At 34.1% G+C, this 72089-nt stretch overlaps 1 pseudogene; it reads right to left on the bottom strand.

The window, feature by feature from the left end:
• Window positions 1-28141: 28141 nt before the first annotated feature.
• LOC123598337 lies at window positions 28142-29464 on the bottom strand (annotated as a pseudogene).
• Window positions 29465-72089: the final 42625 nt, after the last annotated feature.

The following is a 72089-nucleotide window of genomic DNA, read 5'->3' as shown; positions in this document are numbered from 1 at the left end:
TCTTGAAATGCATTATTTATGGGCATAGAATTCTAAGCTGTTGTTTTTGTTTGTTTCAGCACTTAGAGATGTCATTATCTCTGCCCTACAGAGCTTTTGACAAGAAGTCTGCTCTCTTAATCTTATCTTTGTTCCTCTGGACAATGTATCCTTTTTCTCTGCTTACTTTTAGGATTTTCTTCTTCAACAATTGGATTACAATGTGTCATGGTGGGTATCGATTTGTTTCTTTTGTTTGGCCTTCATTGAGACTTTTGAATTTGTGGGCTTACATATTTTATAACCATTTCAGCCATTATTTCTTTATATACTTTTCTTTTTTTCTCTTCATTCTTTCTCTCTTTCTGGAGCTTCAATTATACGTACGATGAACATTTGTGATTTCTCACTACTCATGGAGGCTCTGTTCAGTTTCTTTCAGTCTTTTTTCTCTCTGCACTTAATCTTGGATAGTTTCCTTGCAATGGATTCAAGCTTGTTGATCTTTACATCTATTTCTAAATCTTATTTAACTCCATCCCATGTAATTTTTATTTTAAATTGTGTATTATTCATCAATGGAAGTTCAATTTGGGTCTTTTAGAAATCCTTTTTATATTTCTTAGTTTCCTTCACATGCTTGAACATAGGTATGTTTAATTGACACTTAAGGTCCTTGTCTGCTAATTTTGGTATTTTTGTCATTTGTGTGTTAGTACCTGTTAACTGATTTTTTTCTCCCTCTTCATTATGGCTCATATTTCCCTGCTTTTTCTTCTGATCAGTCTTTTTTTAGTAGATGAATGACTCTGAATTCTACATCTTTGAATGGTGCATATAATTGAATGACTTTTGGAAATACTGAGTTTTTGGTTTGTGAATAGTTGCTTGTGGATCATCTTTGTTTATTTATTTGCTTTTAAATTTTACAGTGATGACTCCAGAGCAACTTCTACTCTAGGACTAAATGTGCCCATTACTAAGTATGGTCCTTATGAGGATTCTTCCCAAAAACCAATGTAACCTAACTAGATGTTTCCATTCTCACTGCTGGAAACATAGTATGAGGGAGTGCTCATTAGTATTGCAAGCAATTGTTATCAGTTGATCTTTCCTTAGCCCTGGGCAATTTCTTCTAATCTATGTGCATATCAATATTTAGCCAAAAGACTTAAAGGGTTCCTTTTGTAGATTTCTAAAATATTCTCTCTGGTACAGCTCTCTTCTCTCTGTTATTCTGCCACAAAATATAGCCATCTGTACCTTCTTTAAAATGATCTCTTTTTTCTCCATCTGAGAGCATAGAGTTCTGTGTCTGATTCTGTTCTTTCTAGGGACACCTGGTAACTATCTTTAGGCCACAAGCTGGGGCAACTAGAAGAATGACCTCATTTGTTTCCCTTATTTTAGGGATCACTCCCCTATGCTGTTACCTGTGCCCTAAAAACAACTGTTCCTCATATTTTTTTCCTAGTTTTCTAATTATTTACAGATGAAAGGCAATTTCTACAAGATGGAAGCAGAAGTCTTCAGTTTTTCTGTTTTCTTTCTTCTTTTTTAATGTTTCTTTTTGAGAGAGAGAGAGAGAGAGAGAGAGAGCATAAGCAGGGGAGGGGCAGAGAGAGAGAGAGAGAAAAAGAGAGAGAGAGAGAGACAGCATCCAAAGTAGGCTCCAGGCTCTGAGCTGTCAGCACACAGCCCGACACGGGGCTCAAACTCATGAACTGCAAGATCATGACCTAAGCTGAAGTCGGACACTTAACCGATTGAGCCACCCAGGGGGGCCTCTTTTTTCTTTTAAATATAATGAATCTATTCTTTTTCTTTTAATTTTGAAAACAATATGACAGTGGCTCTTTGAGGCATATACACATATAAATACACAAACATAGATACTTATTTTGTTTGGCAATTTTATTTTTTTCCTAAGTCCTTGAAATATTGCAATTTTATTTTTGTCTCTTAAACTTAATTTAATCAATTACCCGATAAATTCATTTATTCAGTTCTCAACTTATACAACTCATTGTGCATATTGGTAATTTGTGCTTCAAAATTTGCATTGTGAGCCTAATTTCCATATGGCCTGAATATTCAATAAATAATTAGTAAATACATAAACACAGATTAAATTTCCAATTGATGTCTGGACACACATCAATTTGGACTGATTGGAAATGTGGCAGTGTAGTTGTAAGAACTTCTTAAAAGATATCAGAGAGGGAAATTTTCATAATGCTTAAGTCAAGGTGATGAACTAATTAGACTTATCAAACGTCACAAAAATCACCTCTAAATAATCTACATTTTGTTTTTTTTTTTTTTTTTAATTAATTTTTTTTTTTTCAACGTTTATTTATTTTTGGGACAGAGAGAGACAGAGCATGAACGGGGGAGGGGCAGAGAGAGAGGGAGACACAGAATCGGAAACAGGCTCCAGGCTCTGAGCCATCAGCCCAGAGCCCGACGCGGGGCTCGAACTCACGGACCGCGAGATCGTGACCTGGCTGAAGTCGGACGCTTAACCGACTGCGCCACCCAGGCGCCCCAATCTACATTTTGTTAAACTCTCCTAGATGTTGAAGGGGATAAAGGAACAAAAGATATAAGACATGTGAAAATACGTAACCTCTCTCCTTAAACCTGACATACACCCATACATGTGGACAGTCGTTCAATTAAAGTAGGTTTTGGAGAATAATAACAACAAAAACAATATAAATTGAGAAAAAGAGAGAGAGATTTCATTGGAAAACATGAATGAAGAAAGAAAATTGCAGATTTAGTAATACCATGAAAGGATAAATATAGACAGAAAAGTTTTGTGTGGGTATATTAGAAAAAATAATTCAAAAAGTAATTTGGATTTATAAATATGTTTGAATGCAGCTTCAATGTTTGAAGCAGCATTATTTACAGTCGCCAAAAGGTGGAAATAATGCAAATGACTATCAATAGATGAATGGATAAAAAATGTGGTGTTTACACATAATGGAATATTATTCAGCTGTAAGAATGAAATTCTAATAAATGCTACAACATGGATAAACCTTGAAACCAGTATGTTAAGTGAAATAAATTAGATGAAAAAGAGCAAATGTTATATAATTTCACTTATAGGAGTTAGCTAGAATAGTCAAAGTCGTAAAGACAGAAGTAGTATAATGCTTAGCAGTGGGTCGGAGGAGGAAGTAACTATGAGTACTGTTTAATCAGTACAGTCTCGGTTTTGGATGATGAAAAAGTACTGAAGATAAACAGTGGGATGCTGGCACAACCATGTGAATGGATTCAATGTCAGTGACCTGCATACTTAAAAATGCTTAATATAGTACATTTTATGCTATGTATATTTTATAATAAGAAGAAACATTTAAAGAATAATTTGGGACTGGGTTATGGAAGTTATTGAATACATTTGTAAAGCACTTAAGTTTTTCTTACATATCAGTGATATTCAAATTGAGATACAGTATCACTGGAGTACATGAAAACTCTCTTAGAGGTGTGCAGAGAACTAATTGTCATGTCCTTAGCTTCCCAGAGGATCTCCAGTTTCACCTAGCTTCACAATGGCTTTTCTCCCACTTTACAAAAGAAAGGCATACACTCAGCCCTTCAGAATCTTACTTTGATGTCTTGCTATTGAGTATAAAAATCTTCTGGGTACCAAGCAAACAGATAATTCTGGAAAATGTCTGCCTCCACCACAAAGAATATATCACTTGAAGGGAGAGCACCAGGAAAGCAAAGCAAAAGGATTCATAAGAAGAAATAGTGAGTCTATTCAGCCTTATTGTGTCCAGACAACAAACCGGCAGCAAGGTTATAGATCTTTTTGATTCTTTCTTAGAATTAAATTTCAAATATGTTATGCTTCCTACAGGGTATGTATTATTGTGTATTCTTGAGCTGAAAAACTATGTTAGTTATCAACTTAGTGCTTTTTTGACTAATTAGCATGACACTACAGACTCTCTTAACCAAATAGGTTTTTTTTTTTTTAGTATTTATTGATTTTTGAGAGACAAAGAGAAACAGCATGAACAGGGAAGGGGCAGAGAGACAGGGAGACACAGAGTCTGAAGCAGGCTCCAGGCTCCGAGCTGTCAGCACAGGGCCAGATGTGGTGCTCGAACTCATGAACCGCGAGATCACAACCTGAGCCAGTCAGACGCTTAACCGACTGAGCCACCCAGGTGCCCCTTAACCAAATAGTTTATGTGAACATTTTTCTTTTTTTTTTAAAAGTTATTTATTTATTTTGAGAAAGAGAGAGAGAGAGAGAGAGAGAGAGAGAGAGAGAGAGAGAGAGAAAGCACAATCAGGGGAGGCACAGAGAGAGAAAGAGAGAAAGAATTCCAAGCAGGCTCTGTGCTGTCAGCACAGAGGTGGGGCTCAATCCCATGAACCATGAGATCATGACCTGAGCAAAAATCAAAAGTTGGATGCTTAACCAACTAAACTGCCCAGGAACCCCTGAAGTTTTTTCATTAAACTGAAGAGATATATACGTAGTTCCAAATTTTTGGCAAAAATAAATCAAATGTTAATTAAAAGTACTGTGTAAAAAAAATGCTATGTAGACAAAGGCATAATAAAATGCATATTATTTCCATTTTTGTAAATCTTTCAAAATCAAGTTTAAAAGGTGTCTCTAAATAAGAATTAAGTATAATTACTAATCATTCACATTGGTAAACTTTTGGAATATTTTTCCCAGGGGCACTTACTTTTCTAAAGCAGAAAACTTCTGCCTTACAATATCTTACAATAATAATTGTAGTAACATCTGTATCCAGAAGAGAAATGATCAGCACTAAGTCTTTTAGTTACAGAAAATATATTTAAAATTCACTTTATTTTCTTGTTTTTGTCATAGAGAAGCATGATTAAAATGATCAGTAATACATTTCTAGAACTAAAGTACAGTATAGTAAAATTTATGGGGGCGAACAGAAAGTGAATATGAGCTCAAAGTATAAAAGGAACAATATAAAATTTATTTTAATTAGTTCATGTGCTTTTTAAATGAGGGATGGTGGGAATCAATTTATTATGATATTTATATTCCATTACATCTTTCAAAGGTATGACCAACAGTTTTATTTTAATCTCTTATAACACACAAAACGTATATTGCTTTGTATTATTTTTTAAGTATAATGAAGACAACTGACAACTTAAAATATGTGAGATGATATATAGATTTAAACTTTATTTTAAAGGGCATAAGCAAAATATTTGACCACATGCTCATGTAAAGGATTAAGCTGAATTGATAATATATGGTAATTTATAAAGGACTAAATTGAATTGATGATCTAATTAGCTTATCTATCTGCTCAAATTGCTGAAAATAATATTTCAAATGTAAGTAATGTTAAAAATATAAAATTAATATTTAACACTTGAAAATGTATTGAGTTATTAATTATAAGCAAAAATCTATATGTTAGTGAAACATTAGTTTGCATTTATCATCCTGATACAAAGGAAAGGATTTCAATATTTTGTGTACATTCCTCTATTGTATCTCTACCATTTGCATACACTTGAGCATAAATGTATCTTTTTATTAGTATTAAATTGTTAAGATAATTAGGGAAAATATATGTGAAGCATCTTATGGTCTATTTGATAGATGGTATATATATATTTTTTTATCTCTTTACTATTATTCAAAATAATGCTCCATGACAATTATGATTGTATTAGGTAAGTTCAGCTAGAAAATATTTCTCTTCTCAATATAATTTTAAAAATAATACTATATAATAATTTATCTTTTTTAATAAAGTTTGATAATTACTTTAAATAACTGTATTCATGGTATGCTTGGGTTTGCCTTAGTACTTTTATAGAATGCCAAGATGCTATGAGGCATATTAAACTGTGTCTAGTTTCGTAACTAACTCCTGAGAATGAGGAAACCTCTCAAATTTTACCTGGAGTTTCACTGATTAAATTCACATTAAAGGGAGAAAGAGAGAGACAGGCTTATTCCACATTTACCTAATGCATAGGTAAATTAAAAAAGAAAAAAACTTTGTACTTTATGAATTTTACTATTATAATTGGTAGAAAACCTGCAATACAAATTATACTTCAATTCCAGGGGCAATTTTCTCACCATTGGGAAATTACTGGGCAGAAAAATCACATGAAATATTATGCCAGATAAAAATTCCTTCAGGGTAACTGAATGAAGTATAAATGTCTTCTTCACTCAATGCTTCCTGTTTCTAAACTATCCCCTGGTTATAAATTAGGCCCCTCTGAAAAACCTAAGAACTAATTTAGTATCTCACTAAAACTAAGTCTCCCCTCGAGTCCCCCCTAAACTAAGTTTACTACAAGAGATGGTCCATTTTCATAAAATAAGAAACACTAGATGCTCCTTTTTTATCTACATGTTGCCTAACTTAGAGTCATTCTAGTTTAATCCCCAAATAAGTCATGTTGACCAATATAAAGCAAATCAAAATGAAGAAGAAAGTCAAAGAACGAAATGTCAAAATTAAACCAAACAAAACATGCAGAAGGGGAGAAACTCTGAAATTAATTCTGCTTCATAGGTCACAGGTGTACATTGTCAATTATAGTGGCTGCCTGACAGAAAATATTTTGTATGAGTAAACAGTCCTGGGTAAGAAAATAAACCACACTGGGGCGCCTGGGTGGCGCAGTCGGTTAAGCGTCCGACTTCAGCCAGGTCACGATCTCGCGGTCCGGGAGTTCGAGCCCCGCGTCAGGCTCTGGGCTGATGGCTCGGAGCCTGGAGCCTGTTTCCGATTCTGTGTCTCCCTCTCTCTGCCCCTCCCCCGTTCATGCTCTGTCTCTCTGTGTCTCAAAAATAAATAAACGTTGAAAAAAAAAAAAAATTTAAAAAAAAAAAAAAATTAAAAAAAAAAAAAAGAAAATAAACCACACTGGAGCACCTGGGTGGCTCAGTCATAAGCATCAAACTCTCGATTTCAGCTCAAGTCATGATCTCACAGTTTCATGAGTTCAAGCCAAAGACCCACATCTGCTTTAGACTCTCCCTGTCTGTCTGCCCCTATCCCATGCTCACTTGTTCTCCAAATAAATAAATAAACTTTAAAAAAGAAAGAAAGAAAATGAAGTGTATTTTCACAATGCAAACATGTTAAGTGACTGAAAAAATAAACTTGGGAGGATGGTATTAAAAAAATAGCTGATGGGAAGACTTTTCACTCATTTTCCAAACATTTTTGGCCATCCTATGCAAAAGAAAAGTCATTGGAAAGAAAAGAAACACCTTAAAGTATGGTTAAAATAAAATACCCACTTCAAGAACAAAGTAATTTTACTTTGTTCATCAGCCATGAAATAAATTTAACACTCAGATTATTATTTTAAAAATCTATAATGTTACACAGGTAGTTTTTATCTAGATTGAAAATAATATATTTTATATAATAGTCACCCAGATTAACAGCCCCCAAATATTACAAATTAAGAAAAATGTATATTATTTTTGTAAAACATAATTAGAATCCAATAAGAGATGAATTTTATTCTCACGAAGCTAAAGATTTTTCAGGACATTAAAAAACACACAAAAATTGTTCTGAACTCTTTAAAACAATAATATTTAAAATCTTATTTCTGGTTCACAAATAAGTTTTATAAACCACCATATGTTTTGAACATATTTAAATAAAACCTTGGAAAATTTAGTATTCTTTACTGCTTAACTATTTGGATTTCTAAGCTTTGACCCCAAGTAATAAAACTCTCTACAGACTAGCTTTATTATTTTTTAATGTTTATTTATTTTTGAGAGAGAGAGAGCATGATCAAGGGAGGGGCAGAGAGAGAGGAAGACACAGAATCCGAAGCAGTCTCCAAAGTCGAGGCTTAACCAACTGAGCCACCCAGGCACCCCTCCACAAACTGCCTTTAAAACAAACACTGATGTTTTTGAAATGTCCTGGAGCTATCATTTTTCATTTCACAGAGTGATACATATTGTTTGTTTTATTTTGTTTTTCTGGAGGAAAGAGAAAAAATTTTTCAAATATCAGATTTCTAAATTCTCTATACAGTTATAAAATGTCAAACGATGTAAAAAAAAAATCCAGGATGGGTGTTTCAAACTATTTTTTCAACTAGCAAGATCTATTTTTAAACTCGGAGCTCTTTGCACCCTTCACTGCAGACCTGTCTGTGACTAACAGAGTTGCCTGGCTTATTATCTTCAGACACAGACACTCAGAATGAAACACAGGGCTCATTAGAACACACAAGCAGGGAATATCTTCCAACAATTTATACCAACAAATTACTGAGACTCCAGAAAACTTGCTGTCTACAAATTTAGGTGGAATAAAGCGTGATCACAAAGCATGAAATAATCAGAGCAAAACCAGGGTTTAACAGATGTTGGACTTCTAGAAGTCAGGTAACTGTCAAGAGGAAAGATAGTAAGCTACTAATTTTTCTCCCTGTCAAAGTGAAAATGAAAAGAATTGTTAGGGTGACATAAGAAAAATGTGGGACACAGGAAAACTAGAAGATATCTTCAACGATGTGTGTGTGTGTGTGTGTGCATGCGCGCATGCATGTGATGAAGACAGACACAGAAAAAAAAGATGAAAACAGTGAGACTCTTGATCACTTTGAAGTAAACATGGACTGAAGTGGCATTTATCATCATTTCCTTTGTTTTATTTTTCTTTTGAAAATGGAAGACTCAATGTCAGAATGAGATCATGTGAAGAGATAACCACATTTTTATCCTATATTCCATTCAGTAGACATTATTTAATTATTCTATTCTTAATATTTTAAATTATTTTTCCACTGTGTGTGAGTGTGTGTGTTGTGTGTGTGTTTCTCTGAAGGAGAAAAATTGGGATTTTTTTCAAGAGTCACCATTTCTTTAAGTACATTATCTTACACATCACTCAAAAGAACAGAATACTTTGTCTATCACCAAACGCTTTACAGGTTAACCTGTGTACCATCTATAAGAGTTCTCGGAGGTCACTCAAAAAAAAAAAAATGACGTCACCATATTCATGATCAAGATTCAGACCTGTTAGGCAAAAATGTGGAAAACATGCCACCAAATAGTTTTTAAAAGTATTTTAAACTAATACACAGTTTAATGATTTCTTTGGCTAAATTTGACCTAAGCCCATATGAAATAATTTTCAACAAAAAATTACATCTTAAGTATATTTTGATGTCTTTTATCAATGTTTCTGAAAGGTAATATCATTTAAAGTAAAGAATAATGGGCTTATGATTAGTAGGTGAGGGTTCCAGTCATAATTCTGCCACTTACTATTCCCATACATTTTTAGAATAATCTTTACTCCAAGGTATAAGCCATCTTCTCTTAAGATAAAATAATTGCAATGACTTTAAAATAATGTAATACTATAAAAAATAATCACTGTCTAAGATATTAGTAAAACAGGCTAAAATAACCAGCTATACAGCAGTATAGCTGAATGACTTTCGGCATGTTACTGAACTTCCTAGATCCTAAATTTCTTCTTCCAAAATATAATGCTGGGACAATGATCACTAATTTCATCCCACTCAAGCACACTTGAAACATCGGGGAAAATTCTGCCATTAACACCATTGACTGAGGCTGGACTTTTCGACCAGTCTTTGAAGGAGAGATAGGGCAATCAGAATGGGGAGATATAGGATGGCCATTTATTATCTATGTATTTATTCATATTCACTAATTCATTTGTTAATATATAATTTACAGGAAATAGAATGTGCCATCCCTAGTTGCTCAGTTATGTGACTTTTGACAATGGTAGACACCTATGAAACAAACACACAATTTAAGAGAGAAAATCTCAATCATTCCAGAAAGTTAATTTATGCCCCCTTTCTAGTCACTTCTCTACCAGATAGGCAACCATTTTCTGGCTTCTATGACCATGGATTATTTTTTCCTATTCAGGAGCTTAACATTAATGGAATCATGACTTATATTCTACTTCACATGCAGCTTCTTTCTCTCAGAATAGTATATGCCTGAATCATCCATGCTATTCATATTAGTAGTTTGATTGATTTTATTGCCTCATAGCATTCCATTATATCCATATGCCATGATTTTAGTAATAATTTCCTGTTGATGGACATTTAAATGATTCACAGATTGGGAATATTATGAACAAAGTTGATTTAAACTGCCTCATATATCTTTATGTAGATGTAAGCTTTGCTTCATTTCAAATCATTATGCATTTTATTTATTTTTCTTGCTGTATTGCATTGACCTAGACCTCCAGTGCACAGATGAATAGAAATGCAAGAGTGTGCATCCTAACCTTATTTCTGATCTTGTTAGTGGCACTACCTCACTATTTAGTATGTTTCAATTTATCACTATTAAGTATCTTCAGGTTTTCAGAAGTGCCTTACATTAGAATGAAGAAATTCTAGTCAATCTTTAATGAAAGTAAGGATTTTTATGAATGCTTGCTGAATTTTATCAGTTTTACCTGATTTATTAAAATGTTCCTGGTTTTTGCCTTTTCTTTATTACTTTGATCAATTACCATGATTTATTTGTTAATGTCAAATCACACTTGCATCCCTGGAACAAACTAGTTTATGAATAGCTGACCCTTGAAAATGTGGGAATTGGGGCACCAACCCCCTGCATGGTCAAAAATCCATGTATAACTTGTAAATCCTTGTTATCTTAATTACTAATAGCCTACTGTTGACCAAAAGCCTTACCAATGACATAAACAGTCTAATAACATATATTTTGTATGTGATATGTATTATATATTGTATTCTTAAAGTAAGCAAAGAGAAAATGCTAATAAAATCATAAGGAAAATACATTTACAGTATTATACTGTAAAAAATATTTGTGTAATGGATCCATACAGTTTAGACCCACATTACTCAGCAGTCCACTGTATTACTCTTTTTAGATTTTGCTGGATTTTATTTGGTAAGACTATTTAAGGATTTGTTTTTGTCTGTGTTCATGGGAAGTTATGGCCCATAATTTTCCTTCTTAGTAATGTTTTCGTCTGATTTTGTTATTAGGCTTACAATTCCTTATAAGATGAATAGAGAATGGTTGCCTCCTCTCTTCTGAAATAATCTGTTTATTTTTAGCGTTATTTCTTCTCTAAACATACTATTTTACATATAAACATAGTATAAACATACTATTTTACAGTTGCATTATTACTTGGGTTGAAATGTGTCCCCATAAAACTCATATCTTTAGTCAACCCACAGTACCTCAGAATGTTACCTTATGAGAAATAGGGACACTGCAGATGCAATCCATTAACTGGAGTAGGGTGGGCCCTTACTTCAGTATGACTGGCACTCATATAAAAAGGAGACCTTTAGGGGCACCTATGTGGCTCAGTTGGTTAAGTGTCTGACTTTGGCTCAGGTCATGATCTCATGGTTCTTGAGTTTGGGCCCCGTGTCAGGCTCTTGTGCTGAAAGCTCAGAGCCTGGTGCCTGCTTCAGATTCGGTGTCTGCCTCTCTCCCACCGTGCTCTCTCTCAAAAATAAATAAATGTTAAAAAAAAAAAAAAAGAAAGAAAACATTTTCATTTTAGGTTTATCTTCTATACAAAATACAACATTTTTCAAAACTAAAGAAAAAAAGGAACTGGATAAATTTTGAAGTCGTTTTTTTTTTTAATTTTTAAGAGGCAATTCATAATAATTTACAATAGGTTAGAATGTGCTGTGGTACAAAGAGGTTTCTGTGCAAGCATCAAGGATTTAAATATAACTACACTCTTTATCATCTCTCCTCAAAACTGAATTGAGGGTGACTCAGTCAGTCGTGTCCAACTCTTGATTTCAGCTCAGGTCATGATCACAGGACCGAGCCCCACATTGGGCTCCGCACTGGGCATGGAGCCTGCTGAAGATTCTCTCTGCCCCCCGTGCCCCCGCCCCTCTCCCCTGCTTGCACTCTCTCTCTAAAAATCAAAATCAAAATAAAATAAAATAAGTTACTTATAGAAAATGAACTGAAAAAGACTAGGCTAAAACATTTCTTGCTGAAAGAAACATTAAACAAAAGGACAAAGATACTATACTGGAGAGTAACATGCGTAATCTCAGAAAACTTCTATTTCTAACTTTGCTTATATACTCTGATATACATTTATTAAAAAGTTAGGACAAGTAAATTGTCAAAATATACTAAGCAATATGATCTTGTTGATTTTGTTTCATTTTAAGCTCAATTTTCATTTTCAAGGAGAATTGAAAGTTAAAAAATAGGTATATGCCCACTTTTAATCATCTCTCTTTCAAGAGTTTATATTACATTTCAAGCTACCAAGAGGACCTTCCCTGTGCATTTTTACCAAAGAACAATTGTATCCCTTTGGAATTATTAGGTCCTGACAGCTATATATAAAATCGAAATAATGGGATTTGGCATCTGAGAGCTTCTTAATCTTCTTTCATCAATATTGCTATAATAATTGAAAATGTCAAGTTAAAATGATTGCAAGCTGCAGACATCTGTCACTTATAATCATAAAAATTTAGCTATGATTACTAAATGTATGCATCATTTCCAAGCCTGTTATAGAAAGCATATTTGCAAAGCTTAGAAAAGTGTGTATCATTTCGTAGTGATTATATATAAAGAAGAAATATGACACTAACTTACAAAGAGAATTTAAAGTGTTCCTCAAATAGTTGAAAAAGTGTGGTACTCATGTATTGATGGTCAAAAATACGTTATGGTACTTGAATAATTTGGGGAACTGGATAATAAAATGAATCACAACAGTATGAGCCTTGGGAGTGAGAATCTTGGTTTTGTTTCTGATCTCCAGTCACACAAATAAGAAAACAAAAGAAAATTTCTACTTATAGAAATTCACGGATCCCAGTGAGGTCTTTTGAGAATGTGTTAACATAATTTTTAATTTTTTCCACTTACTTTGTTTTTCTGGTACATGATACCTTTTTGAAATTTTATATTCTAATTGTCTATTGTTAATGTTAAGATGTGATTTATTGTTATATACTAAAGTTTTCATAGCCAGCAGATTTTTAAAATTTTTAAATAATTCTAATAGCTTGTTCTTAGTTTTTGGTTTCTTTGTATGTCATCATATTGTCTGAGAATAATAGTTTTATTTCTGCATTTCCAATTTTAAATATCATACTACTGTCTACTATTTTTATCTTGCTGATTTAGACATTCAGTACTAGTTTAATCAGAAAAAAAGTGTTCATGGTCATCCCTGTTTTTATTTATTTCTAATATAAAGAGAATGCTTCTAACAATTCTCAATCAAATGGCAGATGTTTAATAAATTTTTGGAGCCTCATTTTTAGGTTAAGTATGTAGCTCTCTACTCTTAGTTTAAGAAATTTATTATTATTACTATTATTAAATGATTTCTGCCAAGAACCTGAATGAACTTGAAAGCAGATGTGTCCCCAGGAAAGGCACAGATCAAAGCACAGCCCTGACTGACATCTTGATTGTTCCATTTTGAGAAGACAATGAAATTGGTGCTTGGACTTCTGACCCACAAAAACTATGAGATCATAAATTCTTGTTGTTTATGTTCCTTTCCTTGCTAATTCCTAATATTGGTAAGCAGCAAAGATAACTAATCTTGAGTAAACTCTGGCAGTTGTGACTTTGAAGCAATTTTTCTGTTTTATCTAAGTTGTCAGATATAAGGGCTTAGAAATGTGCATTCTCTGTATTGCCTTACTGTATGTATGGTCAGTGTCCAAAGGACCTTTCATGAGATTCCCACTTCTATCTATATTTTTAGTTTGCTTATTTTCTTTTGATTTTTGGTCACTCTGAAGAATGTTTTATCATTTTGTCAATTTCAAAGAAACAGCTTTAGTTTATATTGATTTTATCTATTTTTATTTTTTCAATTTTATTGACATTTTTGAGATACAAAAATTGTACATTTAAGGTGTACAACTTAATGTGATGGATGTATATATTGTGAAAGAATGACCAGAATTCATCAAAGTATGAATTGACTCAATACTTAACCATTTGTGTGTGTGCGTGCATGTTGAGAAGATTTAATTTACCATTATCCTCTTAGCAGATTTTAAGAATAGTACAGTGTTATTAACTATAGTCACTACATTGTACATTAGATCTCCAAAACTTATTCATCTTGCATAACTGAAAACTTTTCCCTTTGACCAACATTACTCCCTTTCTCCCTCCCCTCATTCCCTGCTAATGACCATCCTTCCAAGTCTATGGGTTTGACTATTTTAGATCCCACATATAAATGAGATCATTCAGTATTTCCCTTCCGGTGTCTTATTTTCCTTATCATAGTGTCCTTTAGCTCCATCAATATCACAAATAAGAGAATTTTCTCTCTTTTTCAGGGCTAAGAAATATCCCAATGTATGTGTATATGTTTTTTTTTTCCTTTATTCAACTGTCATAGGACATTTAGATTGCTACTATGAATGTGGGAATCTGCATTTATATCTGTTATACACTTACTTCTGTAAAATTTTGATTCAATTTGCTACTTCTTTCTAATTTCTTAAGGTGGAAGCTTACACGGATGAATTGAGACCTCTCTCCTTCTCTAACGTAGGCATTTAATGAAGTAAATATCATCATATACACTGCTTTAGCTGCATCCTACACAACTGGATATGTTACATTTTCATTTTAGGTTTCCTTTGTGACCAATGTGCTATGTTTCATGCTGAAATATTTGAGGGGTTTACAGACATCTTTCTGTTATTGATTTCAGGTTCAATTTGTAATGTCCCCTAAATATGCATGATGTAATTTCAATTCTTTAACATTTGTTAAAGTTCATTTTATTGCATAGAATACTTTTTAACTTTTAAATTTTCTTAATGTTGAGAGAGAGAGAGAGAGAGAGGATGAGTGTGGGAGGGACAGAGAGAGAGGGAGACACAGAATCCGAAGCAGGCTCCAGGCTCTAAGCTGTCAGCACAGAGCCTGACGCAGGGCTCGAACACATGAACCATAAGATCATGACCTGAGCCGAAGTTGGATGCTTAACTGACTGAGCCACCCAGGCGCCCCACTTTTCAACTTTTATTTTCAGTTCTATGAGTTTTTTTGTTCCTTCGTGTGTTTTTAAAATGTTATGCCCAGGGGGATAAACACTTAATAATTCTTAGGTTTTCTTGCAGAACGAATCACTTTATCATTATGGAATGACCCTCTTTATCATTGATAAGAATTCCTTCTTCTGAAGCCTACTTTGACTTTCTATAGCTACTTTAGCTTTGTTTTGACTACTGTTGGCCTTATACATATATTTATATCATCTTTTTACTTGTAAATTTAATTTGTCTTTATACTTACAATTGGTTTCTTGAATACAGCATAGTTTTGGCTCTTAATTTACTTATCCAATCTGATAGCCTCTGTCTTTTATTGCGTATTTAGACAATTTATATTTAAGGTAAATTTTATAGGTGAGATTAAAATCTGCTACCTTCATGGTTATATTCTATTTAGTCCATATGTTCTATGCTTTTTTTTTCTGCCATCTTTTGGGTTGAGAATTTTTATTAATCCACTTTATTTTCCCTATTTGTCTATTATTTTATTGATATATAATTCACCTAACATAAACTGTGTTTGTAAAATGTACAAATTGATGGTGTCTACTTTACCAAAAAGTAGTGAAACCAGCCCTGCTATTGAATCCCAGAAGAATATCCCCCACCTAAAAAGAACCCCATATCCATCAGCAATCACTTCCCATTTGGTCATGCATAGTAACTGTGCACTTTCAGGAGACCTAGATTCCCAGGAATATATTGAAGCTTTTAAAATCCCCTTATGGAAGGCTCATTCCTCACTTATTTATTTATCTGTTTTTTTTTTTTTTAAGTTTATTTATTTAGAGAGAGTATGCAGGAGAGGCAGAAAGAGAGAATCCCAAGTAGGCTCTGCACTGTCAGTGCGGAGCTCTATGCAGGGCTCAAACTCAACACACTGTGAAGTCACAGTCTGAGTCAAAATCAAGAGTCAGATGCTTAATGGTCAGAGCCACCCAGGTGCCCCCTCAGCTTTTTAGTTTAAGTGTTTTATCAACTTCTTGTTTGTCTCAACTGTTTTCACCACACCAGGCAGTTGCAAAAGTGAACAATCACCACTGATAATTTTTAGTGACCATCTCAGAGAAAAGCTTTTTGTAGTAAGTACACTCTGCATTAGGTCAAATAAAAACAACCTCTGAGAACGGGAGTTTCTGGTGAACTGCCAAACAGATCAGATCATAATCATTCTTGCGGATGTGGTTTGCAGGAGCTCCACACCCTTTTTGCCCCATCCAGTGGCTGCTAAAATGCTGTTTTTCATGGCTAATGTGATTGTGAGATTATTGTTTTCAAGGCTGCTGTAGATCCAGTCAGAGAGGGACTGAACTTAGGCAAGTTAAAATACCTTTATGGTATTTTCTACTCTTACCAAGTGATTTTTACAACTTTTTTTTGCAGGGTTCTTACGTCTTTTATGAAGGATCAGATTTTCAGAGGCCATTATCTCATCATTCCTTCTGATATTATCAGATCAATATTATTTTCATCTGTCTTTTAAAAAAATTGACTGGCTATGGTTTACATCTATAATTAATGAGAGCCTATAATAAAAAGAAATTATATCTGTCTACAGATAACACAAAGCCTTATGACAATATATTCACATTTCCTTCCTCCCATTTTTATGCTACTGTTGTCATACTTTACATTTCCATATGCAATTTTTAAATTTGCATACATTTTGCATTTCATTTCCATATGTAAAGTAGACCTATAGCTCTTTGGCACTTAGTGTTTATAAGCCTTTTAAAGGGAGGGGGCAAGGGGTGCAGTGCAAAGTAAGTACAAACTTCTGTTGTACTTACTAAGCTTCAGTCCATCTCGGGGTAGGATCCCCATGATCTCCCACAACCCTCTCTAAGTCTGCATCCAGGATGTATTCCTGTCCCTCCCTCAGGAATAGAAAGGTTTCTGTTTCCTTCCACCAGCTGCAATAGGATTTTGCCTGTGTCCAAGGGCTGGCAGTGTTTGTTGTCCTTCACTTAGCAATGTATGGCTTTTGATCCCTGAGAAAGGTAGGGGAGAAGGATGTGGAAAGCCTTCAAGTCTTTCCCACAGTGGCTGGAGTTCCCCTCCCTGAGGCCTGCACTATGAATTGTGCTTTCTCAGGACTCTCGCTTTACCTGAACTTTTTGTGATCACTTGGAAATGTCTGTGAGGAGGTTTTGTCTGTCACTCCAGGTGCTTGTCTATATTCTCTCAATAGCCTGTATTCAACCTTTAGAAATTTGTTAAATTTAGAAATTAGCTGGATTTTTTTATCTGCCCAACAGTATCTGCTGTAGGAAAGAAAGTACTGGCATCTTGTCTCTTTTGGAAGCATCTATCTTTCCTCAGATCTCAGGAGGGTTAGTTACCCTGTGACCCCACTTTTCTGATAGAGTCAAGAAAAGTTATGCTTTTGCAGAAGTGGGGACAAGGTAGAGTGATGAATTCATCCTACTTCCCACACTTGACATCCTAAACAGAAAATGAAAGCGGGGATTAAGTTATTTTCAACATCTGGTCTTTTTCACCGCATCCTGCTCCCTGCTCGTGTTTTCAAAGACCTCTTTTATAATCTTTACAAATATCACATATAAATATTTGTAATCTCAGATCATTTTAATATTTTCTGTGTATTATTTAGAGTCTAATACTGTTCTTTATTAGTCTATTACTTCAGTCTTGATCATTTTGTTCATATGGAGGAGATGACTCTTTCAGATCATCAGCATTGCCTTTGAGAAATAGGGTAGAGCTGAATCAGAAAGGGGTATATGGGTAGAAAATCATCATGTGAGGAAAGAGACCTGGGTTTCCTGTGTGTGAACCCCCCATGCGCATATGCACTGAGGTATGCCCAGATGTTCAAGGAATAAATGGATAAATTATTCAGCTAATCCAGTGAAGACTAGAAAGAGCACAAAACCAAATGCCTCTCAGTTAAGGCCATGAGGTTTATATAACATTTATACGAACTCAGAAATAAAGAATGAAAGAGTAGTAATAAACCATGAAAGACCATTTACCCAAAGGAATTGAATAAACTGGAAAAGTTACGATGCCTTTTGGGGTACAAAGTTACATGTCTCCCACCTACCCATGGGTGTCTTAAGTAAAATGATTTCAGATACAGAAAAATAAAGAATATTTATGCACATATAATTTGTAATTCCAATTTAAATGGGGTATTCTAAAACTTGATTAATCACTGACAGCATAAACTTTGGTGATATTAGTTTTTCTTTTTAATTTAATTTATTATATATGAATTACATATTTAATTCAATTTCAAGAACACTTGTTTTGTGAAATTATTCTCATGAAATCACCTTTCTATTATGGTTTCTTTTTATTAATAATGTGATAGCATCCACATCAATAATATTAATATTATTCATTTTAAGTTTTTTAATCCTCATTCCTGTTCTCTTTTCTTTATAATATTCCCTGGAAACAATTCAGTTTGGCAATATCTCATTTTTTCTTCTGGTTCAGAAAATTAAATTCTGGCATTAATTGCAACTTTTTCACTTTTTAATAGTGATTATGCCTTTCATAAGACCCTCAGTTTATACATGAATAGTATTCTAGCTGCAACCTGATGTTTCTTCCTGCCCTTTGCAATTTGTTATTTTCTAAAAACAACATTGAGGCAATAAAGCATATGCTTTCTTCATTAGAGATACATAATGTGTTTTTTTATTTCAAATTCTAACTCCATTTGTCCATCAAGAATCCCTAAGCAACTTTATATTAAAGATTTACTGCTTTATTTTCATCATGTTGTCAGAATATAATTTTGTATAACACTGCTTTCTCAGATTTTGTGTACTCAAATTTTTATCTGCACTTTCATATTTAATAGAGGTGCAGGAAAGTTTCTCTTTATTGTGAACAATTCAGAGTTTGCTGCTTTTATGTCTTTGTTTGAATACTATCTTTAGTTGAAGGAATATGTTTTTGTAAGTAGAAAAATACTGTTATTTTCTGTATCAATTTATATTGCAGATAGGTGCTTAAAGATGGTTTCCCATGTTAAGAATTAAAGGAAACAAATTGACCTGAAAGGATAGTAACCCTCAGTGAGAATTTTTACCTAAACATGATTAACAAAATTTAAGCAGGCTCCCTGTGTCTTTGCCTGCACCTGTTTTATGCACCCTTTACCAAAGTTTCCTTTCTAGACTCAAGCACTGTAATTTGAAGAATTCCTTTTCATCACATTGAGTAGTTTTACTTTTGCTTTATATTGTGATTTAAAATATAGTATTGCCTAAATATAAGACTTGTTGGAAGCATATTAAGTCTCTTTGTTACCTCATTTTTAGCTATGGTTTTACTTGACCAAAATATTATAGGAGGAGCAAAGAGATCATCGTCTACTTAGAGACCTATTTCCTAACATTGGCTACACAATGAAATCATCCAGAGAGCATTAAAAATAATACTGATTATGGTGTCTCCATGATGTCTCCTCCTCTCCACTCATTCTCTTTTAATTAGTTTGAGGCATAACTAGAAAATGGGAACTTGTTAAAGTTCTCCAGGAATTCTAATGCACAGCTGAGGTTGAGACCCACTGGTTTGGAGTAACACAATTTTCCTATGCAGAGTTCTGAATAATAGCCAGGGTATCCAAATAACTTCAAGAGTAAGGTATTTTCTCTAACTTATATTTTCTGTAATTCTTGTCATTTTACAATGAGCTTGTGTTACTTTTTGAAAGAAAGGGAAATCATAAAAATAGTTTAAAGGTTCTAAGCTAGGAGTCAGTAAACTCTTCATATAAAAGTTACATAGTAAATATTTTAGGCTTTCAAAGCCACTTCGTCTCTGTGTTCATTGTTAAACTCTGCCACTGTGGCATGACAGGAGCCATAGACCATACATGAACAATCGTGTCCCATAAAGTTTTATTTACAAAAATATGCAGCTGGCCAGGTTTGTTCTATACACTGCAGTTTGCAAGCCCTGTTATAAATTGTTATTGATCTTTGGGCAAAAAATATGAACTCAACAGATAAATTCAGGATTGCTTAAAGGTCTTCCTCTTAGTCTCTTTTGCAGTTCATTAAGTTTTTGTTTCTGAAAACCAACTATGATAACATATACCTGATTTCTTCATATTCCTATGATTTTGGGTTTTCCTCCATATTCCTATGAGTTTGGGTTTTGCTTTGCTTCCACTGGCTTTTAAGACAATACCAAAAATGCGATTTTTCAACTGAGGGAAATAAAATTATCTTTCTTTTTTATGTTTATTTATTTATTTTGAGAGAGAAAGGGGTGGGGGGAGAAAACACAAATGGGGGAATGGCAGAGAGACAGGGAGAGAGAATCCTAGGCAGGCCCACCCTGTCAGCACAGAGCCAGATGTGGGACTTAATCCCACAAACTGAGATCATGACCTGAGCTGAAATCAAGAGTCAGATGCTTAACCGACTGAGCCACCCAGGCACCCCAACAAAATTATCTTTCTATAATCTCTATCCACTCTACATACCATAACTCAATTAGGTATGATAAAACTGAGATCATTTAAATTCCCAAATTTAGCAAACAAAAGGCCCAATAATGACATATTATATTCAGTAAACACCAAAAATAGAAGATAGCATTCTAACCATTAATGCTATGTTAATTAGCATTTCCTTACTATCCCAAATAATTCTACCACATTGTACTTTTTCTTTTTTTAATTTAACATAAGCTTTTATTTGAATTAAAATGTTATTTCATTATTAAACTGCTTTTAAAATAGTTAAATTCCTATAGAATCTTTCATTCCTTATCAACACCTCCTATGTTTATCAGAATTCCTTTTTTTTTTTTTTTTTTTTTTTTTTTTTTAAGTGGGCTGCACAACGCAGGGCCTGAACTCAGGACCCTGAGATCAAGACCTGAGCTGAGATCAAGAGTCAGACGCTTAACTGCCTGAGCCACCCAGGCGTCCCAGTGTCTTTTTTTTTTTTTTTTTTTTAATTTATTTATTTATTTTCAGAGAGGCAGAGACAGCACAAGCGGGAGAGGGGCAGAGAAAAGGGAGAAAGAATCTCAAGCAGGATTCCTGCTGTCAGTGCAGAGCTCCACATGGAGGAATTGAAGTTATGAAATTGTGAGATAAGCACCTGAGCCAAAGTCACGAGTCAGACGCTAAAAAGACTGAGCCGCCACGTGCCACTAGCTTAATTCGTAATACAGATTTCTGCCATTCCCTGCAAGTATTAAAAGGAAAAAGAGTAAAATTAGTGTATATTTTCATGTCTAAAGATAACTAATACCTACTCAGGAGCCCACCTTATGGAATGACTTTAAATTTTGCTGCTTTACTCTATCTCAGACGTGTTAACTGTCTGGACAAGTTCCTAATACGCAAGATAGCATGCTGTGTTATTTCACGTAGTGCTGACACTTTTGAGTTCTGTTTAGTTGATATGTGATCCCTGCTTTTTTACATATGAGGGCTCCCTTAACTATTTGATTCTTTTTAAAAAGTTTAACTTAATGCAAAATGGTATGTTCAAATTGTTTCTTCATTTAACATATTAACACATTAATAGTAGCATATTTATGTATTACTGAATTTTTCAACTTTTTCCTTGGAATTTTTTTCTTCCTGAATAATTGAAAGTAAGCCTAATAAGGTGTGCACTGCTTTAAGAAGCCCTTATATCTGAAAAACAATATAATCATTAATTGCTTTTCTCCTTCCTTTTTTGGTCTAGTTGGTTATGAATGCAAAATTTCTAATACTTCTCAAGAATGCTCTATGAGTAATTTGTTCTAAGTGATTAATTGCTGTTATTTTTAATTACCTTTCTTTATTTGCCTCCCTAAATTCTATCTCTGCTGTAAAATCTTGGGTGAAGTCCATTTTATTTTTCAATGAGTAAGCATATGCTCCAGGTATATACTGCCATTGGAATAGCTTAATCATTATTATATTGAATGCTGATTTTGACTATCAAACATTAAGAGATTCCCAAGAATTTTTTCTACTAAACAGCTTTTGAAAAGTCTCATTATTAGGTTCTTTGGATTCTAATTATTGCAGTTCTGAATAAATAGCCTGTGATGCAAGTTAAAGCCTATGGAACATTGAGATGAATATGTATGGTCATAAACATTTCCTTAAACCAGGAAATGTTAGGGTGATGATTCAGATCAACCTCAAAACAGTAAAATAATCGATTGTTTTCTGGTAATATCTGCTAAGGAAGCATACTGGCATCTTTGATTTATTTAAATAGACATGTTATTCTGAGGTATATTCCTAAAAGATTTATTTAGAAAATGAGTATTCGACTGCCCACTTAGGAGGCTTTTGAAAATGTGTGAAAACGTTTGTGACTAACAGTACTGAGGAATAGAAAAGGTTTCTAGAGGATGGTGGCTAGAGCCAGAGGTAGAAAACACCTTGCAACAAGTATTTGCTGCACAAAGAATTGTCCCTCTAAGAAACCAACAATTCCCCATGTGGGAATCATTGATACAAGTAATGAGTAGTTAATATACTAGGGTGTCACCAGGTTTCCATGACTACATGGAACACAAAATACTGTTGTATTTTCATGTATGAAATAATTGGAAATTGGTAAATTGCCTTTATGCTCCCCCAACTCCAGGTTTTTTATGATCATGTCCATTAGTGAGGAACACTGATTTATCACTTCTTGAATTTCTATACAAAGATATATTTTTTTTTTAATTTTTTTTTTCAACGTTTATTTATTTTTGGGACAGAGAGAGAGCATGAACGGGGGAGGGGCAGAGAGAGAGGGAGACACAGAATTGGAAACAGGCTCCAGGCTCTGAGCCATCGCCCAGAGCCCGACGCGGGGCTCGAACTCACGGACCGCGAGATCGTGACCTGGCTGAAGTCGGACGCTTAACCGACTGCGCCACCCAGGCGCCCCGATACAAAGATATATTTAAAAGAATATGGCAGAAGTGCTACTAGGTTCTCTATTGGGGAGGAGAAGTGATATGTTTGACATGTTTAGAAAAAGGAACTGAGAATGTGCCTTCATTTCTCATAGATTTGTAAATCTAACTTTTAAAGGGGTGAGTTTTGGTGTACTTCACATGTGGTAAATTTAAATATTATTACCCCTCAGGGAAGGCTTGCAGTTTTAAGTTCAAACATGGGAGTTTGAAGTTGAAGTGTCATTAGTCAGAGTTACTAGCCACATTTTCTAGTTCAACTTTTGCAGGAAAAACACTGATATTAATTCCACAAATATGACTGAATTTCTAGTAAAGCACAAAATTACTTCACTTGTGAAACTTTTTTCCCCTGGAGGGTGATAGATAATAAACTGAATACATTGATTGCATGGATTATTAGGAGGTGATGAGGGCTGGCAAGCAAAATAAGACATGGAAAGAAAAATATATAGATCAGGCTAAAGTGGGTGTATCTGTAAACAGCATGACCGGGGAAGATCTTATGAAAAATGGGACATTTGAGCAAAAACTGTGAAAATAATTTTTAACTGAAGTGACAGCCTCTTATATGAGGTCAGCAGTGTTATAAAAAGTAATCTAGGAAAATGTAGGAAATATATTGATATACTTATTATTTTGTTAACGGGCATTTTTCTTAAATCTTCATAAGCTTTGAAACATCTTCAATAGTTTTCTTCTTGATTCTTGTTTCATCATCCTAAACTTTCTTTCACAGTGATTCTCGTACATAGGTGGCATACAGAATCCCAGATATAGTTTAATGTTCAATGCTGCTGAGGTAGAAGGTACATATATTTCCAAGTGAATTGAAATGGAAGGGGCCCAATGGGCACATAATTAACTTTAGGAATGTTGATTCAGATACCAAAAAGCAAGTTATTAATTTATTCATTCACGTATCCATCCAACTAACATTAGTCATTTATTTGTTATTCCCCAAATAAAAATGTTATGGGAACAAATGGGACTGAGCAGAAAGGCAGAGGTGGAAGGTATGGCATAACTGACAATGTGACCTTTAGGTTATGATTAAAGAGTCATAAAGAAACTGCCAGATGAACAGTCAAGCCAGTGCGGACAGCAGGTAATGGAGGGAATATGCTGGCATAAGAAAAGCCCACAGAAAAGAATCATGAACATGTCTGGAGTGTCAGAGGGAGAGTATAATCACCAATAGCACAATAGTTGGACAATGGGGAAAGGATAGAAGATGAGTCAAAAAAGCAAATTTGTGGACAGATCTTGAAAGGCCTTTTTGGTCAAGCTAAAGATTTTGGATTTTGTCCTCTAAGTTATGGACAGGTTTTTAAGCAGAGATATGGCATGATCAACTTTGTTCTTTATAAAGATAATGTCAATGGCTCCATAGAGTCAATTCATTTGGGTAAGAACAAATATCAATCAAACTGGCTGCTTGGCATCATAGACAACATAACTGGTTGATTGACTGAGCACTTCACATTTTCAGCCAGTTGTTTTGACATGTGTATATAACACTTCAAAATAAAAATATATTCTTAGCATGCCTGATTTAGTCCATAATTTTTTATGACAGCTATCTTTAAGAGTTAATTCTATCATAAAATTATAAGTACAGATTTTAACATACACATATATATATAATGAAATTTCACAGTAAATTCATACAAATATGAAATTTCATATGTATATAAAATCCACATATATATCAAATATACATAATTTTGATATAGATAAGCATTGTGAAGGACATAAGCTGAAAAAATATTAAAAACAAACAAAAAAGGACACAGTCAAAACTTCTGTAAGGTATAATCACATGCTGTGTTAAGTAGTGGAAGTGAAATGATAAAACAATTTTAGGCTGTATTTTATGTCATCATTTGACTGATAGGATCTTGAACTTCCTCCCTAGTAGTAAATAGGTAATCAATTTATTTTTATCCATAAAAGGTTATGCATTTTAAACTGATCTATGATTTCTGGCATTATTTGTAATAAGTCAATTTGAGCAGGATATTTTATTGAACAATATTATAAAAGAAGTAAACCAAACTAAACCTAGATGTGAGCTTGATGCTAATTTCTGTGTCTACTCCAAGTGGGAGTTATAAGAATAAATCACAGAAATAGTTTTATAGTTTTACTAACAGAAAAAGTTTTCAACACTTCATTTGAAGAAAACAAAAAAAATTTGGGGTTATTGTCCTCGTGATGTCCCATATCATCAGAATAGTGAACTGCAAATGAATAGATGGCCAGTTGGCAGAAATGAAAGAGGCTTTGTAGAAAAAGTAAAAGATTGGCCTTGATGTCTGCACAGCTCCCTTCTGACACTTTCTTTTTCTTATTTGCTCCCATATTAACAAAATGTTTTACTTGCCATTTCTTCAGTAAGATATCAACAAGAAACAATAAACGAAACATTGATAAATTATTTTAGTGCATAATTTTTCTGTTATTTCAAATGACTTTGGCTTATAAAAATTTGGAGTGAGGCTCTACCAGATCATGTGTACAAAGCCACTAAACAAATGAAACATAGGGCTGTAATGGAAGTAAGCCATATGGATACCAAAGAAGCAAACAATAAGTGACCACTACAAATATGAGTTTTAATAATCCCAAATATCTTTGAGACGTGGTTAACTACAGAGACCTCAAGTATTTGATATGTACTCAACTTGTCTCATTAGTCTCCTAATACTGTATAATGGATCCTCTAACAGATTTTAAAACTGAGGTGTCAGGATAGTTCCAATTATTCTTGTTATCTTGGCATAATAATGAATGGCATCCTTAAAAATACTCAATTTGGATGACAAGTTATATGATCATTTATCTATAACGTGTGATACCTTCTCTAACATTTTTTTTTTTTTTGGCCATCCACTGGCCTTCACCTTTTCCCTAGGGCACTATACATCACCTTGTTTTGGAAAGTTAGCATTGAGAGCTTTGACTTTCAGATTCAGTTGTATCTATGATTCAAGCATAGTTCTCTTCTTATTTTGATGGGAGTATGTTGGCTGGTAAAGAGGGCGTATATAAATTTAAAGCATATCCTTGGCACCAACATGCATGAAATACCAGAATCCATTTGTGGATTTTACAGTGCTAATCGACAGGTGCTATAACTCATAAAATGTTCAGAGTCTACAACAGATAATAAGAGCACCAGATGGGACTTGCCTGACAAGAAACTTCAAAAAGCTTTTCCTTTCTCTCTACAAAATTACCAAAAATATTTACCATAAAATATTATTTGTTATGAGGATAGAAAGCACATGAATTGGAAAGGAATTAAAAAAAAACCACAAAAACAAAAACAGCTCATTTAAACTCAGACTTTATAATCTATGAAGTTGGCCTTACAATGTCATATCTAAACTCATGATATTGGGGCACCTGGGTAGCTCAGGCAGTTAAGTGTCTGACTTCGGCTCAGGTCATGATCTCATGGTTCATGAGTTTGAGCCCACATCGGGCTCTGTGCTGACAGCTCAGAGCCTGAAGCCTGCTTTGGATTCTGTGTCTCCCTCTCTCTATCCCTCCCTGACTAGTGCTCTGTCTCTCTCTGTCTTTCAAATATAATAAATGTAAAAAAAAATTTAATTTAAAAAATAAACTCATGATATTGCCAAACATGCTTTAAATAGTTATCATGTATATACGCATATGACATATAAATTAATCATACAAACATGCTATATGTACCTATAAATATAAATGCTTACAACAAAAATATCTTTTAGCATAGCACTTTTCATTCATCAACCCACAACCCAGAAGTAACTATTTTTAACATTTTATATGTCTCTGTATCATATACTTATACTTCAGGGTCAAATGGTAAACATTTTTTATGGACTGTCTTAGTACAGGAGGATACAGCTCTCTTACACTGTATCTGCTTCTGTTCTCCAATCTGCTCAAAAGAGTCATATCACTAGTTAAAGAAATACACATTGTTTTCATTGCTCTGATTATTTTCATTATAGTTTCAAACTGTAGGCTGCAATTTTCATAACTCCACATAGCATCTAAAATTTATATTTTTAATATCTGTTTACAATGTGTTCTTTAGTAAAAAATCCTCGCTTAACTTTTATATCAGTTGTAACTGGGACTCTCTGGGACCCTCATTTTTTTAAATGTTATCAAATCAACTTTATTTTTAGAGGAGTATTAGGTTCACAGCAAAATTGAGTGGGAAATACAGAAAGTTACCATATACACTCTCCCCTACATATGCACAGCCCCTCCAAATGGTAACATCCCTCACCTGAGTGACACATTTATTACAATCCATGAACCTACCACAATGACACAACTTTATCACACAAAGTGCATTGATTATATTATGGTGCACTCTTGGTGGTGCACATTTTCTGGGTTTTGACAAATGTATAATGACATGGGATCACCATTACAGTAGCACACAGTTTAACTGCCCTAAAAATCTGTGCTCTGCCTATTCATCCCATCTTCTCCATTAGCCACTGGAAACCACTGAGCTTTTCACTATCTCCATAGTTTTGCCTTTTTCAGAACATCGTATAGTCAGAATGGTACAGTATTTAGTCTTTTCCGATTGGCTACTTTCACTTAGTAATATGCATTTAAGGTTCCTTTATGCCTTTTCTTGGCTTGACAGCTCATTTTCTTGTAGCACTAAATAACATTCCATTGTGTGGACATCCTACAGTTTGTTCACTTCTCACTATTGAAGGACTTGGCTGCTTCCAAGTTTTGGTTTGTAATGAATAGGCTGCTATAAATATTCAGGTGTCTGAAATTACTGTAGCAACTCCATCTTTCTTTAAATTAGTGTTAGCATGGTTTATTTTTCTCTACTCATTTACTTTTAACCTATCTTTGGATTTATATTAAAGTAGGTTTCTTGTATACAACATATACTGTGTCTTGTGTGTTTGTGTTTAGTTTTCTCTGACAGTCTTTTAATTGTTGAATTTAGACCATTAACATTTGAAGTGATTGTTATTATTATTGTTATTTCAGAAACATCATTTTTATTAACAAGTGAGGGCCACAATTGATAGCTTCTAAAACAGAAAAAAGACAGTCCCAAGACAACAGTGTAAAATTATAGCAGACAGGTTAATTAATACTCTTTGCCCTATTTCTCTTCCTCAGCACTATCCGTTCTGACCTCCTCATAATCCTTATCAAGGGCAGTCATGTCCTCACAGGCTTCAGAAAATTCTCCTTCCCTCATGCCCTCACCCACATACCAATGAACAAAGGCATGCTTGGCACACATCAGGTCAAACCTGTGGTCCAGGTGAGCCCAGGCCTCAGCAATGGTTGTGGTGTTGCTCAGCATACACACATCTCGCTGTACTTTGGCCAGGTCTCCACCAGGTACCCTAGTGGGAGACCGGCAGTTAATGCCAACTTTGAAGCCAGTGAGGCACCAGTCCACCAACTGGATGGTATGCTTGGTCTTGATGGTGACAATGGCAGCACTGACATCTTTGAGAACCACACCACCATGGTACAACAGGCAATAAGCCATGTATTTATCATGTTGGGGGTCACATTTCACCATCTGGACAGCTGGCTCAAAGAATCCATTGGTGATCTCTGCTACAGTAAACTGTTTATGGTAGGTTTTCTCAGCAGAGATAACAGGAGCATATGTGGCAAGAGGGCACCAGATTGGTCTGGAATTCTGTCAGATCAGCATTTAGGGCTCTATCAAATCTGAGAGAAGCAATGATGGAGGACACACTCTGGCTAATATGGCGGTTAAGTTTAGTGTAGGTTGGTGTTCTATATAGAGGTTTCTACCACAAATGTCATAGATGGCCTCCTGGTCTACCACAATTAGAGTGCTCCAGCTGGTATGGGTAGTGAGGATAGAGTGATAGGGCTCAATTACAGCTATGGAAACCTGGGGGGCTCAGTAAATGGAGAACTCCAGCTTGGACTTCTTGCTAGAATTGACAAGAGAGATGTTCTATCAGTAGGGAGGTGAACACAGAACCAGTTACCCTCCAAAGCTGTGACTTGTGGAAAACCAAGAAGCCCTGAAAACTGGGCTTCTAGTCAGCCGGCTTACAAATTCAGTCCGAGACAGGGTCAGTGATCTCCTTGCCAATGGTATAGTATCTTTGGGCATAGTTACTGGCAGCATCTTCCTGAGCTTCTCAGGGTGGAAGAGCTGGTGGTAGGAGCCAGTGCGAACTTCATCAATGACTGTGGGTTACATGTTTACAAACACTGCCCTGGGAATATGCTTGCCAACACTCATCTCACTGAAGGTGTTGAAAGAGTCATCTCCCCCCCCAGTGGTCTTGTCACTTGGCATCTGGCCATTAGGCTGGATGTCATGTTCCAGGCAACAGAGCTCTCAGCAGTCATTGCTGATCTGGACAGCCTGGCCAACATGGATAGAGATACACTCATGCATGACTGAGACTTGTAGGACTCCTCAGGACTGGAGGAGGTGAGGGGATGGCAACAAGGATCTCCCACTGAGTCTGGAGGAAAAGTAGTAGAAGTAATTATTGATATAGTTGGATAGCATCTTCCATGTTTGTAATTTTCTTTTCTTTGTCCTATTCTTCTTTTCTTTTGTCCCTTCTCCACCTCTTTTTCTGTCTTCTCTGGTTTTAGTTCAATATTTTATATAATTCCACTTTCTTTCCTGAATTTGCATATTACCATGCTTGTTTCATGAAATATTTTTGGTTTCCTTAGAGTTTGAAATGCACATTTACAATGAGGCTGGGTCAAATTCAAATACATTATATAATCTCATCAATACTGCAGGAGCCTTATAATAAAATATTCCCAATTCCTCCTTTCTGTCCCTTATAGAATTGCTGTCATTCCATATTCCAGCATTTATCCATATGCTATAATTTCAGTAGAGTTTGTTAGATTACTTGAACAAACAAACAAGTCAAGTTAGAGTAAGAAAACTAAAAGATTTTATTTCACATTCACTTATTTTTTTTTCCCCAGGCTTTCCTTTTTTAATGAAAGATAAAGTTTTATACCTTTGGAGTTTTCTCCATGAAGAAATTATTTTGCCAATTCTTTCAGTAAAGGTCTGTATTATTTTCTTTCTCTTTGAAGAGCTTCTTTTTACCATTTCTTGTTGATTAGATAAGTTGTCCAAGAATTTTCTCTATTTTTTTTTCTTTTGCCTTCAGAATGCATTTCTCTTTATTTGGATTTGAATGCATTTCAATCATGTGGAATTGAATGTTTGTTTTCTTTCAACACATTAAAATTTCATTTCACTGTCTTCTGGCTTGTATGATTTCTGACAAGTCTGCTTTAATTCTTATGCTTTTTCCTTTCTAGGTAGGGTGTTTTTACTCCTATTCTGGCTTCTTTCAACATTTTTTTCTGTCTTTGGTTTTTGTACCTTAACTGTGATACACCTGATTGTAGACATTTTACTATTTATCCTGGTTGGTTCTCTGAGCTTTGTGGATTGCTAGTTTGGTGTCTGTCATTAATTTTGCCAGTTTTCAAAATTTTTATAAATTTTCAGTCATTATCACTCCAATTTTTTCTTCTGCCCTATCTTTCTTCTCATTTTGGTATTCCCAATTATATATAAATTACTCTTTTGAATGTCCCACTATTTTTAGATATTCTGCTCTGTTTTTTTTACTGTTATTATTCATCCTTCTTTCCTTTGCATTTTTTTGGGGGAGTTATTACTGACATATCTTCAAGCTCACTTACTCTTTCCTTAACCTTATCCAGTCTACTGATGAATCCATCAAAGGTATTTATCATTTCTGTTACAGTGTTTGAGTCCTAGTATTTTCTTTTTTTTTTTTTTAATATTTTTAATGTTTATTCATTTTTTTTTTGAGAGACAGAGAGCCTGAGTTGGGAAGGGACATAGAGAGAGGGAGGGAGACATAGAATCCAAGGCAGGCTGCAGGCTCTCAGCTGTCAGCAGAGAGCCCAACATGGGGCTCGAATTCACGAACTGTGAGATCATGACCTAAGCTGAAGTCAGATGCTCAACTGACTGAGCCACTCAGGTGCCCCAAATTCCTAGTATTTTCTTTTTCTTTTTCTTAGAGTGTCCATCCTTCTGCTTACATTACTCATATTTTCTTGTATGTTGCCTACTTTTTTCCATTGGAGACCTTAATATATTAATCATAGTTATTTTTTTTTCTTTTCAAAAATTTTTAAATGTTCATTTATTTATTTTTGAGAGTGAGAGAGAGAGTGGGATCAGGGGAGGGGCAGAGAGAGAGGGAGACAGAGAATCCAAAGCAGGCTCTGTGCCATCAGTGCAGAGCCCAACAAGGGGCTCGAACTCATGGACCATGAGATTATGACCAGAGCTAATGTCGGAGGATTAACTGATTCTGCCACCCAGGTGCTCTTTTCAAATTTTTATTTAAATTCTAGTTAGTTAACATACTGTGCAATATTGGTTTCAGGAGAATTCAGTGATTCATCATTTACATATAACACCCAGTGCTCATTACAAGTGCCCTACTAATACCCATCACCCATCTGGCCCATCCCTCACCCATCTCCCCTCCAACAAGTCTCAGTTTGTTTTCTATCTTTAAGAGTCTCTTATGGTTTCTCTCCATCTTCACCCCCCATATATTAATCTGTTTTATTTCTTCAATTGCACACATAATCATAGTTATTTTAATATCCTCTGTAATAATTCCAAAATCTGCACTGCATGTAAGTCCAGTTTTGATACTCACTTTGGATCATCATCTTCATTTTCTTCTTGCTTTTTAGCATGACACTTGTTTTATTGAAAGGTGAATCTAAAATATTAGGTAATTCAGTTGGCAGTTGGGCTCTACTTAAAATTTACTGCAGCTGTATGTGCCAGGGGCTTTAGTTTCTTCTTGTGTCCTTGTTTTTGTCTCTCCTGTTGTCTTCTGGCTTTCCTAAAAACTCCTTCTTAAATAGAGGCTGAGCCCTGCAGCAATTTTAGTTATCATCCACTGTTATTATACCATGCTGTTGGGTTTTTTTGTTTTTTGGGTTTTTTTTTCTTTTTTTTTTTTTTTTTTTAGCATTTATTTATTTTTGAGACAGAGAGAGACAGAGCATGAACGGGGGAGGGTCAGAGAGAGGGAGACACAGAATCTGAAACAGGCTCCAGGCTCTGGGCTGTCAGCACAGAGCCCGACGCGGGGCTCGAACTCACGGAGTGCGAGATCATGACCTGAGCCGAGGTCAGCCGCTTAACCGACTGAGCCACCCAGGCGCCCCCCATGCTGTTGTTAATGTCATAGTAAAACGTGGAATAGAGAAGCATTCTATTATGTTATGATTACATTTTAGTCATAAAATGCAGATGGTCTGTGTCCCTGGGTTATTACCTTCAAAACAGTTTTGTTGATTTTATTTCCTACCTCAGGAGAGACAGGAAGGTTAGAGAGGGCTGGAGTCAAAGAAATGCCCTTTCCCACAGATGAGGTAAGTCTCTAGAAAAAAATCTTTTTTCTTGGAAAGCTGGCCTTTATTATGAAGAATGCTCTGGACATACTGCAAAATGTTTCATTCTCCCCTCCCTTCCCAGAGACATGAGGTGATTTTTGTTTTGGCTCTTTACATTAAGTTCCTTGTGAGGGTCTTGGAGATAAAACCCACAGAAGGAGACCCTCCATAGAAGTATGACCTCAAGGTGATTCTCATTTCACTGTAGTCTGCACACAGTCTCTATCAATGTGCCAATATTACCAGTAAGTATTCTTACCAGTTTATGGCTCCAGCAGCTTCTTTCCAGGGAAAGGGATCTCAATTCTGGTTCTGTGTATTTGCTTATTTCTCTAGATTTCAAGGTGGATGGTTGTTTTTTGACCTGTATTCTCTGATGGGCTCAAGAAAAGTCATTGATTTTCAGTTTGTATAACTTTTTTCCTACTCTAAGTATGGTAATGATGACTTCTAGCATTTTACATGTCGGAGCTGATGTTCATTTCCTCTGGATTTTTTTTATAAAGCAATTGAACTCATTTTCCTTGAATGCCCTTGTGCTTGTTCTAGGAAGGCACCTACACAAGTTGTACTACAGGCCTCAGTGTTGGTTGTGTTTCCAAGTAAGTTCCACTCTGAGTACAATCACCTCTATAAAATGACAGACCCTGTCCTGGGACCACTAGGCTGCTAGAGCCTTCTCCCTCTTGTTTTGTCTAACCATTATTGGTGGTGGATTGTATCCACTGGGGAATCACGATTTCAAAACAAGCAAATAGAATCATGTGCTTGCCTACATTTTTCATTTTAAAAGATTTTTTAAATGTTTATCCATTTTTGATAGAGACAGACTGTGTGCAGGGGAGGGGCAGTGAGAGGGAGACACAGAATCAGATACAGGCTCCAGGCTCTGAGCTGTTAGCACATAGCCTGATGCAGGGCTTAAACTTGGGAACCATGAGGTCATGACCTGAGCCAAAGTCGGATGCTTAACTGACTGAGCCACCCTGGCACCCAATCTACTTTTTCATTTTAAAGTATTTTGTTGGCAAATACATGTTTCTTTCATAAAGTAAACAAACTTTGACTACTGTGATTCACAAATTACACATTTACTGATTATTTTAATATATAATGTTGTCACTGAAAAGCGTGTTTTTAGGTATATAATAAATATTTTATAATTATCTATTTATATTATACATATATGCACATATAGTGTATATATTCATACTTTATATTCAAAGAAATACTTGATATTAACTTAGTGATATAAAAAATGAAATTATGAAAAGAATCTTTAACTTAGCAATGTGTTTCTCATTTTGTTTTCCTTTGGTTTTGTGTTACTGAACCTGAATTGAAGTCATTTTCCTATGTTTTATGACAACACAGACAGTTGCTATGGCAAATAATTTAATGTCACAAATCTCAGCACAAAATTAGAAAATCATATTACCACTAGTAAAACCTTTTGTCTATACACAAAGACCTCAGTTATTAATTCTGTCACCACTGATATTTTCTGTCATCTCAAAAAAGTTATTAAAGTTGAATTGGCCTCATAAACAATCAAAGAGATGAAGAGTACTTATAGAAGGGAAGTTGTATTTAAATACAAATAGTTTTGAAAATTGGTAATCATAGTGAACAATGCTGTCAACAAAACCGGTAAAGAGATTTCTGTTACTATTTTGGATTTACTAATAGATAACTCTCAAGTACTTGAAAACAAGTGAGATGTCATGGAAATGCATTAACCACACTGCACTGACTCCATATAAGCCTTCTAAGTGAAAAAACTCCCTCAAATAGACAATCAAGGTGTCAATTTACATTTGAGTCTACCACAGTTTTAATATTCCCTGTAAGTGAACTTCATATCAACAGAGAGAGTAGAGAAAATAAAAGCATTATTCATTATTTGTGTTTGTTCTTATTAAAAAGAGTAAACCTTTCGTTTTCATATACTGCCTGCAGGATTCCATTTTCCCTTTTTGTTTTTATCCGTTATTCCAGGTTACACATTTTTGAAATTCAGTCATGTATATATATTTTTAAAATATAGACAAATTGCTGTGTTTTTCAATGTTTATTTATTTATTTTGAGAGATAGGGAGTGAGAGACAATGAGAATGAGCAGGTAAGGGGCAGAAAGAGAGGGAGAGAAAGAGAATCCCAAGTAAGCTCCACACTTCAGCACAGAGTCCAACAAGGGCTAGAACTCACAAACTGTGAGATCATGACCTGAGCTGAAATCAAGCATCAGATGCTTAACTGACTGAACCACTCAGGTCTCCCATGAAATACAGTCATGTATGTTCTAAATTTCAATAACAGTATTATTGGGGCCCCTGGGTGACTCAGTTGGTTAAGTGTCTACTGATCATGGATCAAGTCCTGTGTTGGGTTCCACGCTGAGCATGGAAACTGCTTAAGATTCTCTCCCTCTCCCTCTACCACTAGTGCTCTCTCAATCTCAAACAAACAAATAAACAAACAAACAAAACAAAACACACCCCCCAAAAAACCCAGCATTATTCAATACACTCGTCATTCAAGCAACAATTATTTATCAGTTGCCTCCTATGTCCCAGGCAGTCCTTTAAGCAATGAAGCATTAAAAATGAATAAGACAAACTCATTGAGCTTTATTAAATACAGAGGAAATTTAAAATGTGTTCAATGAGTGCTTAAGAAAAATATTTCATAACTAGTCCAAAAAGCTTAGCATATTTCAGAAATCAGAAATTCTCACATCACAGTGCAACAGTACTAGATTTTAATGAAAACAATTGAACAAACCCTACCACTCTTTCACTAATAACATTAAAATCACTTGGAAGTTAAAAAAATATCAGGTCTATTTAACCAATGAAAAAATAAAAACTGTAAGAAAAAATAACTTACTAAATAATGGAATGGAGAAAGCTGTGTATAACAACTTGTACGCTATTATTCTGTACTATATGGTGATCCATAAACATAAATGCTATATCCAAAAAAAAGGAGAGAAAAGAAAAAAAAGACACAATATCTCAAGAATAACGTCAATTTAACTATTTAGAAGAAGTATAGACAAAAAGCAGTGAGCAGTAAGGGGAGAATAAGAACGCCAAAAGCATTATTAAATTAGAAATTGCAAAAACAGTAGGAATGCTATGACAATGTCACCTGACCAAAAAAACAAACAAAACAAAATGGTACAAATTCCTTCAGTTTTTAATAAAAATCTGAATGAAGAAGGAAATAAATTTTAAAAATAACAGTAATAATGTATTTAAATACATGTGTATCCTTTATGTGGTATGTCTTTGAAGAAGTATTCCCTAATTTTTTGTGGCATTATGTTTGTTTTATTTTTCTGAAAAAAGGAGCTTAATATCTGTCAGTAATAGAAATACTGTTGTCTTTAAAAATATAATTTATAGAAATATCAAAGAGGGCACAAATGTAGTCACTAGTTTTTAAGCATAAGTGTTTATGGCATCATTTTGTAGCAAATATACCATAGTTACTATAGCATAATTATAATAGGTACATATTTATAAATAGCAAACTCTATGCTAAAAATAATGTTCAATAGCTAAAATTTTACTGTAAATTTTACTTAAAAGAATTTATCACCATAAATTCCAATTTCATACAGTGAAAGTGGAAATATATTAAAACAGTTCATTAGTAATGTTTGAGAGAATATTTTTTAATGAAAATCTGTCACTGTTATTCTTCTGCTTATGTCCAAAAACATGGAATTAAGGGGTGCCTGGGTGTCTTAGTCAGTTAAGCATCTGACTCTTGATTTCAGCTCAGGTCATGATCTCATGGTCATGGGATTGAGCCCCACATCAGTCTCTCCACTGGGTATGAAGCTACTTAAGATTTTCTCTCTCTCTCCCTCTGTAAGTTCCCACTTGCAAGTACACTCTCACTCTCAAACACAAAACACAACAAAACCCCCAAAAGGCATGGAATTAAAACATCTGCCATATTTTAAATGGTGAAGTCAATATATCATTTAGTGGAATCTGACACATAGAAGTTACTGTTCTCTCCAACCAACTCTGGGTATTCGACTAATGTACTTACTTAGATATCAAACTCACAACTCAAATTGAACAAGTCAATAACAGAAATATTCTAACCACAATATAAAAGTGGATGCAGGAAGTTATATAGAAATTGGTAGATGCTTGGAGCACCTGGGTGGCTCAATTGGTTAAGTGTCCGACTTCAGCTCAGGTCATTATCTGATGGCTTGTGAGTTTGAGTCCCGCATCAGGCTCTGGGCTGACATCTCAGACCTTGGAGTCTGCTTTGGATTCTGTGTCTCCCTCTCTCTCTCTCTGCCCCTCCCCCGTTCACACTGTCTCTCTCAAAAATAAACAAACATTAAAAAAAAATTAAGTTGGTAGATGCTCAATATTTTATTTATGTCTATTAATTGAATAAAGGCTTGATATCTTACTACCAAATATTTATTTAAATGTTAGAAACTATGAAACTGATATTACACTATATATTAACTAACTAGATTTTAAATTAAAAGATGAAGCAAAAAATGCTTGAACCTACATTGTTATACAAAGAAATAGACTAGATAATAGCCCTTGCCTACAATTTTAAGATAAAAAAAAATATTTTCCTTCAACATGGTCTTATTAATTAATGTATCTGCATCAGTGTATCTGAAGACAATTATTTGCCAAAGCTATGTTATTCTGGGGTGTTTAATCTCTTAGTGCATTACATTTTTTTAATTAGTATTATTAATCTAAGTGTACACTTCAACCCTAATAGGGCATTTACACACCCCAAACATACGGTGATCATCCAAGTATCACCTAATTATAGTTACCTAATGAGATTTAAATTTTATAGTGTGAAGAGTATTTCAGCAAACACTAGTTACTAATATGCACTGTCAAACATATGCGTGCACAGAGAGGCATGTATGTGCGCACACAATTCTGTTTACCTCTTTCAAGAATTTTTTAACCTGATACAAGGGAAACACTGGAACTAAAGGCATTGAATTTAGACTATAAATAAACATTCTAGGGGGAAATACTTGGGGGAACTCTGAAAACAGGTTGGAAGACTGGTGTGTGAAGCCAAATTTAGATCTCAACTTACTTTAAATTATTGTAACGCAGAGTCATGGAACTTATCCTGTTACAATGTTCACATATAACCCTAACAATATATATTTTTAACGTGATGGAATTATCCAAAACACTTTAATGGCCCTATTTCATCATATGACAACAATAACCACCCATATTTTAAGTTTTATATTAATGTAAAATAAATATTGTAAAATATCTGCCTTGCTTAAAAGCAGATAAAAAATGCTATTTATATGCTTTTTAAAATAATAGGATTATTAAAATAAGAGATAATGGCATAGCTAATCAATTTATAACTTAGAAATAGGTAAATAGAAGTAGCCCAGGTCATTTTATTTATCACTCAGAAAAATAAACCATATTAAATGAGCAGTGCTCTAGAACTATAAAATATTTACACAGAAAATTCCTTCCATCTTTCATTGTTATTCTCTAGGCAATTTAAATATGCTTTTCACTCCATTACACCAACATTTATATTCTGTGGATCATAAAAATACCTTGCTGTCAAGTAAGTTTTATGGAGTTTACTGTGCCATTGTTGTCCAGCATCTTAACTCTACTTTACTTCAGTATCTTAAGTAACTGCTTTCCTCTTACATAATCCCTAGTAATATAAATCTTTTCTGCTTAAGAAATAATGAAACAAGCTAAATAAGTTGTGAAATATATACCATGTTATCTACAAGAAAAGCAATTCATAAAAATGCTGAAGTACATAAAAATGACAAGGAAATTACTTGTGTGATTCTTCCAACCTCAAATTTAACATTAAAAAAGAGCATTTTTACTGAACTTGAACATGGCATTGAAGTATGAGAAACTATCATTGCTCCATTTGTCTCTGTGAGTATAAAATAATCTCAGTATCATAACAAAACACCTTACCAGATACATAAAGTAGTTCCTCAAATCCTAAATATCTCTAAACTCTATTTTTCTATTTGATATTCAATGCTACTTCATCCTAAAATATTATAATTACTTGAATAGGTTTATGAATTGTGTATACATGGCTATATTTTGACAGCTACAGTTTCTGTTTCAGTGGTAGAATATAACCTTGTTTCGATGTGATTATAGATTATATGTGGATCACTCTCAATACCAAGTATGTTTCTGCTCTATTGGTTTCATAATTTAGTAAGAAAGAATATTGCTTTTAGTCACAATGTTTCATTACACAAAAATTTTGCATTTCAGGATCACAGCAAAAAAAAAAAAATATATATATATATATATATACACACATACATATATATATATGTATGTGTGTATATATATATATCTTCATGTATGTATGTGTGTATGTGTGTGTATATATATATATACACATATATGTGTATATATATATGTATGTATGTATATATATATATATATATATATATATATATATATATATATACACACACACACATCTTCAAGTTAGCCACAACCAGTCCCTGTCCTCTGCTGTCATACACAACATTTTCCTACAGATTCTGGCACATTTTTTCCTACCTTGATAGATGGTCTCATGGAGCATGATGGCAAACATCCATTTACCAGATCACCATTTGGCATCAACAAATCTCAGCCTCTTGGCCCTCACATCATGATTGTTTTCATTTTGTTTACAGTACAGTGGGACAAGTCTTGTTCATTTATGATCAAATTCTTATGAACATCACTATGAATTTCTCCTTCTGCTCTGTAATAGGCCTTTGTACAAGATTCAATCAAAAAAGCCTGTTTAGCACAATAGTGTATTAAATCATTACACTAACTTCTGTACAATCATCTCTACTATGATCTTGTAGCTTTAAACAGCACTATCTCTAGGTAGCCACTTGAGTTGATTTAGATTCTGGTAAATACTTTCAGTTTACAGAATATGGAATAGTATAATGGCATTACCATTTTCACTGTTAATATAAATCCACCAATAAACACTTGTGAAACAGGATTTGGTACTGCAGTATCTAAAAATTTGTTCAAGTCATTAACCCCTCTTAAAACTGCAGAGCCATAATTAAGGGGTTATCCTTGATGGTTAAGGGTAGTAAAGTTGCTGGACAGAAGTGGTTACATCAGTAGATGCCAATATGAAAAGGAGCAAGTAACACATTTTATAATTATATAATTATTTACTTGAAAAAGGCTGTTTTTATTTAGTAATAGAAATTGGACTGCATGTGTTAACTTCAGAGTTCAAGGAAATCACAGTATGAGTTCTAAAGATAGTTTGACTAATATTAGGGGATGCCATTTTATGCAATGCCATTTTTAATTTCCTGAGAAAAGCCCTGAAATAAGGGGCCATTAATTCAAGAGGCCAGAGAAGAGCATAGAGGGAATAGGATGAATATAATTGGCTGATGAAGGTGAGTCATGAGTAGAGAAATGTATTTATCAAAAATAGCATGCTTTAGATAATTTCAGAGACTCTGTGAAACACTACTGTGGAGTAAGCATTTTGTTTTGAGGTTTCACCATTCCAATTTTAAAAGCTAATTCGTTTTTGAGTATCATTTTATTGAATTTCTAGGTTTCCTCTAAGTGTATCGATTTATTAACTTTAACATAGCCAATGGACTAAATGCTCTAATCAAAAGACACAGAGTACCAGAATGGATAAAAAAACACAAAAACAACAACAACAAAAAAACCCCACAAGACTCACCTATATACTGCCTGCACAAGACTCATTTTACACCTAAAGACACTTGCAGATTGAAAGTAAGGGGCTGGAGAATCATTTATCATGCTAATGGATATCAATAGAAAGACAGAGTAGCCTACTTACATAAGAGAAACTAGATTTTAAACCAAACACTGTAATAAGAGATGAAGAAGGACATTATATCACAATAAAGGGTCTATCCAACATGAAGATCTAACAATTGCAAAGATTTATGCCCCCATATTGAAAGCAGCCAAATATATAAATCAATTAATAATGAACTAAAAAAAAACCTCACTGATAATAATACAGTAATAGTAGGGGAGTTTAACACCCCACTTACAGCAAAGGACAGATCATCTAAGCTGAAGATCAACAAAGAAATCATTACTTTGAATGATACACTGGACCAGATGGACTTACAGATATATTCAGAGCATCTCATCCTAAAGCAGCAAAATATACATTCTTTTTGAGTGCACATGGACCATTCTCCAGAACAGATCACATACTGGGTCACAAATCAGGCCTCAACCAGCACAAAAAGTTTGAGATCATACCATGCAAATTTTAAGACCATAATGCTATGAACCTTGAAGTCAACCACAAGAAAAAATTTGGAAAGACCACAAATACATGGAGATTAAAAAACATCCTATCAGGAATGAATGGGTGAACCAGGAAATTAAAAAAGAAAGGAAACAAAAAACATGGAAGCAACCGAAAGCAAACAAAGAAACATAACAGTCCAAAACCTTTGGGATACAGCGAAAGCTGACCAAAGATGGAAGCTTATAGCAATACTACATCAAGAAGCAAGATATGTCTCAAGTATACAAGTCTCAAATACTAACACCTAAAGGAGTTAGAAAAGGAACAGCAAATAAAGCAGTAATAAGAGAAATAATAAAAATTAGAACAGAAATAAATGATATAGAAACAAACAAACGAAAAGCTGGACATATCAATGAAAGTAGGAGTTGGTTCTTTGAAAGAATTAATAAAATTGAGGGGCAAATGGGTGTCTCAGTTAGGTGTGCAACTCTTGGTTTTGGTTCAGGCCATGATCTCATGGCTTTGTGGGTTTGAGCCCCACATTGGGCTCTGTGCTGGCAGTGCAGAGCCTACTTGGGATTCTCTTTCTCCCTCTCTCTCTCTGCCCCTGCTCCACTAGTGTTACCTGTCTCTCTCAAAATAAATAAACTTAAAAGAAAGAATTAACAAAATTGATAAATCTCTAGCCAGACTTATGAAAGAGAAAAGAGAAAAGACCCAAATGAATAAAAACATGAATGAAAGAGGAAAGATCACAACACCACAAAAATACAATTATAAGAGAATAATAGGAAAAGCTCTATGCTAACAAATTGGGCAATGTAGAAGAAATGGATAAATAAGCTATCAAAACTAAAGCAGGAAGAAAGAAAAAACTTGAACAGACCCATAAACAGCAAAGATACTGAATCAGTAATCAAAATCTCCCAAGAAACAAAATCAGGGCCCGGTGGCTTCCCAGGGGAATTCTACCAGACATTTCAAGAAGAGTTAATGCCTATTCTTCTCAAACTGTTCCAAAAAATAGAAATGGAAGGAAAACTTCCAAACTCATTCTACAAGTCCAGAATTACCTCAATTCCAAAACCAGATAAAGACCCCATTTAAAAAGGAGAATTAGGGCGCCTGGGTGGCGCAGTCAGTTAAGCGTCCAACTTCAGCCAGGTCACGATCTCGCGGTCCGTGAGTTCGAGCCCCGCGTCGGGCTCTGGGCTGATGGCTCAGAGCCTGGAGCCTGTTTCTGATTCTGTGTCTCCCTCTCTCTCTGCCCCTCCCCCGTTCATGCTGTGTCTCTCTTTGTCCCAAAAATGAATAAAACGTTGAAAAAAAAAAAAAAAAAAAAAAGGAGAATTATAGGCCAACATCCCTGATGAACATGGATGCAACAATTCTCAACAAGATACCAGCAAATTGAATCCAACAGTACATTAAAAAAAATTATTCACCATGATCAAGTGGGATTTATTCCTGGGCTGTAGGTCTGGTTTAAATTCCACAAGTCAATCGACACGATACATATATCAATTTAATAAAAGAAAGGATAAGAATATGATTTTCTCAGTAGATGCAGAAAAAGCATTTGACAAAATACAGCATCCATTTTCAATAAAAACTCTCAACAAAGTAGTGATAGAGGCAACATATCTCAAAGATCCACAGTTAATATCATCCTCAGTGGAGAAAACTGAGAGTCTTTCCCCAACAGTCAGGAACAAACTGGGATGTCCACTCTCACCACTACTATTTAATATAAAACTGAAAGTTTTAACCTCAGCAGTCAGACAACAAAAAGAAATAAAAAGCATCTAAATTAGCAAGGAAGAAGTCAAAAATTCACTATTTGCAGAAAATATACTTTATGCAGAAAACCTCAACGATTCCACCAAAAATTACTAGAACTGATACATGAATTCAGCAAAGTGGCAGGTTATAAAAAATACAGAATTCTGTCACATTTCTATACACCAATATTGAAGCAGAATGAGAAATCAAGGAATTGATCCCATTTACAATTGCACCAAAAAACATACAATACCTAGGAATGAGCCTAACCAAAGAGGTAAAAGATCTATACTCTGAAAACTATAGAACACTGATAAAAGAAATTGAAGATGGCATAAAGAAATTAAAAGACATTCCATGCTCACTGACTGGAAGAATAAATATTTTTAAAAAGTCTATACTACCCAAAACAATCTATACATTTAATGCAATCCTTATCAAAACACCACCAGCATTTTTCACAAAGCTAGAACAAACAATCCTAAAATTTGTATGGAACTAGAGAAGACCCCAAGTAGCCAAAGCAATCTTGAAAAAGAAAAACCATGTTGGAGGAGTGACAATTCCAGACTTCAGGCTGTATTACAAAGCTGTAGTCAATAACACAGTATGGTACTGGCACAAACACAGACACACAGATCAGTGGAACAGAACAGAAACCCAGAAATGAACCCACAACTATATGGTCAACTAATACTTGACAAAGCAGGAAAGAATATCCAATGGAAAAAAGAGAGTCTCTTCAATAAATGGTGTTGGGAAAACTAGACAGCAACATACAGAAGAATGAATCTGGACCACTTTCTTAACTCATACACAAAAATAAATTCAAAATAAATAAACCTAAATGTGAGACCGAAAACCATCAAAATCCCAGATGAGAACACAGGCAGCAAGCTTTTTTACTTCAGCCATAGCAACTTTTTACTAGACGTGTCTCTGGAGATAAGGGAAACACAAACAAAAATGAACTATTGGGACCTCATCAAGATAAAAAGCTTCTACATGAAAGAAACACAACAAAACTAAAAGGGAACGTACTCAATGGGAGAAGATATTTGCAAATGACATATCTGATAAAGGGTCAGTATCTAAAATCTGTAAAGAACTTCTCAAACTAATACCCGCCCCCAAATAATCCAGTTGAGAAATGGGCAGAAGACATGAACAGGCATTTTTCCAAAGAACACATCCAGATGGCTAACAGACACATAAAAAGATGCTCAACATCACTCATCATCAGGGAAATACAGACCAAAATCACAATGAGATACCACCACAACTGTCAGAATGGCTAAAACTTACAACACAGGAAACAACAGATTTTGGCAAGGATGCAGAGAAAGGGGAACTCTCTTACACTGTTGGTGGGAATGCAAACTGGTGCAGCCACTCTGGAAAGCAGCATGGAAGTTCCTCAAAAAGTAAAAACAAAAACAAAAACAAACCTACCTTATGACCCAGCAATTGCACTCCTAGGTATTTACCCAAAGGATACAAAATACAGATTCGAAGGGGCACATGCACCCTGATGTTTACAGCAGCATTATCAACAGTAGCCCAATTATGAAAGAGCCCAGATGTGTCCATCAACTGCTGAATGGATAAAGAAGATGTGGTAACTGAGATATCACCTCACGCCAGTCAGAGTGGCTAAAATGAACAAATCAGGTGACTATAGATGCTGGCGAGGATGTGGAGAAATGGCAACCCTCTTGCACTGTTGGTGGGAATGCAAACTGGTGCAGCCACTCTGGAAAACAGTGTGGAGTTTCCTCAAAAAATTAAAAATAGATCTACCCTATGACGCAGCAAGAGTAGTGCTAGGAATTTACCCAAGGGATACAGGAGTGCTGATGCATAGGGCACTTGTACCCCAATGTTTATAGCAGCACTTTCAACAATAGCCAAAGTATGGAAAGAGCCTAAATGTCCAAAACTGATGAGTGGATAAATAAGTTGTGGCTTGGGGCGCCTGGGTGGCGCAGTCGGTTAAGCGTCCGACTTCAGCCAGGTCACGATCTCGTGGTCCGTGAGTTCGAGCCCCGCGTCAGGCTCTGGGCTGATGGCTCGGAGCCTGGAGCCTGTTTCCGATTCTGTGTCTCCCTCTCTCTCTGCCCCTCCCCCGTTCATGCTCTGTCTCTCTCCCAAAAAAAAATAAATAAACGTTGAAAAAAAAAAAAAAGAAATTGTGGCTTATATATACAATGGAATACTACTTGGCAGTGAGAAAGAATGAAATATGGCCTTTTGTAGCAACGTGATTGGAACTGGAGAGTGTTATGCTAAGTGAAATAAGTTATACAGAGAAAGAAGATACCATATGTTTTCACTCTTAGGTGGATCCTGAGAAACTTAACAGAAGAACATGGGGGAGGGGAAGGGGAAAAAATGTTACAGAGAGGGAAGGAGGCAAATCATAAGAGACTCTTAAAAACTGAGAATAAACTGAGGGTAGACGGGGGGTGGGAGGGAGGGGAAAGTGGGTGATGGGCATTGAGGAGGGCACCTATTGGGATGAGCCCTGGGTGTTGTATGGAAACCAACTGGACAATAAATTTCATATTAAAAAAATAATAAAAAAAGAAGATGGGATGTATATATATATATATATATATATATATACACACACATATATACATATATATATATATATATATATATGTGTGTGTGTGTGTGTGTACACAATAGAGTACCAGTCATCAAAATAATGAAACCTTGACATTTGCAATGACATGGTTGGAGCTACAGTATATTATTCTAAGCAAGACAAATACCATATGATTTTGTTCATATGTGGAATTTAAGAAACAAAATAGATGAACAAAGGGGAAGGGATAAAAAAGAGAGAGAAGGAGGGGAAAAAACATAAGAGACTTTTAATAGAAAAAAGAAAAACTGAAGATTGCTGGGGGTGGAGGGAGATGGGCTAAATGTTTGATTGGTACTAAGGAGAGTATGTGTTGTGATGAGCATTGGGTATTATATGTAAGTGATGAATCACTAAATTCTCCTCTGAATCCAATAGTGTACAATATGTTAACTAACTAGAATTTAAATAAATATTTATATTTAAAAACATAATAAATAAGTTTAAAATGAAAAAAAAAACTCACATCCAGAGTTCCCCCACAATAGCCAAAGTTAGGATTTGTTTATATTCTTTATATCTAGAGTATTTTCCCAAAACAACTATAGGATTATATTGTGACTTCATACCGAAATATGAGGTCTTCCAGGAGCAATGACAAACAGAAAAAAAAAGGCACTAAAAGTTACCAGCTTGGACAAAAGTGTGTTTTGGGCCACTTAGAAAGATGAGAATGGGCTCCAGCATCAGTGCCTGGACTATACTTGACCCTCAAACTTCAATAAAACGAAAAACCTTAATGAATTAACTACATAGGAAGTGTTTTCATAGAGATTCAATTCAAAGTTTGACCAATCTCTTTTTACCAATCTAATAAAACATCCAACCATTAGTTTTCAGGCCAGCTTAGACTGGATTGGAAGCTTTAGGAATCTCTGTCTCCTTTAATTCTCCATGAAGACCATCCTCAAACATTAAACAGATATAAGAAAATCCAATAGAAAACAAAAACTCTTCCAGATAAGATATAGTACAAACAGATGAATCAAACAAAAGTAAAAGTAGCAAAAAAAAAAAAATCAGATTATAGGCAAAGATATTTACAAATGATTCACCCTCACTGTAAAATTCTTTCTTTTGAGCAAGCAAGAATTTTACCATATAGAGAATCTCCATATTCACACTCTGAGATGTCATATATTTCACATAAACTGACCCTGGGCAGCTTCTACAGAGGTGGCTGCCAACCTCTGTATATCTGTTTAATTTCAAGGTAATTGCCATCAGTATCTTCTATATTTTTCTGTATATAAACTTTTCTTTCATTTTATTATTTCTATTTGTTTCAACACTCCCTTTTTTAAAAACAAAACAATAAGTAGAAAATGAAGCCCTTCATGCCAAGCCCCATGAACTTAGACCAAACTTAGACTCAACTTAATTACAGTTTCACCTCTCCCAGAAATGGAATCTTAAACCAATCAATCAGGAATAGCGTTATCAGCCTTAGTTAGGTCATCTGCCTAATAAGATACCTGCCATCCCCAAGGGAAGGTAAGCTGATAATAACCAATCTGGTTTTTGCCTCGATAACTTGCTTTTTTTTCTGCTCCCTTCTGCCTATACAAGTCTTTGATTTTGTACATCTTCTTGGAGCTACTATCTGCTAGATTAGATGGTGCCTGATTTATAAATCCTTGAATAAAACCAATAAGTCCTTCAAAATTTACTCAGTTGAATTTTGTTTTCAACAACCTCCTTTACTACTCTCATATTCAACAGAGCTGCAGGATATTCCGATTGTCCTATCCATGCCCGCAATCCTGCTGCTCCATGAAAAAATGAAACAAAGAAAGAAAGAAAGAAAGAAAGAAAGAAAGAAAGAAAGAAAGAAAGAAAGATAAATCATTGTTTCGTTGCCTATTTTTTGTAGTTATTGCTTGCCATCCAAAGTCTGTAGAGGTAAATTTAAATATTTTTGCTCTCCACTTTGGTCCAAATTTCAATTTATTTGCAGTATTTGTTCATATTATTCAAGTGTCTAAGGGTACTGATTTCTCCTAATTTCATTAAGATATTCTATGTTTTTCTATTTTCCATTCTTTTTGTTACATATTTGTTGGTTTCAGAGAGAACAATCAAAGACAAAATCACACTTACTTCACCATCTTAATGGAAAATTCCCTGTATTTTTACTCAGTGTAAGAACTAAAATGTATCCTCTGCACAGATTATAAAAATTCATGCAGTCGATTGCATTAATTTATACCAGCTGAAAATGACTCAAAAACACTTATTTTCTAATAGTGTTGGTTTTTCACTTAATTCACTATTAAACCAAAAGTAAATGGAAACCAGTCTTAAAAATTCCCTGAGCAGACCCAACCAGTTTAGTCATACAAGAAAAGCTTAATTTAATTTTGTAAACCTAACTTGACCTGGGTCATTTATTGCTTATATCTCTGAAAGCTGATTAATTCCTTATCTTTTAAGAAAATTCTAAACATAAGCAATCACTGTAAAGAATAAACAGTCTTTGCTTTTCACTATACAGACTCCTTTATAACAATATACTTCTGAGCCTCATCCCATGTTTGGTTGAGTGCTTCTCTCATTTGCACTGTCTTTTTTGGTGTGTGCACAATAAACAAATACTAATTAGTATTTGGTGATTCATTTGTTTTACTTTGGCTATTTTTGAACTTCTGACATTTCAAAACACCACTTTCTCAAAAGTTTTTGGCATAGATATGGTACCTTTAGAAACATATAGGTAAGATAATTTATACAAAATCTACTTCCACTGCCACTTGAGGCTTTCTGCAATTTACTCTTTTGTAGATTAGTAATTCTATTTTATGTTACAAAAATGCTTAAAGAATATATAAAGAAGTTTTACTATGGCACAAGTTGTATTATTACTTGAAAAAGTCCATTGTAAATGTTAAGAATAAAAGTAGATAGGAATTAAAAAGTTAAAAATATACCACAACAAAGTTGCTAAAGGTAATAAAATATGCTATGTGCTATGTTAAGAGACTTAGGCTACTATAATTATTTTGTAAAATGCAGTGGAGTATATGCATAAGAATGAAAGGCAACGCAGTTTGTATGGTCAAAAACTGGGCATTAACTGAAGCATCCTATGCAAATATAAATAAAATTTAACTTTTAAAACATTTAATAGTGAAGATTAACTAGAGAGAATATTCTTTAGAAACATTTAATTTAAAACAACATTTGTGTATGGAATTTGAAACCCCATGAACAAAATAATCAGATAGTTTGATTAATTTCTAGAGAAAATATTTTACTTCTTGAGAAGAATATTGATATGTATTTACCAGGGGCAAGACAATTCATTATAAAACATCAAGAAAAACAGATTATGGGGGCACCTGGGTGGCTGAATTGGTTAAACATCTGACTCTTGATTTTGGCACAGGTCATGGTCTCACAGTTCATGAGATCAAGCCCCACGTCAGACTTTGCTCCACGCTAACAGCATGGAGCCTGCTTGGATTCTCTCTCTCCCTATCTCTCTCTCTGTCTCTACCCTACTCATGCTCTCTCTCTCTCTCTCCCTCAGTTAAATAAGTAAACATTAAAAAAAGAAGAAAAACAGATTATGTGGGCTTTCTATGAGGGAAGTAGTAGAGAAGTGTTTGATAGAGGAAAGCATAATTGTAGTAAGTCATGCCATTATAGAATGCAATTACACATATTAGAGGCAGTATGTGATATTATATGAACAGAATGCTAAATAATTTTGAAAGAGTATTTTAAAATAATCAGAAAAGACGCCTCTGTCTTTAGATAGAATATAATTAATCATTACAAATACTGGTGCCCAATGAAAACAAGAATAGCAGCAGTGTGGTATAACTGATATAAATATTTGAATAGGAATATGCATTTTTAAGTCTAAAGTTAAATCATAATATCTAAGGCAAAAAATTGAAATGAGATGGAAATGGAAATGATACATAGAATAAAAAATGCTGCAGTTTGGGGGTGCCTGAGTGGCTCAGTCAGTTAAGCACCCAATTCTTGATCTCAGAGATATGAATTCAAGCCTCCACACTGAGCATGGATCCCATTTTTAAAAAAATAAACAATAAAATAAAATGAAATAAAATGAAATAAAATAAAATAAAATAAAATAAAATAAAATAAAATAAAATAAAATATAAAATGCTGAAGTTAGAATTTCTCTTAAGGGAGAAATTTAAGAAAACTCATATCCATATCCTACTTTTTTTACTCTGTATGGTTTGCCTATAATATGTATGAATTTATTATATTTTATTTACCCTTCAGACAAAAATGTAAAGAAATTCAGTTAACTTTTTGTATTATTATTAAATGAAAGAAATTAGTAATACACACAGATATTTAAAAAGTAACCTATTACATGATAGAAGTAAAAGGGTTTTAAGGTTATTATTTCATGGCTATGCCCTAAAGCAAATGACAAAAAATATATATATTCTCTATTTCATAGTTTATAAATAAGTACTTCCTCTAAATATTTGATAAGAATTACAAATACAGGGTGACTGGCTGGCTTAGTCAGTTGAGTGTGTGACTCTTGATCTCAGGGTTGTTGATTTGGGCCCTGCATTGTATAAAGAGATTTAAAAATAAAATATGAAAAAAATTATAAACACAGATTTGGAAATTATCAAATTATACGTATAATCTTGCTCAGTTTTAAAACTGTATTAACCTAACATGGTTATTATTTTATATGGACTATGAAATAGATGAAGCAATCAATTTTGATCAAGAAAATATTTAGTTAAAACCAAGTTCTGAGATCATTCATCATAATCAAGTGGGATTTATTCCCAGGATGTAAAGTGGTTCAATATTCACAAATCAATTAATATCATACATCACATCAAGAAATGAAGGAATAAAAACCATATGTTCATTTTGATAGATGCACAAAAAGCACTTGACGAGATTTAACATCCATTCATGATAAAAACTCTCAAAAAATGGGGTTAGAGGGAATATAACGTAATAAAGAGAAACCCACAGCTAACATCATCCTCAATGTTGAAAACTAGCAGCTTTTCCTTTAAGGTCAGGATGAAGACAAGAATGTCCACTCTCAATGCTTTTAGTCAAAAAAGAACTGGAAGCCCTAGTCCTAGCAATCAGACAAGAAAAAAAAAAAAAAAAAGGCATCCATACTGGTAAAGAAGAAATTAAACTGTCACTATTTGCAGATGACATGGTACTGTATGTGAAAAATCCTAAAAACTTCACCAAAAAAAACTACTAGAAAAAATTAAAAAAAATTGAGTAAAGGGGCAGAATACAAAATTAATACTCAGAAATTAGTAGTGTTTATATACACTAACAACAAAGTCACAGAAAGAGAAATTTTAAAAACAACACCATTTACAATTACACCAATAAGAATAAAATATCTAGGAATAACCTTAACCAAAGAAATGAAAGACCTGTACTCTGAAAACTATAAAACACTGTAGTTTTATAACTATAAAAACTATAAAAAAAACTATAAAACTATAAAAACTATAAAAAACTATAAAGACACTGAACAAGACAAACAAGTGGAAAGATAATCCATGCTCCTGGACTGGAAAAATTAATATTGTCAAAATGTCCATATTACCAAAAGCAATCTAAAGATTCAGCACAATCCCTATTAAAACACCAACACCATTTTTCACAGAACTACAACAAATAATACTAAAACCTGAAGGGTACCATAGATGGCCCTGAATACCCAAAGCAATTCAGAGGAAGAACAAAGCAGGAGGTATCATAATTCTAGATTTGAAGATATACTATAAAGCTGCAGTAATCAAAACAGTAAGGCACTGGCACAAATATAGACACATAGGTCAATAGAACGGAATAGAAACCCTTGAAATAGACCCATATTTAAATGGCCAATTAATCTATGACAAAGGAGGCAAGAACATACAATGGGAAAAAGACTTTTTTCAATAAATGGTGCTGGGAAAATTGAATAGCTACATGTAAAAGAATGAAATTAGACTGCTTTCTAACACCATACAGAAAAATAACTCAGAATGTACTAAAGATCTGAACATGGGACCTGAAACTATAAAAATCCTAGAAGAGAACACAAGCAGTATTTTTTCTGACATCAGCCATAGCAACATTTTTCTATGTATGTCTCCTTAGTCAAGGGAAATGATAGTACAAATAAACAATGGGGAAAACACTAAAATATGTCCACATGGATGTGGACATGAGTGGACCTATTACATATTACACTAAATGAAATAAATAAATCAGAGAAAAACAAATACTATGTGATACAACTCATAAATGGAATCTTAGAAAAAATGAATAAACAAAATCTTGAATCAAAACTATAGAGAACAAAGTGTTGGTTGCCACAGGGAAAGGTGGTAGGGTATTGAGAAAAATCGGTGAAGAGGAGTGGGAGATAGAGATCTTCAGTTATGGGATGAGTAAGTTACAGGAATAAAAAGCACAGTATTAGGTATACACTAAAAAAATAATAAAAATAAAAAGTAAAAGAATAAAAAACTCACAAGTTCTTTTTCTAGCAAGTGTACTCAAGAATCTCCATTTATTTGTAGCTACTATAAAATATTGTTACCTAACCTCCCTGTGTTTTAGTTTCTTCCTCAATAAAATGTGAATATTAACTAAAGCTCTCTAATGAAATTTGCATACAGTTAATGCATGGAGAATTATGACTGAAACATTAAGTGTTTTTTATGTTTTAAAAATAGAAAATCCCTAAAATAAACATTCCAGGTTTCTTAAAAAATGCACACCTATGAATCTTGCTCCTTTTTGATGACCAAACACTTGAAATAGCCTCACTTATTAGAATAAAAGTAATGTACATGTTTTGTATTATTCCTGTATTTCTACTTTTATAAAGCTCACATAACTTTTAAGAATGAAATGAATAATTGTGAAGCGTCTGGGTGGTTCAGTTGGTTAAGCATCCAACTCTTGATTTCAGCTCAGGTCATGATCTCATAGTTCTTTGTTCAAGCCCTCTATTGGGATCTGTACTAATGGCATGGAGCCTGCTTGGGATTCTCTGTCTCCCTGTTTGTCCCTTCCCTGCTTGTGCTCTCTCTCTCAAAAATAAGTAAATAAACATTAAAAAAAGAAGAAAACTGGGGCACCTGGGTGGCTCAGTCAGCTAAGTGTCTGACTCTTGGTTAAAACTTGAAAAAAGAAAGAAATGAATAATTTTAAATCTCAAGTTAATTATCCCTAATAAATTGATATTATAAAATGAGCAAACTTGAAAACCTAAGGTAAATCTTTAGTTAGAACTCTAGATAGATACTATTTTTTATTATTATATAGATATTATTTTAAATAGTAAATTCTAACCATATTTCCTCATTTATACCATACATGACAATCTTTATCACCTAACGTATTTCTATAGTTGTGTTTGTACTTTCTTAGCAAAACCTACTTTGTTTGGAAAAAAAAAAACAAAGTAAAAGAAGAAGATAGTAATGGAGTGACATTCCCTTCATTATCTCCTGCTCATATATATGGTAAATCATTTGTTAATTATCACATCTTCAACTTTCTCCTCTTTTTCAATCTCCCTAGTTCTGACATGCCTGTGATCAGATTATTGTTACGCAATAAACATTGGCTAATTCATTATGCCATTTATGTTTCTGAAAAATTACAAATGGGAGTAAGGAAACCAAGAACAAAAAAATAGAGTTACAACATATTGTATAAACATTCAGTGGAGAACCTGAGAAAGAGATTTTTATTTACGGAATAGGGTGGGAGAGTCAGATAGACTTATGACTTAAATCGTAGCAATTAATGCAGTAACTGTATTTCTACTGCAAGGAGGAAATGGTCTGAAGATGTAGGATGGCAGGAAGCAAGAAACCTTAGTCAAGCCTATGTAAAGGAGAACAGAACTGAGGAACATTTAAGCAAGGGACTAATGCCTTGAAGTTTTTGAAGGAGCCAACACTGGAGCCTGGTAGTGATGTAAACTCAGGTTCTTAACATAGGTGGGAAGGATAACAGGTAACTCCTGAAGGTTTGTACAGAGATCTAGACTCTCTGGTGATAGACTGGCAACAAATGGTCATACATCATGAAAATAAACTTTGAGTAAGAGGCTCTCATAAAACCAGGCTAAGTGCCTGGTAAGTGAGGATGAGTTGTGAAGCATGGACTTCAAGTGGCAGGTAGCAATAGAAGTAAAGGCCCTTTAAAGAAAATTCATTCATTATCTTATGAAGGAAAGTTCACATACTGTGATGCTTAAGTGTAATAAGACTCCCAACTTTCAGGTGAAGCCCTGGGTCTTTAAAAACTGAGAAAGCTTAAAATATGAGAACAATATGATTTAAAAACCTTCCTTTTCAGTAGTAAAATAACTGTGAAAAATGTAGGGATTAAGTGGGTGGCAAATATTAAATACATTGAACACATTTATTTTAGGATGTCAGAGAGCTTATTTTAACACTTGTATTTATGACCAAAGTTCATATGATTAGAAAACCTGTACAATTGCATAGTATATGTCAAGTAGTTATTGATTTTTAGTGCTTTTAGAAAAATATTTTAGTATTCCAAAATGTGATAATTAAAGACTGGTCAGAAAAATTAATTTTAGAATGAGAAACCAAAGGAAAATTGAAATTAAATGACCCGAGAATATTTGGAAGATATACTATTATGTAATTATGTTATGTAATAAAAGTGTCTAATTAAAGGGTTTAAGATCAATATTGCACCAAATGTGTCCAGGTACACGATCCAACGTTTCCAATTAAATACCTCAGTTAAGTTTTGACCTTGAAGCAGCAGTTACATTAAAAATGTATTCATTTTAAGATTATAGAATAGCATATTGATTTTTTAACAAAAAGTGACATAATTAATCCCACCTAATTGCAACTGATGACATCAAATTGGCCATTCCAATGTCACATGCAGTTTCTGAGGGTTACTTTACTACATCATAGTTGTAATATTATAATATCCCAATCCATTTCAATATTTTCACAAGTGGTTTACATATTAGATGGACAGTGAGTGTCAAAATACTAAATTTGCGTTTCAACCCTAAGATTTTTTTCTCACTTTATTATAGTCATTTTTTAAATTTTTGAAAAATTTTTATTATTTTTAGTTGAAGCATACCTGACATACAATGCTACATTAATTTCAGGTATACAACATAGTGATTTGACAACTCTATATATTATGCTATGTGCACCACAAGTATATTTTCATCTGTCATCATACAAGTATCTATTAAATTATCTATTCCATAACTGAAAGCTTATACCTTTAAATTATCTATTCCAGGGGCGCCTGGGTGGCGCAGTCGGTTAGGCGTCCGACTTCAGCCAGGTCACGATCTCGGGTCCATGAGTTCGAGCCCCACGTCGGGCTCTGTGCTGGCAGCTCAGAGCCTGGAGCCTGCTTCCGATTCTGTGTCTCCCTCTCTCTGACCCTCCCCTGTTCATGCTCTATCTCTCTCTGTCCCAAAAATAAATAAACTTTGAAAAAAAAAATTAAAAATAAATAAATAAATAAATAAAAATTATCTATTCCATAACTGAAAGCTTATACCTCTAAAGTTTGTTTATTTATTTACTTATTTTAATATTTATTTATTTTTGAGAGAGAGAGAGAGAGAGAGAGAGAGAATGAACAGGGGAAGGGCAGAAGGAGAGGGAGACACAGAATCCAAAGCAGGCTCCAGGCTCTGAGCTGTCAGCACAGACCCAGACGTGGGGCTTGAACCCATGAACTGCAATATCATGACCTGAGTCAAAGTTAGATGCTTAACTGACTGAGTCACCTAGGTACCCCTAAAGTCAGTTTTGAATACATTATTGTAAATTACCATAAGCTTCTTGCTGAAGGGATCTGAAGGTTGTTACATATCATATTTGTTTATCATCCTTCTGTTTTTGTTTATAATGCTTAAAAGTTTATTTTAATTATACTTTTTGCATAAGACAAATTTATAAACCATATATAAACATTTGTCGCATGAAAATTTTCTAAATCATCAATTACAACTGAAGATATCACAAAGTAATTTATTGATTTATTCACCAGATGCATTAGAACTTAATTGTGCATTTTGCATTCACTGTTCAGTGTCTCTAGGATTCAAAAACTATGCAGATGAGGCCCTAAATTTTGGACGTTTATTTTCTTATTAAAACATAATTGATATATAATTTTCTGTAAGTTTAAGGGGTACAAAATGTTGATCTTATACATTATACATTATATAATGCAATATGATTACCATCTTATCATTAGCAAACACCTCTATCATGTCACATAGTTATCCTTTCTTTTTTGTGATGGGAAAAATTAAGATCTAGTCTCTTAGCAACTTTGAAGTTTATAATAAATACTATTGACTATAATCACTAAGCTGTGCACTAGTTCACCAGGACTTTTTTATCTACTAGTTCCAAGTTTGCACCCTAAACAACATATCTCTAATTTTCCCAGCTCCCAGTCTCTGGGGGATAACCAGTATTCTACTCCCTGTTTTGACAAGTTAAGCCTTTTAAATTCTACATATAAGTGAGATCATACAGTATTCATCTTTTTATGTCTGACTTATCAAAGCATTATGTCCTCGGTGTCCATCCACATTTTCACAAATGACAGGACTTCCTTCTATCTCATGGCTGAAAAATTCCATTGTGTGTGTGCGCACATGCACACATATGTATACGCTACATCTTTGTCCATTCATCCATTAACAGACACTTAGGCTGTTACCATATCTTGGCTATTATGAATAATGCTGCAGTAAGCATGGGGGTGAAGATATCTCTTTAATATCCTATTTAATTGCCCTTGAATATATAAACTCAGAAGAGGAATTGCTGGGTCATATGATAGTTGTATTTTTAATTTTTTGAGCATTCTCCATACTGGTTTCAATGGTGGTTGAACCAATTTATACATATTCCCTTATCTCCACATCCTCACCAACACTTTTGAAATTGTCTTCTTGATATAGCCATTCTAAGTGGTGTGACATGATATCCCATTATTTCAACTTGCATTCCCCTAATGATAGGTGATGTTGAGCTTCTTTTCATGCACCCATTGGCCATTTGGGTATTTTATTTATTTATTTGATTTGTTTATTTAATTTGTCTGCCTATGTTTCAAAATCTAAATATAGAGTGTTATCATGCCATGCCTCTACTTAAAATCTTCAGTTGTCCACAGAAGGAAAGTCCCACTGATCTTACCTGCATACACATGACACTTCCCTGTTTTATATTCTGGGCACACTCTCCTATTTTTATATATTATCTGCAGCATGCCATCCAGTTTCAAATCTTTGCATATACTGATACTTCATCACAGAAAATACTTCTTCATTCTCTATTATCTAGTTAACGCTCATACACATTTTAGATCTCAGCTCAGTCACTTTCACAAGAAAGACTGTGTGCACAGTTCCCTCTCCTATACACATGTCAATTTGTATTTAAAAAATTTTCAGAGTTTATTGTCATACTCTCATAGCACTTATTATAGTAACTGTATATTTTTGTTTAACTACTACTTGTTGGTCAAAATGGACTGTTTGCTTCATGAAGAAATGTCCAATTCATGTTTGTTTCCGTTTTTCCCTGTGTCTATCTATAGTGCCTATCACAATGCCTGGATCCAAAATATATTTGTTTAATGGAGTAATCATATAGACTATTTCTCCCTCAGGTAAAAGTAGACACCCATATAAGCTTATTTGAAGCATGACATATATTTAAGTATTTCTTTCCATTAGTAGAGATTTAAAACAATGCATATGCCCATCAACGAAGGGATTGTTAAATAAATGAAATAATATTTGTCTGTTAACAAAAAAATGAAGGACTTACACTTTTAATGTAAAGAAGTAACTGATACTGTACTTGCTTTCTTGGTATAAAGAAATGGAACACTATACTAAATATATAAAGCAAATATTGTTATACATTGGACAACACTGTAGGATTGTGTGTAGGATTGTGATCACTCAGACTGGCAAGAGTAGGAAGGAGAACCCTTTACCCACCATTATTTTCTACTGAGAAACAACTTATGTACCATGTGAAGTAAAAGATATCACAAGCTGAGCATGGTTGCTGAGGAAACATATAAACTTCAGAGGAAAAGTACCAGCTAAATAAAATTCATGGGACAAATACTGGAGAAGAAAGACCTAAATACAAGACTTACAGAAACTTCCATAGAAATATCCTTGACATTTTGCTGAACACCAAGCTGTATAATCTTTGGCAAAACTCAAGTTGGAAAATAAAAACTTCTTGGGAGATGTAAACTGAATAATTTCAAGAGATTATACTGGGCTGGGAGACAGGTGAATTTTGACAAGCCAGGAAGAAGAGACTTTATATAATACCAGAGGCATTTGATACAGACACACACACAAAAAGGGCACACCTTAGGTAGGCTCATTGTACCCAGAGAACAGGCTACTCAAGACCCACATTAACATTGCTTAGAAAGGAGACTAAGGATTTGAGATGAAAAAAGAAAACATCAGCAAACTTGAAGATAAGCCATTTTAAGCTATCTAGCGTGAGGAGCAGATTGAAAAAAAAAGAATAAAGAAAAACGAACATTCCTAGAAACCTGTAAGAAACAATCAAACACAACAACATATACATAATGGGAGACCCAGAAAGAGAGGAAAGAATAGAAAGGGTGGGGGGAGAAAATTTCAAGAAATAATGGCTTAAAACTTCCCAAATTTGATGAAAAATATCAATCCAGACATCCAAAAATATCAACACATTACAATTAGTAATACTTTCAAAGAAATACCATATCTAGACACCAAGAATCCTGAGTGCCAAACTCTTCAAAAGAAAAACACAAAGAGAGAATCTTGAAGCCAGCAGGAGAGAAGTAACCTATCACATGCAAGAGATCTTCAGTAAGATTAACAGCTGATTCATCATAAGAAATCATAAGGCAAAAGGTACTGTGATGATATATTCAAAGGGCTTAAAGGAAAATAAAACTTTTAACCACAAATTCTATGTCCAGCAAACCTATTCTTCAAAAATTAAGGAGAGATTAAACTTTTCCACATGCACAATAACTGAGAGAATTGTTGCCAGCAGACCCACCCTACCAGAAATAAGTAAAGGATGTCTATTAGGCTAAAATGAAAGCATACTAGATACTGTTTTGAATCCCCAAGAATAAATAAAAAGTATGGCAAAGTTGACTAATATGTAAATATAAAAGACAGTGTAATACAGTTTTTATTAGTAATATGTTTTCTCTGCTATCTGACCTAAAATATAACTGCATAAAACAATAGTTGTAAATCTCTCTGTATTTTTTGCTCAATTTTTCTGTAAACCTAGAACTGTTCTAAAAAGTCTATTTTTAAAAACAAAGATAAAAATAAAAAACAAAAACTGCATAAATCAATAATTATACATATGTATACCTGTACTTACAATGTATAAAATATCATTTATACAATAGCACAGAGGAGGAGACAGGAATGAAGCTATATAGAGTAGAAATTATAAACTACTAAAACTGTAATTAAGTTGGTACTAATACAAACTAGATTATTATAAATTAACTTCAATCCTCAGAAATTAAAACAATATACAAAATTTAGTACTGGAGGAATAAGGGGGTAAAGGCATAGATTGAAAAAAAATCATGAATGAAAAAAAACTATGATCCAATGATATGCTCTCCACCAGAGTTACAGATTAGATTCAAGGAAACATAAAGATTGATAGTAAAAGGATGGAAGAAGACATACCATGTTAATGGTAACCTAAAAAAACTGGAATGGCTATAATAACAGACAAAATATTAAGAAAAAATAATTGTTACTACACACAAAGAAAGATAATTTATAATAATAAAAAGGTCAATCCACCAAGATCTGTTAATTGTAAAACAAAACACCTAACAATAAAAGCCAAATACATGAAACAAAACTTGACAGAATTAGACTGAGAAATGGCAATTTAACAATAATAGTTGGAAACATCGATATTCCAAGTCAATAATGGATAGAATAAGCAGATCAGTAAAACATAGATCTGAATAATCCTATAAACCTCTTAGACCTAAAGATATATATGGAAAACTCCGGAGAGTATACATATATAGAACAACAGCAGAATACACATTTTTCTCAAGTACAGATGAAACATTCATTGTCCAGATGGACTATAAGTTAGGCTACAAAACAAGCCTCTTTAAATTTAAAATGATTAAAACTAGACAAAGTATGCTATCCAACCACAATGGAATGAAATTAGAAATCAGTAACAGAAAAAAATTGAGAAATTCAAACATTTGAAAATGAAACCACACAGTCCCAAATAAACAATGGGCCAAAAAAATCACAAAGGAAATTAGACATTATTTTGAAGCAAGTAATCATGTAAACACAATGCCTAAAAACATAGAATAAAGCTAAAGTAGTGGTTGGAGGGGAAATTATAGCTGTAAATGCCTAAACTGAAGAAGAAGAAAAAAAATCTCATATCAATTATCTAACATTCCACCCCAAGAAATGATAAAAAAAAAAAAAAAAAGAAGAGTAAACCCATAGAAACAAAAGGAAAAAAAATAATATTAGGTGAAAACAAAGTAGATAATACAAACACTACAGAGAAAAATCAACAAAACTAAAAGTCGATTATTTGAAAAGATCAATAAATTTGAGAAGGCTTTAGCAAATGAAAGAGAGAGAAAGAACCAAAAGAGAGAGAAAGAACTCAAAATCATGAATAAATGGGGGCGCCTGGGTGGCGCAGTCGGTTAAGCGTCCGACTTCAGCCAGGTCACGATCTCGCGGTCAGTGAGTTCGAGCCCCGCGTCGGGCTCTGGGCTGATGGCTCAGAGCCTGGAGCCTGTTTCCGATTCTGTGTCTCCCTCTCTCTCTGCCCCTCCCCCGTTCATGCTCTGTCTCTCTCTGTCCCAAAAATAAATAAACGTTGAAAAAAAAAAATTAAAAAAAAAAATCATGAATAAATGAGTAAGTGCTACCAACCTTGTAGAAGTAAAAAAGATAATAAGAAAACACTATAAAACATATAAATAAATCAGATAATAGATGAACAAATCATGAAAATGACACAAACTATAAAAGTGACAAGAAGAAACACATAACCTATGGGGCACCTGGGTGGCTCAGATGGTTAAGCATCTGACTCTTAATTTTGGCTCAGGTCATTATTTCACCATTCATGAGACTGAGCCTTATGTTAGCCTCTACACTGACAGAGTGGAGCCTATTTGGGATCTCTCTCTTCCTCTCTCTCTGCTTCTCCCTCCCTCCCTCTCTTTCTCTCTCAAAATAAATAAATAAACATTTTTTAAAAAGAAGAAACACATAACCTGAATAGAACTATAACAAGCAAAGAGAATCCTTATATAAAAACTGCCAACAAAAGAAAGCCTACATGGATACTCTATTGAAATCTACCAAAAATTAAAGGTGAATTTAATAAATAATAAGAGTATGGATCACTAATCAATTCATTCTACAAAGTCAATATTATCCTGACTGACAGTATTAACCAACACCAGACAAATACATCAGAAAGGAAGAGAATCAAAGACCAATGTCCTGTAGGAATATAGACACAAATATCATTTTAAAAATATAAGCGAACTGAACCCAGAAACATATAAAAACATTATATACCATCACCAAGTGAGATTTATCTGAGGGGTACAAGGTCACTTCAACATATGAAAATCAACCAATATAATGCGCCACCTTAACACGATAAAGAACAAAAACCAAGTGATTTTTCTCAAAATTCCAGAAATTGGAACTTCAAGATTCCAAAAAAGCATCTCTCTCTCTCTCTCTCTCTCTCTCTCTCTCTCTCTCACACACACACACACACATACACACAGACACACACACACACGCACACACACACTATATGCTAGGAATAAAAAAAAAAACTTCAACCTGATAAAGGGCATCTATTAAAAACCCATTAGCTAATATCATGCTAAGAGCAAAAGACTGAAAGTGTTCCTTTTAATATCAGGAATACGACAAAGATATGTTTTCACTATTTCTATTCAACATTGGACTGGAGATTCTAGACAGGGACACAAGAAAGTGAAAAGACAACTCAGAGAATGGGAGAGAGCATTTGTAAATCATACACTTAAGAGTCTATTATCTAGAATACATAAAAGACACTTACAACTTGACAAGAGAAAAGAGAAATCCAATTAGAAGATGGGCAAAGGATACAAATGGAAATCTCTCAAAAGGAATATACAAATTACCAATAAGCACATGAAAATATGTTCAATGTCATTACTTATTAGGGAAATGCCAATCAAATGAGATACTACTTCACACCCACTATAATGGCTCTGATTAAAAAGACAGCTCTTGATGAGAATGGAAATTGGAAACCTCATGCATTGGTGGTAGAAATGTAAAATTGTACTCCCACTTTAGAAACCACATTCCTAAAAACGTTAAACATTAAATTAGCATATGGCCTAGCATATTTACTCCTAGATATATACCCAAGAGAATGTAAATCATATTCTCACACAAAAAAACATGCACACAAATTTTAAAAGCAGCATTATTCATAATAACTGAAAAGCAGAAACAAGCCAAATGCCTATCGTGAACAAATAAATATAATTTGAAACGTCCATAAAATGGAATAGTATTTAGCCATAAAAATAATGAAAAACTGATATATGCTGTAACATGGAAGACGCGTGAAAAAGTAGTGTGAAAGAAGTCAGAAGCAAATGCCACACACCGTATGATTCCATTTATAGGAAACGTCCAGAATAAGTAATTGTATAAAGACAGAAAGATTAGCGGTTGCCAGTGACTTGGGGTGGGGGGGGAGAGGAGGAATGACTGTTAATGAGTATGAGATTAGCTTTGAGGGTGATGAAAATGTTTGATATTGGTGATGACTGTATAACTTTAGAATATATTAAAATACATTGAATTCTACACTTTAAAGGTATAAATTTTATACTATGTGGGTTACATCTCAATAAAAAAATTAGAAAACGGAGCACAGAAAAATTCAAAATGCCACACAAATAAAATGTTAGCCAGATCGAACTAGATATTCTAAAAGAAAACATAATTTAGGCAATCAATGCATAAGATAATGTTAAGCATTAAAACAAATCTTACTAAATATGCCAAGCCACAGGTATCAATGTGATATATAAAGAGGAACAAAGTCAGTCAGTATATTTGACTGACCCCAAACAAGACCCCAAATTACTTATGTGAAAAAATATCAGCAAACAGAATCTAGCAATACAAAACAGGTTAATACATCATTACCAAATAAAGGCTATCTCAGGATTGCAAGATTTAACATTGGAAATTTTACTAATTGATTTCATTGGTGAAATACTGAATACTATCACCTTAACTTCTTAAAAAGAATGGAAGCTTTTAGCGATACCTATTCAAAATAGTATTAACTAACTTCTTCCATGATATAAAAATAAACGTAGACAGTAGTTACTCTAGGGAAGGTGGAGGAAGTTATAGTTTGTAACTATATGAATAAATATATTTTAATAACAGAATGTTTCTTTGGGGTTGTTGAGAGAGTTTGCATTTCTTAATTCCAAGAATCTGGCATATGCCCATCAGGTTGGGGCAGCTCAGGTAGGTTATAGTGCAATATGCTATGTGCATTTTGTTTCTTCCCCTCCCCTAGCCTGATTCAGCTTCACATCTTCTATCTTTAGGAAGGGTCATTTCTCACAATGATTCTAATTCTTTCATTAACAAGTATCTTAATATGCTCTGACTCAAGACACTGTCATCTTCATCTGCCCAAACATATTTGCTTTCCCAAAGTGAAATCTCCTGACAATCCAATTTAGAGGCATTAACTTATAGGTCATTAGAATTTTTCCAAAATGCAGTTATACTCAGGTTACTGAGTTTTGTACTTATGCAATACATAGTGCTTTTGAACAAGGTATTATTTTTCAACAGAGTTCCTCTTTATCATTGTGGTCTACACATACTGAAGTCACAAATATTTTTGAAACAAAATCTTTTATTTTTAATTTTTTTTTAAGTTTACTTATTTTGAGGCGGGGGGGGCGGTGGTGAAGAGGGCAGAGAGAGAGGAAAGAGGGCATCCCAAGCAGACTCTGTGCTATCAGCACAGAGCCTGACATGGGGCTCAAAGCCAACAATCGTGGGCTCACCCGAGCTGAAATCAAGAGTTGGACACTTAACTGACTGAGCCACCTAGGCAGGCACCCCTTGACACAAATTAAAAAAAAAAATGATGTCTTTCCAGAAAGTTAAATCCTAAATTTGGAAAATAGATCAAAGAAATAAATATGTAGAGCAGCATTTTGAAAGTGGTAATAGTGGTTAAAGGGAATAGATGATATTTCAGTTTAGTGCAAAGGGAATAGATGATATTTCAGTTTAGTGCAATCTTAAAATCATGGCCAATTTGGATTTTCTGCTAGCTCAAATGTGATGTCCTTTTTAAAACATAAATCAAAATTACTCAGCATTAGCCATAGTTATTGGCTGTTTGCCTCTCAATGCCATATGTTGTTGAAATCCTAAAAATAAACTTGGAACTCAGAATAGGCTGTCTACCATCAGTATTTTTAGCAGTGCTTTGGAGATATGGTGCAAGTAATAAAACACACTGATCTCAAACAATGCTAAGAAGAATTAAGTAAAGGACACTTTGTAGTCTTAACTAGAACTGATTTCTTTTATTTTTGGCACCAGGTAAAGCTTAGAGATGGATCAAACAGTGCAAGAGGCAAAGGAAGCCATGGACTCCTCTTACGTGGTACTTGGTAATAAACTTTGGTTCATATGAGTAGGTTTCTTTTTCTTTATACATAGTTGAGCGTGGCATGATTTTCAGATGATTACTTTATCCAATAAATAAATAATTATTCAGTGAGCACCTAAAAAGAAAATTTCTCTGTGGCTAAATAATACAGTATAAATGGAGAGTAGGGTACAAACAGGACATTGCCAGATGTGACTGAAAATTTATTCTCAAACTTATATATAAAAATATACCATATCAATGTGTTTCTCAAACACATTTAAACAGAGACAGCATTGAATTTTCTTCCTTTATAATAACCAACAATAAAAATCTTTAACCCTTGACTCATATTGTACCTCACTACCTTGATTATCAAACTCTCAATGTAAAGTCCAAGTAATAGAGCATCATGTCTACAACTTGGTAGGTTCAAAAAATTGTGTGTGTGTTTGTGTGTGTGTGTGTGCATGCGCACACAGATTTAAAATGAGAAAAAAGAAAAGGAAAGATAAAAGCAAATATGGCAAGTTGTCAACTTTGGGGAAATCTGGTTGAAGGTTATATAGAATTCTTTGTGCTATTCTAGTAACTTTTCTGTAAGTCTAAAATTACATCAAAATAAAAACTTAAAAGAAGAAAACAAAGGCCTCACTTTCTAAAATTCTGAGATTTTGTTGAGCTGTCATGCAGGAAGATAAAAACAGACATATCCATTTTATGAAATTTTAAAAATATGACAAATCCAAGTTCAATAGAAGAAGAATTTATAAACCCTTTTAGACAATAGGTTTCTTTCTAGAGTCTACTCTCCAGGGCACAATGGAAATAAAATATGAATACCAGAATCTTCCACACTGCACATAATACTTATTAATATTTACTATTGGAAAACAAAATATATTCCTTTCCTTATAATCTCCTTGTAATACAAGTTTTGTATCCTAATCAGATTCACATAATAGGAGGTATGGGAAATATATGTAACAAGGAAGCCAGCATCAATTTATACTCCTAGATTATTGTCAATATATCCAGGAATAATTTAAGTAACTGGACAATGTGACACATACACTCTCCTGCTTGATTATATTTCATCCTGATTGATTTTTTTAATCTACATCCTAGAAAAGCAGGAATTTTTTATTTCACTCTTTGGAACCATACATAAACTTTTCATAGAGTAGTAGTGATTTTGCTGATAACAGAAAATCTAATAGATTGGAAATGGATCCTCTGAGTCCTTGTATCTTTACAAACATTCCAATAAAACCATACAACTGTTTATCAACATTGACTATCCATTATACAAACAAAAGCTTATAAGTTCTTCATTATTTCATTTATTTATTCAACAAACATTTGTTGAGTGCCTCCTGTGTGCCAGAGATTCTTCCAGGCACTAGGGATTTGGTAATGAACGAAAGACAAAAAATAAAATAAACTCCTGCCTTTTAGTGAGCTCCCATTTGAATAGGAGAAAGCAAGAATAATAGGCAATTAAATACAATATACTATATATATAATGATTAGTGTGAAAGATTAAAAAATAAATCAACACAAGGGAAAAGAAGATGTAACACAAATGAAAGCTGCTATTTTAAATTGAGTGGTTAGGGAAGTCCTTATTTGTGAAGTGACATTTCGTATCAGTGCAGGATTAACCTATGCAGATATTTGTTTGGAGAGATATTTTCAATGCAAAGGCCTTAATATACATAGGATATACATAGGATATACATAGGATATTCTGGTTCCATCAGGGAATGAAGGAGGAAGTGTAGAGAGAGGACAGAGAATAGATACGATTGTTGAGATCCCAAAGACAGACAAGGGCTAGATCATCTAGCGATTTCAAGAACTTTGGTTTTAATTCAGAACGAAATGAGAAACCACTGGAAGGTTTTGAAGAAGCGACCTAACTCTGCCTGTTAAGTTCATGGTGGGCAAGGAGAAAGGGAGGAGACCATCTACAACCTATGGTTCTAATTCAGGAGCCAGACAATGGTAGACTGGATCAGCCAAATGCCTCCCAACTATTGCCGACAATAGTCTCAATTTCTCCATCTGGAAAATGAGTGATTTATATTTGATATCTCTAAAATTGCTTCAAAATTTAATATCCCATTAGCCACTGAAAGCCCTAAAGTGGAGGTCAAAGCCAATTAGAGTAGAAAATAAGTTTAACAAGACAAGCAAAATATTATCATGTGTGCCTACTACTCCTCCTCCTTTTAACATGAGCGTTTATATTTGCGGAGCAGCAGTGGAACTGATGGCATATCTGTTACAGTATCAACAGAAGACAGATGGCACACACAAATTAGGATAATTTGGAGAGGATTTATAAATAAGAGAATAATTACTGAGGTGTGGAGAGGGTGTAGAGGACCCATAATAGAGAGTGCAGGAATCTCGGCCAGCAGCCATGGAGCAGTCGCCATCTGGAGGACCAAAAGAAATGAGGAGAGGAAGAGTTTCCTAGAATCATAGGAAACTCTCTATCATAAATGATAGAGAATCCTTCAAATAAGGCTCACTAAAAGGAAGAATGACCCATTATGGAAAGAAATATCAGCCTAGAATTACCTCCAGTGAATAGAACTAGCAATAAATTTCCCAACCTCACTCCTCCCTTACCACTTTCCTTCCCTCCATTGTCTGAATGGAGATGATAGCCAGAGATCCCCAGAAATTGATATAATCTATACAGGTTACCTCACAAGGATAGCTAACATGGGAGAGAAACTGAACAAGTAGCCCAGGAGAAGCAACTAGAAAATACCTGGCACAGAAGGCAATGAAAATTGCCTTGGCTTATTTACTCACTTGTTCATACATTTATTCACATATTTACTTAACCATTATAAAAAGATTATCGAATATATCCAATGCACCAGTACCAGTAATAGATTTGGATTTATAGTGATGGTTTGGAGAGTTTTTCTAATAACATGAAAAGTACAAAACCCTAAGCTCAATCCATCCCATATACCACAATCAGTTGTACACAGTAGAGGTAAACAAGAAATCATATATTATTAGAGAGCTAGTCTAGTTATAACCTCATTATGAGAGGGGTTTGGGCCTTTCTGGAGTTGTATCTGAAAATAAAAGGGAAACCACCCAAGATTTACAAGAACAGTTAGGTATGAGGAGTCCTAGGGGGAAATCCAGCATCTTGGAAGTAGTGGTCACACCTGTGTATGCACACATAGAAGCAGGAGATGGCCAATTATGGAATAAGCAGTCATCTGGGGCTCAGCTCCAATTAAAACCATACCCAAGCTCATCAGGCCCACAGACTAGTGTCATTTCCACTGATTTAGATGCAATTTAAAGATGTTGCCAAGATCATTTAAAAATAGAAGTCAGATCACATCACTTCTCGCTTACAACAAATACTGCAATGGCTTGGCTGGTCCCTGAGAAGCAAAGCAAAATTCCCTAATATCATCTATGATGATCTAAATAAGCTGGACCTACTCTCCTTGCCATCTCCCCATCCTCATCTCCACCTGCACCCCACATCCCCTTTGTCCATTGTGCTTCAGCCATGCGCCTTTGTGCCGTTTCTTAAACATGACAGGCTTGTTCCCACCTCAAGATACTTGCACTCCCTGCTATCTCTGCCCAGAATGCTTTTTTCAAAGATACCTGCATAGCAAACTCCAAAATTCCTGATGCTTACATGTCACTTTCTCAGTGATGCCTTCTTTCACCATCTGATATAATGCAGGAATTTCTCACTCCAATCCACTCCCACCAAGATTCTCTCTAACTTCTCTATTTTTTCCATATTTATCACTATTACTGCACTTATTTCTTTAGCTTCCTTTAAAAATCACAAGTAAAACTTCATTGCCACAAGGGCAGAGACATTTGTGTTTTGTTTGTGGTTTTATCCCCAGGTATTAGAACAGACATAGACTAATATGCAGTAGATACTCAATGCCACTTGTAGAGTAAATGGATAATGAACATTTTGAAGTTTGGGATAGTAAACTAAGAGATATGAGTGACCAGGAATTAATTTTACAACTCATTAAAATTTCAGTTTAAAAATTAGAAGTAGAAAAGGAAGTTCTTGGAAGCAGCTGGCTATATAAATGATTTCCTATGTCATAACCAATAATACCTGAATAAAAGGTCTCCTAGAAAGTAAATGAAAGAAACTCATAGAGGTTGGATGATAAATGAAGGCAGCTTTCCTGCTTAAAAAAGGCTACTTAACTGCCTTCTGAGTAGATATTCAAAGAAATATAAAAAGGACTATAGAACAAAGCATAAAAACAATGTTTCATACAAAAAATCAGCTTAATAAACATGATGCCTAGGAAATCTTTAATAATAACAATGGAAGGCTGGTTTGCATCACTTTTAACAACTACTAGATTATGGATAACAAAATAAATACCTTTATTTCATTTCCCAGTTTACATATGCATCTAAGATATTTATTTACATGTCTGATTATTAAAAATAATTAAAAAGATAGAATATACAATAAGAATTATGAAGAGTGAGTTTTTTACTATATTATTTTATCTTATTTAAAGTTCGAACATGTTCGCAATTATAGTTTCATGATGAGTTTGTTTTTACAACCTAGTAAGATGAACAAGAAGACAAGAATTACTGTTCTTCTTTCACAAGGTCATAAAGTTTAGCTTCAGATAAAGGTCTGTTTACTTAATCACAGTTATACTTCTAGAAAGTATAAAACAGAGACATAAATTCAGTTCTTCTGTTTTTTAGTCAAGGTTTATTCACCAAGATGCCAACATATGCATATAGACAACATATCCTAACAGATTGAAAAAAATGTCCATAGGCAATACACAGTGATGACAAAGACCATGATTTCTTTGCAAATCTGTAAAGCATCCCACTCAGTAAAGAGCAGAGTAGTTAACAGATTCTTGATTTGCATGGATAGTTTATCAGAACATAGAAAAAGCTATATGTATGAATGTTATCCAGGACTCAATTTTTCAACTACACAGAATTCACTGGTTTTACACAAGTTTTCCAGAATCTAGGGGGAAAAATACTCATATTAGAGATGATAATAGTCAAGAAAGTGGATAGAGTATACTTTATTTATTTATTTATTTATTTATTTATTTATTTAATATATGAAATTTATATACACAATGGAGTACTACGTGGCAATGAGAAAGAATGAAATATGGCCTCTTGTGGCAACATGGAGTATACTTTAACATGTATTTAATTTCAGAAGAACAGGCATCAAAACCATCCATAATAATGGAGCGTTATTTTGTTCCAGGCAGTGCTTACAAAGGTATGTCCACTCTTAGTATGATTCAAGCCACATTTTAAATCTGTACATGTTACTGAAAATAAGCTATAATTTAAGTGTATGTGTATGTTTGTGTCTGTAGCAGGGGTGAGCAAACTATTGCTTATGGACTGATTTTGTAAATGAAGTTTTATTGTAATACAGCCAACCTATTTATTTAGATATTTTCTAGGGCTGCTTTCATTCTACAATTGTTGAGTTAAGTTGGAACACAGAACTTATGGCCCTCAAATCCTAAGAATTTACGGACACTTTACAGACAAAAAGTTTACTGAACCTTGATGAATAGCAAGATCTAGATCTAGATACAAGGAAGCAAGTTGGAAAGCTACTGCAGCAATGTAGGTGGTAGTTGGGAGATTATGAGGTATGAAGGAGGAATAATGATGTTTAGAATATAGTATATTGTGAAATATAATTGCAGTTTGCTCTGGAGTGTCCCCTATACATTCGTGGGCAGAAATTTACCTACAGAATTTGAACTATCTACAGAGGGCTGAATGATCTGATGTTTGAGTATCACCTTATATTTATGATTTAATTGGCCCTGAGGGTGACCTTGACATAAGAGTTTTGAAAGATGATTTTAGTGTATAATCAAATAGTTGAAACTACTGCTTTAGTATATGTGTCATTTTAGAGAGATTTAGACATGGGGTTGGCAAATTTCATACTTACACTATAATGAAGTAACAAGATTGTCTATCCTTTTGCATGTTACTACTTCACACATCATTTTCAAAAGTCCATGTAACTTCCTTAAAATGAGTCATGCAATAAAATAATTTTAATTATTTTTCTATATGAAAATTCTTGAACTCAGCTATTTTTGTAACATTATAAAGTAGGCAGAGGCTTATATCTACAAGAGAAATCACTTTTGTAATCTCTTTAAATGCAACATTACCAAAAGAAGACTGATTGAGTTGTGTTGTATTAACTCTTCATATACTGTGAACAGGGTTGTAGAAAGATTTTTCTGAAATACTAAATAACAATTAGTAGAGCTTTGAAAAATACACTACAATCATCTCTTGATTTACACATCAGATGCATTCCTGGAAAATTTGCTGCATACTAAAACCTTTCAAAAATGCTGTGTGCCTATACGTGAAATGGAATTAGATTATACTTTCACATCATTTCAAAAGGGTTTTTCATCTACGTATATGTCCAAAGATCACCCTTAAAGTATCCATGTTAGAGGAAATATGTCCTTGTGCAGGACTGTCCTCAGCATTATAAGAAGCCTACCAGCTTTGGTCCACTGTCAGCAGCATTCTCCAATAAACAGGATAATCAAAAGTGTACAAAGTTGTCAAAATACCCCTAGGGATCATCTAGTGCCACTTCTATGAAAACCACTGGCATAAATAATCTAATTGTATATGATTATTGTCATGATTAGTTTTATACTCATGATATTTCATTATCACAGCTGAATCAATCAATAAATCATGTTTATTGAAGCTACATGATCTCCTTTCTGTTCTTTGAATGTTTGACAGTTGCAAGTACTGAAGATGCAGTTGGTTATCTGAGAGTTCCAGCAGAATGCAGTCTATGAATGTCCACATCCCTGCTAAAGGTCAAACATCATGTCAACGGCAGCACTAACATCAGCCGTGGTATGCGTGATGATCTAAAACAGAATGCAGAGGTACATGACACCCTAAGGGAGTGAACATTCAATATTTTGGAAAGGAAACTTATGTGAAACTTCCAAGTGCAGCACCTAAGAAAATCTGCTGTTTGTGATTTCAGAATATATGAATAAATATACAATGACCTTCTTGGGAAAGAGTTCTAAGTTACATATCTGAGTAGAAATGAAACAATCAATTCCCAAATATAAAATTCCAGATCTGCCAGGATTTGTTTGACTTAACCTAAAATTGTGAAGAGATAATCTGTGATATAGTGGTAGAAGATATGTGTTCATCACAACAAAATATCTATTAACCCTGTGAGCAAGGTCAATGGGGGCAGTGAAGATACCAAGAAATAAACTTCTTTGGGCATTTTTCTTCTCTATCCACTAGTTCAGAGTAAAGAATACACAAAATAAACTACCATAAGAATGTGAGAATCTTTTCTTTACATGGACTACTATTCACCATCTTGATTGAATTTTTGGCCCCACTCAGTATGAACATTTGTATCAAGTTATCTGACCATTCCAAGTTTTTCCCTAGAAATACCCATACTCATTTTAACAGTACCCTTCTTCCTAAATGATGTTTTTCTATCATCAGAAGAGAACAGTACATAGGGAATCTGATTATGAAACAAGAAAGAACACATCGTGAAAAGGTAATTTTAGAGACAAAAGCCATTAAAAAAAAGAAAGACAGTTTACTAGTAAAGATTGCGTACTGAGGTATACACACATATCAGGTATTCACAAGATTCCCAAAGGAACCATGTTTATAGATAATCTGTTCATGATGGAAAAGTAGCAATTTCTACCATGATACTCTCATCTGCGAAAAAAAAAAAAAATCACATAGTTTCAAGGCATCAGCAGCACAAAACTAGGGGAAAAAGTTATTTTGGTGATAGGCTGATAATTTATAGAACACCACTCCCTTTGTAATCCTAATTTCCACCCCAACACTTAAAAACTATCTACATGCCCTTTAAAACACATATTATGTTATCAATACATTTATTTATGTTCTCAGCCCCTTCTCGGATCATA

Source organism: Leopardus geoffroyi, chromosome C1 (genome assembly GCF_018350155.1).
Source record: "Leopardus geoffroyi isolate Oge1 chromosome C1, O.geoffroyi_Oge1_pat1.0, whole genome shotgun sequence".
NCBI classification, from domain to species: Eukaryota; Metazoa; Chordata; class Mammalia; order Carnivora; family Felidae; genus Leopardus; species Leopardus geoffroyi.
The sequence above is the reverse complement of the archived record's forward strand: the minus strand, read 5'-3'. Positions and strand labels throughout refer to the sequence as shown.